The sequence below is a fragment of the Eleginops maclovinus genome, chromosome 5 (assembly GCF_036324505.1).
Source record: "Eleginops maclovinus isolate JMC-PN-2008 ecotype Puerto Natales chromosome 5, JC_Emac_rtc_rv5, whole genome shotgun sequence".
Classification (NCBI taxonomy): domain Eukaryota; kingdom Metazoa; phylum Chordata; class Actinopteri; order Perciformes; family Eleginopidae; genus Eleginops; species Eleginops maclovinus.
The window spans coordinates 28,226,428-28,297,300 of record NC_086353.1 but is presented as its reverse complement, the minus strand read 5'-3'; the positions used below and the strand labels follow the sequence as shown (position 1 = coordinate 28,297,300).

Below are 70,873 nucleotides of genomic sequence, written 5' to 3'. Positions count from 1 at the left end.
AAGTTACAATTGTATTAAATCACAGAAATAGTATTTGCTGCAACACTGAATATAAAGAAATGAACAGTTCAGTCTCTGCTGTCCATCAGGTCCTCGGAAGTTTTCTTTCACATCTCAGCAACAACATCCTGTGGTTTCTGGTATGTTTGTCTCTCAGCGTCTAGGTTTGAATCTTACTTGAAGTAAAAAGGAAACTCGGGTCAGAAAGGACAAGTGTTGTAGTCTTTTCTACACGCTTCAGCCGGCCAGTTGGGGTGTACTGCTCTAAGGGGTCCGACTAGAAGGCTGAGTTACATTAGTTCCGCCTATCGTGCCAAAACTATAGCCAATAAATCGTAATATTACAAACTTTTGGAGGGGGGCAACAGGGGGGTCCCAGGTCAGCTTTACGGGGCCACTGGCCCATGTTGGCAGCCCCCTAGAACCGTCCCGGCCTACTTATAGGGGCATGCAAAGGATGATAGTGATGATAATGATGATGATGGTGGTGACGGTGGTGATGGTGGTGATGGTGATATCAGAAGTTGTAGTCGCTGTTCCTATTAGATGAGGGCTCTCTGCTGTCACTGACTGCCAGTCGCTCCAGAGCTGATCACACACACAGAAAACAGATTCAGAGTCTTAGACTGCCGGAATAAATGAATGACCGATGGTAAGCCAACATTATACTGTAGATGTCTGTGTGTGTATGTTACCAGGGTAGGACAGTCTCTTCTCTCCGTCATTGACAACTGCAGTCTTTCCTCGATGGTAGGACACTGAAACAGAGACGCAGATATATGAGAGATGAAGACTTTGTGAACAAATGTCATGTACAGACCCAGGGCAGCAATCTGTCCAGCCCTCAACACACTCCCATCATGCTTATGATACAAACACAATACAATCATGATGGAAGGACACTTATCCTTTAAGACTCTGTGTGTGTGTGTGTGTGTGTGTGTGTGTGTGTGTGTGTGTGTGTGTGTGTGTGTGTGTGTGTGTGTGTGTGTGTGTGTGTGTGTGTGTGTGTGTGTGTGTGTGTGTATGTGTGTGTGTGTGTGTGTGTGTGTGTGTGTGTGTGTGTGTGTGTGTGTGTGTGTGTGACTTACCACTGTGACTCTGTGTAGGTCCGATCCAGCGGTTCTGTCTTCTTTCAGATACTAAAAACCAACAACATCAACCAGACCACTCAACATGCAAGTACATACTGCAGATCATGCAGGCCGGGTGTGTTTTGTACTGCAGTGACTTGTGAATAAGACTCACAACAGAATTATTGTGACAGTCTGACAGATTTAAAACAACTGCCTTTCTTTGACATAGTCTTTAATCTGACTAATCCTAATCTGAAAATATCAAAGTTTCCTATGTCATTATATGTGTGTGTGTGTGTGTGTGTGTGTGTGTGTGTGTGTGTGTGTGTGTGTGTGTGTGTGTGTGTGTGTGTGTGTGTGTGTGTGTGTGTGTGTGTGTGTGTGTGTGTGTGTGTGTGTGTGTGTGTGTGTGTGTGTGTGTGTGTAATTGTGTGTGTATGGACTCACGTCTGTTCTGCAGGGCTCTGACAGTGGGTCTGGTGAAGTGGATCAGTACCAGGACCAGCAGCAGGCAGCAGAGCACAGCTGTTCCCACTCTGTAGGCCTGGAGCTGCCCATTTTGGGGGTCCTCAACTGGACACACAGACAGGAACCACAAACACACATATTCTGTTACATGCTTTCTTTTCCCCCTACAGTCCATGCCATCTCTCGCCACCACTGACCCTTACGAGCCCCTACTAGGGCCGCAGGAGAGGCTGTCCCATCTCAGCCCGGCACAGAGCACGATTCTCATCCTTGCACATCAGTCATATGTTTACAAAAAACTATATATATTTTAAAACTCTTCTCGTTCTTAACATAGACTATATATTTGTGTTTCTTAATCATTCAGTGGTGGATATGTGTGGTCTTTATTATAGGATAGCAGATCTCTGCGCCCGGCTTTAGTTCGTCGGATTAGTGAGCATGTGTCTCTCCAAGCTCTACACTGCAGGAGTGAATGTGCTGATGATTAAATAGTTTACCATGAGATTTACAGCATACCATAATCGCGCAGCCCTACAAATGAACTGAGATTTCCTCACACAGATTTTAAACTATTCTGGTACGCCGACCGATACAAAGCAGGGTTTTAGGGATAGTGCAGAGCAATGTTGATCTTAAATGGATTTGCAGGTTGGATAATTGTGAACATTTTTTCTGTACATATTAATAATTTAAGATGGAAATGAATTCCAGTTTAATGTTACAATTAAAAAGACTGTTCTATTTGTAATACTTTCTATTCTTACTGTCTCATCTGGTCGCATCAATGTTTGCATTTAATACAGACATAGGAACAGTTGCTTTAGGGCCTCATATTGTATTTTGGAAAATGCAGAAATGATAAAAAGAGGAACATGCTGGTCATTTGATCAGGTTGACTGGTGATCGGTCAGACGGCTGCTGGCTGGCGGCTGTATCTGAGCATTCACATGCTGCCAATCACTGTCAGCTCCAAACAACATGATGTTTAGTTCCTGTTATTATGTGACACGGTTTCTTTGGGTGTGGAAAGGGTTTTAGAAAGAATCACACTCCTGCTTCCTCTCTGCTTATATCGCAGGCTTTCTATAAAGTGACATTTGTGTTAAACACTGAAAATGGTCTTGTACTGAAAATTGCAATGATTTGCATGAACATTTAATTTACGTCTCTGATTTGAATCCAAATCTTCCTATTTGTAACAAATATCATAAATCATTCCGTTTTTATTAGGCTCTTTTATTAAACACAATTATAGACATGGAGACATTTGAGATTGTTTTATTTTTCTATAAATCCAAATTTAGTTTTATGAAATAACTTTATTTTCCTTAGATACTGAAAGAAGTGTAGAACCCAAAGGTGTACTGATACTAAGTGACATCATTTTAATAGTGCTATGGTTTGAACCTGAAACTCTAACTAACTCTTCTTCTCGGCTACAGAGCATAACATGAGAGGGCATAACAACACTTTAACACACACACACACACACACACACACACACACACACACACACACACACACACACACACACACACACACACACACACACACACACACACACACACACACACACAGCAGACCAACCTTGGCAATGGACCCTAAGGGCCTCACAGTGGACCTCCTCCGCTCCGTCCTCAGTGAGGTTATGGCCTTGCTGATTCTTTCCTTTGACCCAGCGCAAGTTGTCTTTACATCCTCGCCGGTTCTCACAAACACTTCTCAAAATATTCAGGATGTTTTTTTCACTGCCATGACAGACAGGAGAGGAGGAGTTGGGGTGGTGGTAGAGTATCAGCTGAACGTCTCCTTCACATTGACTCCATGTGATGGACAGGATGCCTCTGGGAGGGGCAGGGCTGCTGGGGGTGGGGGGGCAGGAACATCTCCTGGTGCTGCTGGAAGTGTGGGGGGGCTCTGTTGTGTTTGGCCCAGGTGTTGACTGGTTGGATTCTGGGAGATCAGTTAGTATGGACACAGCAGATGAAAACACGTTACATCGGAGTAAACTGATTCATGAGCCACCCCACTGACACCGTTCATAGCACTCACTGTGGAGAAGTTTTCTCTTCTCCTGTCCCACAAATTGAGACGATATCCAGCATTTCATTGACAGTTGCTAAGAAAGTCAGAACTTGGCTTTTATCCAATAGTGGCCTAGAAAGCAGGAGAGGTCTATCACCATTTGCTGTGTCAAATGTCACCCAATCAACAAAAGATGCATTTACTTATGGGTGCGGCTGGTGAAGTGCGGTTCTCACAGAGTTTTGTGTTACGTTTTTTGCCAGATTTATTTTTGGAGGGGAATACGATTTGAAGCGACACTACCTGTGTGACCCACATGTTTATGCCGGGCTCATAAAAAGAGGGGATCACCAAATAGAGATGACAGTAGCAGCAGCAGATGATCTTTTAGCACACTGTGCAGCACTCATACTGGTCTGCAGGCTGTGGTAGTAAGCTCCGGTTATCCTTTCAGACTCGGAGATTGTAAAAAACAATGTGGGTGATTGTTTGTTTGGTAAAAAATCCATTCAAACCAAATATCTGCTCTTTGCTTGCATAGTTTGTGAAAACAAATCAACCTATAGAGTGTTGTAAGTAATATTTATAGGCTATAGTTTGAATATAAATGCTTAATTTTTAAGGTTGGATGGACATTATATTGAAATCAAAGCTACTTCTAAGCATCGCAGAAACATGTCCCGCATTGTCCAGCACAAACACACTCTTTGTCCCACCCCAGCTGTGTCTGCATCTCAGGCAACACACTAGCATCTGGATAGAGGGGTGCATCCTGAATAAAGAAATGCTAGAGAAGCAAATAGCTCAGAAGATGAGCAAACGCAATTATTTTAATTATGGGGTCATCGTTCACGCTCTGTGTGTGTGTGTGTGTGTGTGTGTGTGTGTGTGTGTGTGTGTGTGTGTGTGTGTGTGTGTGTGTGTGTGTGTGTGTGTGTGTGTGTGTGTGTGTGTGTGTGTGTGTGTGTGTGTGTGTGTGTGTGTGTGTGTGTGTGTGTGTGTGTATGCACACTTGTATTGAATAAAATGATAATGTCGAATAACAAATCACCTATTGATCATTCTCTCAGCAGTGCAATATTGATCCATTTCATATATGAAATGGCGCTTGATATGATGGTTAGGTTATCCCAACATGTTTTATTTATTTCAGTGGTCATGCTGTAAATGTGTTGAAATATTAAGTTAAATACAAAAACATGCAATATAATTTAGTCAAAAACCAGATTACATTACAGTATATTAAATATTTACTACAAAAAAGTAATAAAAGTATGTTTACCCAAAAAGCTGCGTGTGTGTGTGTGTGTGTGTATGTGTGTGTGTGTGTGTGTGTGTGTGTGTGTGTGTGTGTGTGTGTGTGTGTGTGTGTGTGTGTGTGTATGTGTGTGTGGGGGCGCATTGAGCATTTTGAGTTCACCCTTCTGCAAACTTCACTGAAACTGTCTGCAGTGCCAGATGTCACTATGATGCAGTGATTTGAATATATTATTATATTTTCTGGGTGGACCAACGTTTTAAAATAAATCATGACAGGCAGATTATTAAAACTGATCACATATTTTGTATCTAGAATATATGAATTTTGAACAATAGTCAGCTACATATGGTTTCCATATGTAGCGTATGTATATGTGACACTTCATTTTTATTTTTTGTATGAACTTATTAAAAGAAAAATGAATAAAATTGTACCTGAAACAGCTAAATGGAATTCAGCTATTGTTCATCTTATTATGTAAACCTGTGTTTTTATACAACTATTTTTAACATTTTATATATAAGGTATAATTTTTTAAATAAATTACTTAAAACACCTTCAACTACATTTGAAAACCAAATATAAAATCAGGAAACGGTTTCTCCATGTTCATTTGTCCAATCATGTTGGTGTCCAATAAAATGTTAAAACCAGGTTGAGATATTTTGATTTGCGATAGTAAATGATCAAATGAATCCCGCTGATGTGATCTTACTGTCTGGTCAGCCAGTGTTTGGGTAGTAATTTACGGTAAAAAATCATAATTCAAAACTTTCCAGGAAGTGAATTCTAATGCTGAAAATATTAAAAATCATAATCATGTAACACAACAAGCGATATTTAAGTTGTATTAGTAACTATTGATATAGTTATTTTATGGTAAGCTATTTTACGTGGTAATTCTGTTTCCCCAGGTATTAAAGTTTCCATGTGTTATTGTTTCTTATAACTACCATAACACTGTCACACGCAGTCATTGCATGAGATGATGAAATATGTCGGCCGTTTATGATCTCACTGAAATGAGATGAAATGTGGGCCTTCACACATGATGGAGTGCATTAGAAAATACATAGAAAAGAGTCATTCATGCTCTCAATATTTGTTCAGGTTTTAATAGCTTGATGGACTTATTTTTCCCAGCTTTTGAAGCCTTTACCCTTCTGGTGAGCACGGCCAAAGAGCCACAACACAATACCAGGGTACAACAACAATTGTTGACAATTAAAGTTCTGTTGTATAATCTGTAATTCATCATGATTAATCAGAAGTTCAAGATACTAGTATTTAGCTTTTTTGGAGGGAGATAAAACGAATACACATGTGGTGATGTAAAAAAGAACTGGTAAGAAAAATGTTGTTTTATTTTTTACTATATTATACAAGTTCCCCACACTAAGGCCTGGAGTGAGCTGCTGTCCTAGAGAGCCGCAGTGATTCCCCTGGATAATGTGTGCTACAGAACAAATGCTTGTATGCTAGTGTTCATACTGCAGCACTCTCTGTTCCTACAGTGGTGACCCTCTCTGCTACCTCACATCCTGTGTCACTTCAAGAAACTGGAGCATGATTTAAGTGTGATATATTGCAGGTGTTTACTGATGTCCAATGCTCTCCAGTCAGTGAGGACATGTCGCTCGAGGCAGTTTCGCTGCTTTCTTTGCCCTTATACTGCCTTGCAATTCATGGTAAACATGGGAGTTACGGGAGGAAGATGGGGTCAAATTTGGTAATGTGATTCTTTTTTTTTCACGTTTTAAAGTGTCCAGATACATTTTGAGTGTTAACGGTGACAGCCCTAACACGAACACATAAATGGAATGCAGCCATGCGTAATGTCTACAGTTCCCCTGGTGAATGACACGTTCAAAGGTCAGCTGTGGGCTCCGTACTGTAGAACCATACCAGGTTTAATGCTTGAAGACAAGGGTCTGATCAAGGTTTCCCTTAGAGGACTTTTGACAACATGACTTGAAATGTAATTCAACAGCAAGAGACAAAACGCCAGGACAACGAAAACACTCACCGCGTCTGTACAATGAACACAGGCAGTGTAGTTTAAAATCATTTTGAAATACTATGGTGGTAGTAGTTTATGGTTAGTCTACGCTAACATTTAAAGCACAAAGCAGATCAACTCTAGCTCTACTTGTGTTTAAATCATGTATAATTATTTTTTGTTGTTTTAGTTAAAGGGATCAAATTATTTTACAAAGCAATAGACACGTTGAATTGTTTCTGAATTTACTCTACTGAGTGCTACAGTAACTGTATTCAACTTATATTAATTATTATGTATATTTAGATGTAGGCCACCTCTGAGCCACAGATAAGACAGCATTTAACCAACAGTAAAGTCAACTGTAGCTGTTTGTTACCTAAACTGGCCATTTATCAGGCAACACTATGAATGGTGATGCTGTCTTTGGACATTTTGACTATCTGGCAATTTTGTCCCAAAATGCTCACAGGTTTTCACATGCTCTTTTCAAATGTCTTATTTTTTGTGAATTGCTTGAATCAATATAAGATTTTATGTATTTTTCCACATCTTTTAGGTTTTAGTTGTATCCTTAGGCTGTTTTACACTTGTTATATATTGTACAAGTTTTCTGTTCAGGCCTTGTGTCCAAGTGTCTCTAGATTAAGGCTCCACTTTTCTATGCTCCATATGTTTCAATAATATTGTGCACTTACCAGCAGTCATGAGTAAAAGAGTTGAGATGGTCACAACAGTCCTGATATCCATCACAGAACTATGAGCAACAAGTACAGGTGGAAGACAGACAGGCACACAGACAGGCAGGAGGAGAACTGACGACACAAATCAGATCAAGACGGCAGCAGCAGAAAAACAAATGAGAGAGGAAACGGTGCTCTCTCTCCGCACCGTGAATCACTTCATCACTCCTGCTGCTGCAAACGTGCACATTTCCTCTGTTCAAAGGGAGCATGCAGCAGAGAGGCAGAGAGGGGAGGGGGAAAAAGAACTGAGATAAGAAGGGAGACGGAAGAGCAGGTTTGACGAAGAGTTACGTGACTCTGAACTAAATCTACTTTTTTGTCACCAAACCCTCTGTAAGGGACTTTGTCAGGCGGGGCTGTGGGCGTAACTGAAACATGCATGATGGACTCAAAACCTGTATGACACAGCAAACTAAATAATCAAGAAAAACACATGTATCACTGCGAGTACTTCCCACACTGAAGACCATACTAAGATTCTCAACTCACTACATACACCACCTTCAATGTTAATGGTCCTAATATAATATATTATATCCCTTATATTTTTTCCACCTTAACTCACCTTATTATTTACTTGCAACAGTTTGATTAAGTGTTTGTGTTGGTTAAATACTGTATAAGATAAGATAAGAAGTACTGTATTATTCCCAAACTGGGAAAAATGTTTGTTGCAGCAGCATAAAACAAAACAAGGCATTGCACATAATTAGAAATTAAAAATATAAATAAAAAAATCAAAGAAATAAACTGGCATTAGAGAGTTACAAAAAATATATATATATATATATCTATAGATCTAGATTAATACATACATATATATATATATATATATATATGTATGTATATATACAGCCGCAGAAATAATTAAGAGACCACTTCAGCATTATCATCTCTCGTTTCATTTGTTATAGATATGTTTTTGAGTTCAATTATTATTATTATTATTATTATTATTATTATTATTATTATTATTATTATTATTATTATTATTATTATTATTATTATTATTATTTTGTATTGTTTTCTATAAACGACCGACAATTTTTTGTGTGTGTTGGAATTCAACAGACACTGGAATGGCTGCCATACATGTCGAGATAAACATTTAAGAAACATTTGGGCTGTATTTATATACAGTTGAACACTATTGAAGTTAAGAGTGCAAAGAATAGATCATTAAATTAAATATAAATGTACAGTGTGATGTTACAGTATACCCAATTAAAAGGGATTTATATGGTAACATTATAAGGTTAATGTTTAGGATTTTTAAACATTTCTGTTTCAAAATGAACATTATCCCTAAAATGTATTATTGATATTTCAAATGAAATTCCTGTAGACATTTTTCCCCATTTTTGTGATATTATTGTAGATGGTTTTAACCCCCCCCCCCCACACACACACACACACACACACACACGAAATAAAACGTTTTTTCCTAACATCGTAAACCCCTCGCTTCAAACGGCCGTTTTTTCCAGCTGCATGAGACAGGTTGAAAATACACACCAGCATCCAACCTGACATTTTTCAGAATCAGCAAACATTTATCTGCCCCAGAGTACAGTACAGTGTTACAGCAAAAGAGAAGATAGAGACAACAAAATAAACACTTTTAGAAAGGGCATGCACATGATATTTAAAAGAAGTCAAATTTAGAGAAGATTGTTTTGAATAAGTTGATTGATTTTATTAATTCTCACACTATTTTGAAGTGTACCAATCTGGTTATTTTGCTATTTATTGAAAACTGTAATTGACATCAGATGTAGACAGGAGCCAGCACTCTGTTTTAATCTGTTGTACTAAGTGCTGCTTTTTTTTTGTTTCTAACGGTTTTTTGTTTACATGGATGAATGGTTCTTTAAGAGCTATAGAATTTAAGAGCTATAGAATTAATTGTGGTGTTGCTCAAGGCTCAATTTAAGGTCCTACAGCTTTTAATCTATACATGCTTCTATCATGAGACACGGCATGAGTCTAGTCCTTCACTGGCTTGTTTCCTGATGACTGTGGAACAATTGATTCCTTTTTAAAATGCATTTTAATTATAAAATAAGTTCCATAAGCTATGGGTGGGTGGGAATGTTCTTAAACTAAAACAGGTCTAAACTAAACTTTTGATGATTGGTTTTGGAAATTGAAACTGAAAAAACACATGTAAAAAAGTTAAGAACATAGCTTTACATTTGATTCAGAACTTAGTATGAACCACATAATAAAAAGTGAATACAAATTTTTTTTTTTATGTCAGGAAACATTGCAAGAGACTGTTTCTCTCCAGTGCCAGTGCAGAGAAATGAATGCATGCTGAAAGACCTGTATGATGGTTTTCTGTAATGCTCTACATCTGTGGCCTCCCGCAAAAGAATATATTGCAACTGAAACAAAGCGAAGCCATCTTATATGCAGCAAGCTGGCTGTAGAAGGTAGCACATTAGCACAAATAACTGTTGTGAGAATGTTCAGCGAGAAATACAACGACCATCAGATGGAAAAACACCACGACTACTCTGACCGAAAAAAAGCGTTTGATAGGGTGTGGAGAGAGGCTCTGTGGATGTGAATGAATAAGCACAAAAACGAATTTGTTCATTTTATCAAAAATAATGGCGGTTAAAAAAGAAGAATACAATAACATATGCAGTGCTATAAAAAAGTAGTGCACCCGAAAGGTTTCAAATTTCAGTGGGAGTCCGTCAAACATGTATTCTGTCTATGTTAAACGGTACATTTGAGACCTCGAAATAAGGAGAAAATCGGCCTGTGTTAAAGCTCAACTTGCAAAACCAAATAAAATATGCAATTCAGTTCCCCTCCCTCAAAAATAAATCTGATGGCCCGTCTTATAGCTCAGTGGGTAGAGCTGGCGGCCATATACTGGTTTGATCCCCATGCGGTGGACCCAGGTTCAAATCCGGCCTGAGTCCCTTTGCCGCGTCTCCCCATTTCTCAAACTGCAATATATTATCGGCACTGGTTGCCATAAAAATAAAACTGATGCTCTCACTGATGCAGCCATTGTGATCTACAGATGCAAAACCTGGACATACAATACAAACATTAAATGGAGAGTGAAACATGCCGGCAACGTCAGGGTTTCTAGAGCTGCGGACGGAAGCGACTGAACGGCGAAAGCTACAGCAGTTCTGACACATAACAAGAACCAACCGAGCCTCGTAAATACCATGATGCACAGTGCAGCGTAGGGAAGAAGAGGAGCAGGAAGAGGGGGAGGGGAACCATGGCACTGGAGGAACATCGGGATGTTTGGAGACAGGTGATGATGTCATCATAGTGCACAATAAATAAAGTTTGATTGATTGATTGAAACATTTGAGTAACAGCAAATGCAGTGTTGCTCCTACTGGGGGACAACGGGGACAGTGCCCCAATGTTATTACACCTAGAGCCCCCCATAAAATAAGTCTGGCTTATATTTTTAAAAACTGTGAAGGCCTTTATCTCATCATCGTGTTAAGTTACAGTCATCATGTTATATGGCTCATTTTGCCTCAAATTTGGAGGACAAAAACAGTACAGGTATCCTTGGAAATGTAATCGTCTCATCATCCTGACAGTCTGTTCAACATTGGAGCGAGTCACTTACAGCTCCGGAAAAACAGAATAGACAAAAATTAAGAGACCACTCCAAATGTTTCTTAAATCTCAATCTCTACATGTATGGCAATCATTCCAGTGTCTGTTGAATTCCAGAACAGATAATTGACAAATTGAAAAATTGTCAGTAGTTTATAGAATACAATTTAAAAAAAACGTTTTAACAGACATTAACATTTATAAGACATATCTATTAATAATAAAGCAAGAGAAAATGATAATGCTGAAGTGGTCTCTTCATTTTTTCTGGAGCTGTGTATATAAGTACATACATTTCACATTGCTCCAGCCCCTAAAACAAATTCTCTAAATATAACACAAGGACCAACAGCTTTATTTTTATAAATTGCAAAAAAACATTCACCCTCCAGTCTATGAAGAATGTCTCATTCTGATAACGTGAGCCATTTGAGCTGATCACTCATCCTACGAGTGAAACAGCTTCTCTGACTCATCCGAGTGCCGCTTCTTTACCTCCGTCACTCTCCTTTTCTTTCATCCTCCGCCTTTGGTTTACGGAGTCATTAACTTTCACCTCCCCCCCTCTCATCTCTGCACAGCCGTCTCATGAACAGGAGGCTGTTCAAATCCGGCACGCAGCACCCATGGAATCGGTGTGCTAAAGACCTCCACTGAGAGGAGTGACCTTTACTTCAGACATTTACTAACAGCTCAGACATCTGGAAGACTCCCATGTTACCCGACTGATCTATTCTGCCAAGATGAAGTGACATAAAACATCACTTTGAGATGTTTGCAAGATGTTGAGATGTCTTTTCTCTCAATTCAGCGAGATCATCAAAATAAGAACAAACACTTCTTCAGCCTCCAGTTCTCTCACACCGTATCAAAGTCCTCCTCTTTTTTCCTCTTCTCACTTTGTCTTCATTGTTCTGAGTTCGAGATTACCCTTACATCTCAGTTTGGCTTTGGTTGTGTCATTTCTCTGAACCATTTCTCACAGAGCAGTTTATGCCTTTAAGGAAATTCTAGTCTTCATTAAAGGCCTTTTGTTTGCCCGAGGTGTGTGTACTGCTAGGACTCATGGTTTTAACTCATAGAGGAGCTAAACCAGTACTGTGTAATCCAGCAGTCAAATAGAACCAGAAAAAGTGTTTTGTTTAAGTTTATGTTTCATTGTAGTTTTCATTCAGTTTTCTATAAATCTATTCTAATTCTAATTATCACAGCTAGATTAAATTTGATTCTAAGTTTAAATTAACTAAATAATTGTGGGGTGCGTGCATGTAATGAAACACCGCAGACAGAACTTATTCATTACACACATTTACTGAGGATAGTGGTGGACAAAGTACTCAGATCTTTTCAGTAAGTAGTATTACAGTGTACAGCATACAACGTTACTCTGTTAGAGTCCTGCATTCGGAACTATACCGTATCAGTACAACATTTTCCTGGAAAAAGAAAAGAAATGTAAAGAACCAAGAGAAAAAAAGTACTCCAACAATCAATTTCATAATCATAACATTGAATTATATTTTAATGGCATGTTGCAGCTTGTATAGCAAGAGCTTCTTCTCTTTTGAAGTAAATTCTGCTGGGAAGTTTTGTCTTAATATAAATGTAAAAACTCAGGTACAGTATAGATTCTCCGGACCCTTTTGTTACCTCACATCGCTGTTAGCTTTGAAACATCTGGCATGACTCTGCATATCAGGTCATTGAATACATTTACTCAAGTACTTAAGTACAATTTGGTGGAACCTTTTCTGCTACTTTGTACATCTACTCCTCTACACTTCAGAGGTAAATGGTGTACTTTTATTCCACTATCTTTATTTAATCCCTTTAGTTTCTTTACAGATCTGGATTAATGATGGTAAATATAATCAACCCTTAAATCAGACTTTAGTTCACCTGGAGTAAATCCAGCAGCTACCCTGCAGTATACAGAGCCATTCAAACTAGCTGCACCTTTACCAGCTCTGAGAACACTTTAATGATCAATAATTATAAAACATATCAGAGATATTATTCTGAAATGGACCAATCAAACAATGACTACTTTTACTGTCGCTACTTTAAGTACATTTAGATGAGAGTACTTTCTACTTTTACTGGAGGAACATTTAGAATACTTTTACTGTGACAGAGTATTCCTACACTCTGGTACTTCAACTTTACTCAAGTACAAGATCTGAGTACTTCTACTTTTACATAAGTACAACATCTGAGTACTTCTACTTTTACATAAGTACAAGATCTGAGTACTTCTACTTTTACATAAGTACAAGATCCCACCTCTGCACATTAATGTGTTCATCACAGCTGACGAAGGAGGAGCTATTTTTTTTACTATAGCTTATTAACAACAGGACATTTATTTTAACCGCTCATTACAGGAGAAGAAAATTAAGTGGCAGAAAATGTTAATACTTAAGTGTAATTATCTGAAAAGCTCAAGGAAGGACACAGAGATGAACTAACTATCAATGACCAATGAAAGGTGGAAGGTCCAAAATAAATAGGGCGGCATGTGTAGTGTAGGTGTGTATAGTTGTGTAGTGTAGGTGTGTATACAGTAGGTGTGAACACACAGAGGTCACATCTGAACCTAGTGTGTTTCTGTAGACTGGTGGCAGTGAAATAAGAAGCTCAGGGACTTAAGGCTGCTCTGCTGAAAACAACTACAGCCATGGAAAAAATGAAGAGACCACTTAAGCATTATCATTTTCATACATAATTTGTATTTTATTTTATTATATTCTATAAACTACTGACAACATTTCTCTGTGTTGGAATTCAACAGACACTGGAATGGCAGCCATACATGTGGAGATAAAGATTAAAGAAACATTTGGAGTGGTCTCTTCATTTTTTCCGGAGCTGTATATGGCCAGTGTGCAAAATACTTGAATAATAAAGTAATGCCACATTTCTAGGCTATGTATTTTGTTCTCCTTGCTAAATAGCCAGTACTTCAATAATTAGAAGTAAAAACACGCACCATTTTGCTTTAGATCAACTTATGTTTAATTAGTCACAACCCAAAAGAAAGAGAAACAACAAAAAGTTTTTAAGTCAACAATCTGCAGTCATCATAACATCATATAATTCATCCATCGCAACATAGCAAATCTCAACGTTATTTCCCTCTGACTAATAATAATGCCAGACTATACAGGGACATCGCTTTTGTGCTTCTTCTAAAACAGTGTCATTGTTTCTCCTCATTAGAATCATTGGCAGCCATTTGGATATGAAAGTGTGTCATGCTTGAGAGTATTCCAGGATCTAAAGTGGAGTCACGTTGTTGAGTTGAGTCGAAGCCAACTGAAATAGTGTGAGAGGAGAGGTGAAGCACTGAACTGAAACATGTGATGTACAAATGGAGAACGATGTCAGCACCATACGGTCAGGAGCAGGCCCCCCCTCGGCCTTTACATACATAACATAACTGATGAACAACAGTCACATGACATGTAGTGATCTCAGGTGGAGGGGCAGTGTCACATTCTGTCAGACTCAGCTCAGCCTCTGAACCAGTTCTATTCCTAAAGGCTTTATACTCTGTAAATACTTTAATAATGGCTCATAATAATTGACTTTTGTTATGGGTTTATAGATCGAGTAAAAACCCATTCACCCTTTGAATGTCTGTAAGGTAAAAATGCAGTGATACATTTGAATGATCCATTCAAGGGTTTCCACAGCTTCAGGTGAACGGTTCTTGATATGTTCCTCAGCTAAGACCTCGGACCTGACACCGGATCCAAACAAAGATGATGTGAACCAAGACGGATGTTGAACCATATTTCACAAATTGTATTTACTTGATCTCAAATTACAAAATGTATACTTATAAGTAGTCTTTCCTAGTCGTTCTGCATGAATATGTGCAACTCTGATGCATCAGGCTGTGTGTGTGAAGTCCAGAGTAAAGACATGCTGGAGAGGATGGCTGCTGATGCTACAGTGACTCCTGTTGGTGGAATGCAGATGGAGCTTCAGGTGTTTCCTGATAACCAAACATCACTGAGGTCTTTACTCGCTCAGATACAGCTCCAGAAAACATTAGGAGACCACTGCAGCATCATCAGTTTCTCCGGTTTTACTATTAATACGTATGTCTTTGAGTTAAATGATTTTTTAAATTTGTTTTTTATTGTAGCCTATTCTATAAACTACTGACAACATTTCTGTGTTGGAAATCAACAGACACTGGAATGGCTGCCATACATGTAGAGATAAAGATTTAAGAAACATTTGGAATGGTCTCTTCGTTTTCTCAACTCTTAATTTTTTTTATTTTTCCGAAGCTGTATGCATAAGGTTAAATTCAGCAACTTGATTTAGAAAATCTATAGTTTGAAAGCATAAAGGAGTTACTGATAACATCACACATACTAAGTGAAGGATTTATGAAGGGCTTTAAAGATAACCAATGAGGCATCAGCACATTATTTACTAAGCAGTGTTTATTCCGTCAGTGAGAGCTTCTTTAAGGACTGCTGTGATGCTCGGGGTACACAAAAATCAATTTTTCTTTTACAACCTTTGTTGATTAGTCTTATTTTTCATAGACTGTCAGAACGACTTCAAACTCTTGCAAATATATGACAGTCTTTAAGCTACAACACTTCCTGTTAAATAAGTCCGGGCCTGTGATCCACCATTCCTCTCTCTGCAACCAGTATCTGAGCAACCCATAACACTTCTGCCCTATTCTTCGTCAGTCAAAGATCGATCAATCATACAATGTCTGGTGGCTCTTTCCTGGATAAATTATTTTCCCCAAACAATGCTTTTAAATATCTGTAGTATTGTAAGAATCGTCCTCAGTGTGAATACAGTGGCACTGATATTAAGGTCACTGGGTTGGCCGACCACAAAGCTGTTGGTCACATGGTTCGATGAGGTTTGTCATGTTGCAGACAAAAGATGTTCTACACAGACTCCCTTTAAATGTTATTATACCTGCTGTAAATAGAACTACATTTTCCATGAGTCTTTTGACATACATACATCATGGAGATGTAGTTGTGAAAACTCAATGTACACAATCAGCTATATGAAGAAGAGATTGTGAACAGGAAGTGGGGCGAAACATTCTGAAGTGCATATCTATGAGCGCTGACAGGAGAAAGGATTTAGATTTTAAAAGCACCTTTTCTACCAGATAAGGGACAAGAACGCTGCTCAAACACATTACTGATGAAATCACACACACACCTGTGCCTGTGTGGGTCAGTTATTATTATTCCATGGATCTTGGATGATAATGAACAACTGAAACTCAGGAAACTCAAAATAAGGTTTTAAATAATAAGAAATGGTTTAAATAATGTGTTGGCCACATTAACTCCATTAAATCGTCTCTACAGGTAAAAGCCCCTCCTCACAAAAACAAATAAACGTATTATCTGGGCAACAAATCCTGAAATATAAAAATGAACAGCTGATAAAACCTGTGATGCTGCTGTGTCGTCATGGAAACAGCCCCTCCTTCAACCACAGCACATCTACCTTCTGGCTTTCTTCCTTTTCGCTGCATGTACACCAATTTAATGATCAGTTTAGATGATGACATCACTCAGAGTTCTCTCAATGATTCCCTTGCTGTGCACGAAGAGGCTTGCAGCTGATCTGGATTCAGGTCTGTCCCCTCAGGACGCAGAGTGGATACATGTCCAACGTGTGTAGCAATGATGGCATTTGGCAATAAAGACAACCTCCGTGGCAGCAGCCCTGCATCCTTCCATTTCTCCTACTTCAGCGGATATCTTTTTTGTGTGTGTGTGTGTGTGTGGGGGGGGGGGGCTACAAAAAATGCAAAAGATAATACTTTTCAGATTATAATAAGACTTGTAATGTTTGTGTTCTGAAGCAGCTGAGAGGAGATGTTAGAGAAAACATGAGAGGACAGTTCACAATAAGGTGTGTTTTCAGAGATGGTACTTCACCTCTGAATTATCTGTAGTATCTTTATATTTTACTCCATTAAACTCCACGCGGCATATTTATAGTCACTGAAAGCGATAGTGATATCACATGTTCTTTTTGTAATCATTGACAAGAATCAGTTCAGATTCAACAAGCAGACGTGGAGAGGAGAGGGATGGAGAGGACGAAGGGATGCTCTGTTTCAGGTGGATGCAGACGGAGGGGTACAGACGGTCAGTGCCAGACATCAGCAGCTCTCCCTGTCTGCACTCACCCTACAGCTCCTTAGAACAATCTAGATTGTCATTACTTTCACTCCATTTTACTCGCTCTTAACTGATCTGTACTAGTGCAGAGTGGCAGGCTAATCTACCTAAATCTATGTTTTGCTGGGAATGGTCATATTCCAACAGGCCCCATAAGACATGTGGCAACCTAAGCTTTTTAAAGTAGGAAGGGCTTTGACATTCTGAGACCTCAGTTCTGTGACTTTTATTTGTTGACCAGGTGTGCAATCTGTAACTAACGTTTGTCGCCTAAGCTAGATAGCTAATTCATGGTTTAGCAAACATCTTCCGGTTATTGTAATGTCTTTCACTTGGTAGTACTGCACTGTTGCATTGTCTTGCTAGCTATTTGTAACTGTTGTGGAATAAAATGCATACATGAAACTACAAATGTGAGATGTGCTAAAAAGGACAGCGAATAACAACTGAACATGATGCCTTTATGTCCAGTTAACTGTCGGGTCCAAAAAGCAGACAGGCTTTGTGGAAGGAAATGTTTGTTAAATACATATCCATTTCTTTTTGCTGCTCTGATTATTTTATACATTGGATCACATGATCAGAGCTCAACAGGAAGCTGTTCACACCATCAGAATCTCTTCTTTATCAAAGTTACAGCTAACAATCTTCTTCCTTTTAAGAAAATGTGTGACTTATTTCTGTGACGCGTGGGGAACAGATGAAGGCTAACAAAGTGTGGTTTTTAAATGTGCTTTGGCTCAAAAGTGGAGTGTTGCAGGGGCTTATATGAGGCTTACAGAGGGACATTTACAGCTAACTATTGCTCCTAACCCAGCACAAAAACTGACCTCAGAAATATCTCAAAAACTTGTTGGCCTGGAGAGCTTTTCCCCCTCTTCAGGAACGCTTTATTTAATGAAATGATTACCAATTCTGAGAACAAAAACCAGAGAGGATTAACTAGTGCAGAAAACAGGGAAGAAGTTTCCACCTGTTCACACTTAGCTACTGTGTCAGTGCTTAGCTAGCCAGCTGCGCTAGTTTAGCAACAAGCATAGCTAGTCACTTCGCCTCGCCACTTCCTGCTGCGACAGGCTTTACACGGACCGAGATGACAAACAGCTGCAGCAACTCGCCTCTTAACGTTATCAATAAATAAGAAAAATGAAGCACTGTCATCGTCACTAGGTTCTTTGGTTGACGGAAATAAAGTGTGAGCGGATACACTGGGGGTCCCTCTGCCACAGGTGATATGCATAAAGAAATATACCTCCCACAGTAACTTGATAGTATGTCATTGTTTGGAACAGAGCAAGCATTTGTTTAATCTTAAATGAACTTAATACAAGAGACATCTTTGTGACAGCCATCCCTTTGCCAATTTAATTGCATTTTATAAGCCCAAGGACATAAATGTTCTATACGAGTCTTTTCTCAATGCAGACTGTGCTCATGAACAACACGGTGAAGCAGACAGGTTCTGATGAGGTGTTACAAACGGGAATGCACTTGTGTGTTTATAAGGACTTTCTGATTGCCAAATAGCAACACACACACGCACAAGAAATGGAAGAGTAGAGAGGGGGCGATGGAGAGAGGGCCAGATACAAGTGTTTTAACACTTAAACATAACGTAACAACCTGAGACTAGTGTGGGGGAGTCATACGGGGAGAGAGATAGGGAGAGTTTAAAAAACTTATTCTAGAGGAGAGAAATAGTGCAACAGAGATGAATAAAGCGAGAGACCTCTCAGCATGGCAGAAAGGAGTGGGGGAGGTAAAATACAAGAGGAGAAGAGATTGGTAATAATGGAGAGAAGAGGACAGAGAAGTGAGATAAAAGAGAGGAAGAATTGAGACAAAGGAGCAGTGGTGCTTTCATGAGTACGGCTGTGGGACTCCATATCCTGGTCTGTAGATGGGTCTCCCTGTGGGGGACTGAGAATTGGAATAAGGGGGCCCGGCAGGGTAGCTGTAGCCCCCATAGCTGTAGGAGGCCGGATAGGGTGCGGGGCCACTCTGAGGGTGGCTGGGGGTGTACTGGCCGAACGCTGAGCCTGGGTGTGGGGAAGGGAAAGAGGGCTGGGTGGGGTAAGGGCAAGCAGCTGAAGCCGGAGGCCCAAATGCGGGCCTGTGGCCAGAGAAGCTCCCCCCCGGGGTGAAAGGAGACCCAGAACCTGGGTACGGAGGGAACTGTGACGAGGGGTTGGCTGGGCCGGAGCCTGATGCTGCCGCAGGTGGATGGTTGGGTTGGGAGACAGGGTAGGGGCTGTAGGGGAGGCCAGCAGGGCCCCCTGCAGACGAGGAGGCGGGCTGCGAGGCGTTCTGGTAGCTGGAGGACTGAGGTTTGGAGTTTGGCTGCTGCTGATTTGCTGTTGTTGCCGTGGTTGTCGGTTGATTCCATGGAGAAGGGGTGGCATCGGGGTCTTGGCTGATGCCTGTCGTTGAAGTCATGGCGTTGGGATTGCCATCGCTCCTCTGTCGTAGGATCTCCTGGAGTTTCTCTATCCGCACCCGTCTTTTGTGAGCGAGGGAGCGCAGGGAGAGGAAGCGATCCAGGAAGCAGTCCAACGGCAGAGAGCCCTCCAGAAACTCATCAGCCAGAGCCTGCATACAGACGCACATCAAGGGACAGAAACGCTTACCGAAAGCAGATAACACCAGTAACAAGTACTGAACCCTGCAAAACACGGAGCATGGTGTGTCAGTGATATCATGATGTGCTGGGTGCAACATACTGCAGGGCTACAGCTTCATCACACACTGCCTACCATCTGGATTTGTACGTGTGGATAGATAAGGACTGAAGTTTCCCACAGCCCTCACATTTACATTGACTGTGGTGCAGGGGACAAATGTATGCGTGTGAGAGTATGTGTGTGTGTGTACCTCTGACTCTGCCTCAGATTTGCTGCCCTCTGTCTGAAGTCTGGAGAACAGAGCCTCTGGCGACACCTGACCCACCATCCCATCTGAGGAGGAGACAGAGAGAGACATGCAGGTTATAAGCAGTTTTTTCAAATTCTGTTTTCTTTTTAACAATTTCTAGAATTGAGCTTGGGAAGCCACTTGATTTAGAATATGCTGCAGAGCTCATTTGAATGTTTTTACCAATGACTGTCCCCCTTGCAAGCTTTAAGTTAATATATTAATGAGTTCTACTGACTCATTTGTTGTGTGCAGCTCAAGAGACGGACCCCCATTTATAACGCACAATATCACAAAAAACAAATTTGCTTCAGGGGGGTTTGAGTGTACCGCATCTACAGCACCCGACTCACCCGCAAAGCACTCGGCATTGCGGGGGACCCCACCCACCCCTCCAACAGCCTCTTCAGCCTCCTGCCTTCAGAGGGAAGGTTCCGCAGCCTCCGCTCGAGTTCCACCAGGCTGAGGAACAGCTTCTTCCACCAGGCGGTCAGGATGCTGAACTCTCTCTCTCCCTCCCTCACTTTCTCCTCTCACTCTTTCCCTCCCTCCCTCCCTCTCTCGCTCTCTCTCTATCCTTCGTCCCTTCCTCAATCCTCTGTCTCTCTCTCGTCCCTCCCTCCCTCTCTCCTCTCGCTCCCCCTCTAGCACTCCCTCCCTCTCTCTCATCTCCCTCTACCCCCGCTTCCATCTCTCCCCTGACCTCTCCACCCTCCGTCCCACCCAACTTTCCTTACAGCCTCAATGGAAATGTACCAGGACATTAATCCCCCTCCCTCACACACCCGTCCCTCATCCAGCACCAGTCACTTTCTATTCTCCGCTGCTACTGAAAATGTACTTTGCACTAAGTATTAATTGCACTAAAGACCTATTTGCACTACTGTCAAACTGTGTTGATTGTGCCTAACATATGTATATATTACTTAGTTTTCTTTGTATACCCCGTTTTACTCCCCCCTTTTTTTTTCTACGCTCTTATCTTTTTATGTTATATGTTCTTATATATTTGCACTTTGGGACTGCCAGAAACGGTATTTCAATTTTCTGTATGTATAACACATGTGGACATTTTGACAATAAAGTGGACTTTGTCTTTGACTTTGGCATAAGACACCCTCAGTCCTCTGATCATTGACAGGGAAAAGCTCCCCAAAAGCTATTAAATATTTATTAGACATATTTACCGTATTTACATATTTCCTTTACCAATAAACTGATATTCAGTGTCCTATTTCCACACATGCAACACAATAAAAACTATAAAGAAACTGTTTATCACTAATCAAACTAAAATTAGTGATAATTGTTATCCACAGTTTATGTATTATTGGTGAATGCATTGGGAAGCTTAGCATTAAAATGTAATACATTGGAAATAGTCAAATGATAATATTGAATTAAACCAGCTGGAATATACAATTTATTCTTCAAAGTGTCTGACATTTATGATAACTTAAATAACTAAACATACACCTTGGACCAAAGCCTTTCTCAACTTTACATTGTGTGGTTTATTCTAATGTGTTTGAGTACGGAGAGTATTTTAAACAAGTAATTGTTCAAATGTGTATTCTAGTCGATGTGGTCTCATTTATTTCACTCAGTAATCGTAGCTGTGATATATCAGAACAGTGTCTGTGTTTCAGCTGGACTGCAGCAGAGCCGCCAAACATTATCTTTAGACATTTTCAAAGTGTGCTACCAGCTGCTCCACAGTTAGAACAACCACAGCTCATGGGTCACTGGTTCCTCTCCACCTCTCCCATTCATTCCTCCTCCCTCAAGGTGAAGACTCACTTTGTTTTTCCGTACTGTAGTTACCCCCTCCCTCCCACCCTCTTACCTCTGAGGGAGCAGTGTTGTCTGTAGGTCTCTCTGATGGCCTCTAGCTGAGAATATCTCTCCACCAGCACCTCCTTCTCTGACTCAACACGGGGCTTCATGTCCAGGTTCTGTTCAGCCAGGCTGCGGTTTGATGCCAAGGCCATCTCTCTCTCCAGCTGGATGTTCTGGATCTGAAGGGAAAAGGACAGGCATCAGATTATAGCAGTTTTACATTTTAGGAAATTAGTAGATAACACTTAATTTAGAGGGGTATTTTTTGTGTTCATGTTTTGCATTGCAAATATCAGTATTTAGTGTGTACAACTGGGTCAGTATCACAACATTCAAACGTTCTTTTAAGGGGGGGCTTTCCCGTATCAGCTGCAAGGATCAGGACAGGTTGTTGGTATGCTGTACAGATTTATTTTTGGTGTATCTCCTTCTAAGAAGAAGCAATTTACAAAAGCAGCTCATATGTCAATGGTTTGGAAGGTCTTCAGCCTGTGCAAATTGTAAGAGGAGAAAGAACCTTAAAAAAATAATTGGAAATCAAATAAAGGTCGAGCAGCATATTGCCAATAGAAAACTGACAAAACCCACTAAATCTGATGTAGGAGCCAATTCTGTTTATTGTTGGCATTTCAGTTTATTTTATTGTTTAAAATGTATTTTCAACACTTGGTGGCGGGGATTAGCTGCACGGGGTTAACCAAGAGGACAGCCACAGGAGAAGCTGCAAGGGAAGAATGTAAAACCTTTGTTTTAGTCCTTTTGATATTGGATCAACGGAATCAAATATACAAAAAGTTTAACAGAAAAACAGACATCCAGATGATAGGTGCTGGACAGAAGAACATGTAGAAGAAGGAAAAATAAACTACACGTTTGATAATGCTTTGAGGAAACTTAAATAGCCCACCATCTTTAAGAAAATTAAAGTAACTGGCTTATCGCATTGTACTATTCTACTACTACATATTTTTTTATAAATAAAGCAGCATGTATCTTATATCGTATTGCATACGAATGCCTTTAAGCAACACATTCATTTAAAGGAATACTTATATGTAATTGAAATAGGATCTCCTGTCTTTGACAGGGCAATGATATCATAAACGTGTTCATTTCAACTTTCACACAGGCTGGATTGTATGTACACATTATGCTTCCATGTTTTTGAATGGTCATATTAATATAACTCTGTCGTTTTTATGTAAACACACTCATACTCAAGAAACCCTGTCTTGATTTACCAAGGTAGTACAGTTTAGCAGGCTCGCATTTTTAGGGTTATTGAAGCCAGGTAGCACATAGATAACCTTGGTATGTTGAACTGTGACCTTTCTTTATTTCAACTGCAGAGTTGTGCAAAAAAAATACAATTAGAAGGGCCACACACTTACATAAGTAGGAGCTGTCCATTACAAACATATTGTTTAACATTTCTCCACAATGGTTACAAGGAAAATCCTTATTTACTGTCCACTCACTTTGAGTTTAAAAAAAAACAAAAAACAAGCTGTTCCTTTCATTAGCACTGCATATTGGATGGTCTGTGACACTCTAAGGTTTAAGAAATTATAAATCAAATCCCCTCTTCAGAAAATTCGTTTATCTTAGGTCGAGTATATTTGAAAGCTATAACATACTTGTAAAAATGGAAGCCTTATATCATGTAAATCATCCTTTTTACCTCGTCAGACTCCAGAGCCATAGACTCCACCTTCTCCGGGTTGTCCAGGAGCTCCTGAAGCTCTGATTGGCTCAGGTCCTGGAGCTTCTCCATTTGATTTGCCAGGATGGCTGTCCGTCATAAAAGAACCAGGAAATAAGAGTTTAAAACAATGTTTTGAAACGGAAAGTGATAGTCAAATGCCTAACGTTTGTATTGTTAAGCTGCTAACCTTGAGTAGACAACGATTAGCAATGTACTAATCAACATATTGAGAACAAATCTGAACAAAACAGACCCTGTCCCCTCCTGCCACTCCCTTAATAAAATAGCAACCGATGGTAACGTTATATGACAAATGTGGTAAATGCTGGTCAAAAGTAAACGCTTGGGATCTCGAATGCTACATTCTGTACACTGTTGGTTTACTTAATAGCTTTTATTTAAAAAGCATACAGTCAAACTATCGAGGCAAGTGACTGCAGGCCACAAACAGAACATGCTGTTCAGACTAACACTTTGGATAGCAGAGCAAAAACACGGCTGAAAATAAAGTGGTACTTACATGACGCTAGCAAACCCAGTTCAGCCTGACACTGAATGCTGGTGACATCCAACACCACCTCGTTATTTCAAGTGACAGCTGACGTGACACGTCCTCAGAATCTCCGGCCAGCCCTTACAAAACCCCGCTGAACGGAATGCTGTCGAGTCGTTCTTCGACGCACTTGAAACGGCAGGCCAGCTAGTTCCTCGGCCGACGTGCAGTCTGCTCTGACGACTAAGCCTTCAGAGATGTGATGACAACAGTCCGTATGAAGCCAATGTCAGGCACTGAGCCACCTCAACTCCGAGGGAAGCCCAGCAATCCCGCGACGGAAAACGGAGTGAAGAATGTCAGCGATCGCTCCTGACGATAACAGTCCAATGTCTCTGTATTCCGGTAATGCTTAATTTATTAAACGGAACACTTCAGTCGACCTATAATGACAGAAAAGGACCAAATGTTGGATAAAAATAGGAAAGTTTCACTTCACACTGACAGAAACGGCTGCCATTTTAGGAACCATCGACGTTCCACTGTTTGAGGGGGGTGTTTAGATACATTAAAAAATATTTTTAACATCTCCGTTAAACCTTACCAAAGTCCTAGTGCATATTAACTATATTTAAATGCTTACTGTTGGGTCAACAATGTTGGTGTTTAAATGTTATTTCTCGGCCCGTTATCCCTCTGGATGTCCCCTGTGTGGCCGGGTAATGGTATGTTCCGATGCTCAGCTGATGTAAGGGAAACCCCTGTGACGGTAATGTACGATCTACTGCAGCCACTGTCAATGGTAAACTTTACAAATGGTAACGTCTTTTTAATTGAACCGACAAAAAAAATGAATTCATTGACCAACTCTTTCAAAATGCATTATCTATATCACCAAACCTCAACCACATCCTACTTTGCACGTTTACAGAGGCCAATATTCTTAAAATCAGAATCAGAATAGTTTTTTATAAGTAGGTGTACACATACGAGGAACTTGCTTTGGTGTATGTGGTGCATACAAATTCACAGAAAAAAAGAACACGTAGACAAAAAACATTTGTTATGATAGCAATTTAAAAAAACTATTTTGGGACTATTATAACAAATGAACAATATTTACATATGACAAATACTATATACTGTATGTAACGTGGAGAGCTGTGCTGATTTAAAAGAGGTAGTGTGGAGAAGAAATGTGCAGGATTTACAATTTTAAAAAGAACAAAATGTTGTTCACATGATGTGCATAAAAGGAAATGCATAATGTTTCTGGGGTGGATAAGAATCAGTGTCGGGGGGGTGTCGGGCCTTGTTGATGAGGCCGGTAGAACAGGGGAAGAAACTGTTCAGGTGGAGAGAGGTTTTTTGTCCTGATGGAGCGCAGCCAGAGGGGAGCGGGGTACACAGTTTATGTTTATGGTTTAATCTTTCCTGTATCTGCAGCGTACCAGATGGTGATGGAGGAGCAGAAGTTCACCATCATCGTTTTTGGCAAGTTGAATTTCTTCAGCTGCCGCATCCTCTGCTGGGTTTCTTTGGTGAGGGGGCTGATTTTCTGCTCCCATGAGGTCCTGGGTGATGATGGTGACCAGGAAGCGGAAGGACTCCACAGCAGTGACTGGACTAAGAACCATCTCTGCTGACTTTGGAGCGTTGAGGTTGTGGCCCCTGCACCAGATGGCCGATCACAATCTGTAGGGAGATTGTCCCCACCAGAGATGATGAGTCTGCCTACTCGTCATCACTGGGGACGAAAACGGTTTTCTCATAAAGATACACTCTGAACGCCTCATTTAATTCCTTTACTACCTTGATAGAAGACTTATGCTACGTTTTTTTTGTTAAACCTACAAGAGAGCCCTCCATATTATAATTTGCCTAAAATGTTGGTAACCTAAACAGTTTGGCTGGTCCACGTTATTTTTTACCAGAATTCTGGGAAACAAGAGGAGCATGCCCCCCAATGTCTGTAAAGTGTGTCATTTTTGCTTTTACCTTTCTCTCCATTCCCCAACCCCATAAAGGATGTGTAATGTTTATCACCACCAACCACATCATCAGAAGTCCCTCTCCAAATGACTGAAAAACTTCAGTTCATATGCATAATATTTAGAGCATAGCTTTGGAAAGAGCCAAGAGTTTAACAGCCTGATAAACTGTTCCTGAATCCACTGATTTGATATTGATGCTGTGGTTCCTACCGTGTTGAGTGGAGTGTGGGGGTGAAGTGGGCATTGTGGGATCCTGTGGGCTTTCTCCCTGTGCCACTGGGTCTGAAGGTCCTCAATTGATGGCTGCTCCAACCTTGTGATGTGCTGTGCACATCGGAGTAGATCAGTTATGCAAAAAAATATTGCGAGAGTACAAGTACAAATATGTGAATGTAAAGGGTTGACTACAACTGTTATATTTCTATATATGTAGAGGTAATATAAATGTTTGTTTAGATAGTGGTTTTAAGGTTCCCCAAATCCATGAATCAATTTCACCAAGGAACACTGTTAAAACAAAACTAAGTAGAGCCGCTAGATGGCAGAACAGAAAGTCAAAAACGGGTTTATTGTACACATTACACACAGGAGGGAAACACGTTGCCACGTGTTGACTTCAGGGAAGAGAAGGAATCTTCCAGTTTGTTTTTTCCCCTCATTTCTGACAGCGGCAGTGGTCCTGGTATTTGGGAAAGTGTGTCTGCAGGCTTTTAATGTTGTCGGGTTTTTTACAGGATGTGCACAAGTTAACAGGAGAGGTTCTTTTGATTCCAATATGACATAATCAAAAGGTTAATTTTATCGTATATATACGGTTGAATTTCATAAATATATTTTGACCCTTGAAGATCAAATCATTACTCATGTGTATCACATGCAAGAGAACTAAATGTGAAAGTGACAAAAAAAAAACATGATAAAGACCAGCAAACCAGGGTATCATATCTGGATTTTTAAGCATCACAACAGGAACACACATCTCCACAACAGCCTGTTGTTTTCAGCACCCGTGTTTAGTGCAGTGTGTGCTTCCTCTTCATTACTAAATTTATTTTGACTGCAGCTGGACCCTTGTCCAAAATAACACCACAAAGAAATCAATACAAGAAAAAACTTTATTGATGCTATACAAACATTTAGAAGAATCATCCAGTCTCCCTACAAATAACAGGGACTGTAGAGCTGTGTCCCCTGGACCGACAACAGGACTGCAGTCCATGTGTTCACTAGAGGAACTCTTAGGAAGTTCACACTGACTGGGCAGGCTACTTGATTAGTATGACAGAATTGTGACAACAGTTGATCTACAGTGATGTTAGAGTTGTCAAAAAATCATATCCTAAAGATGATGCTGATAGTGCCTCACCTTTGATTTCTTACAACACTGTAAAACAAACAATATATGTTAGAAAGTCTAAAAAAAACAATGTAAATAGAAAATAAACCGTTTTAGGGGAACCATCAGACTGCCAATAAGTTTAAGGACAGATTACCTGATGATGACATTGTTAGGTGAAATAAACACTAAAAATGAAAAGATTCATTAAGCACAAGTTTGAGGGAAGATATGTTTGAATATTTACATACTTACAGTGAAACATTTTTGTCACGTATTTATAGTTTTTGCATTGAAGAGGTTAACCAAACCCATTTTGAGCTGTGTTCTACGCAAATATAAATGAAATATGTTCAATTGTTAATAAGTCAATAAATGGCACCTACTGAGCCTGAGAAACACACACACCTGAGAGGAGCTGTGTGTATGATTGTTGTTATTGTGTGTGTGTGTGTGTGTGTGTGTGTGTGTGTGTGTGTGTGTGTGTGTGTGTGTGTGTGTGTGTGTGTGTGTGTGTGTGTGTGTGTGTGTGTGTGGGGGTGTGTGGGTGTGTGTGTGTCAGTCTCTTTTCAGTGTTCTGAAGGCGTTCATGGACAGCAGGCCGTGCAGCAGAGCGGCTGCAGTATCGTACAGCAGCAACAGCACAATGTGACTCCAGCAGTAGGACTGCAGGAAATAAAAACACACATCACACCATTATCATCATCATCATTATTTTCCCAAATGCTTGTCATGTGTCAGTCATAAAGAGTGGTGCACTCTCGGTTATCTTGTCTTTATGTTTTTACATTTTGGAACAAAGGGTATGAATATGTTGAGATAATGCTGCTAAACAAAATGCGTAGGTAGCATAAACATGTGCAACAGATCTTATTGTCTCCAATCCAAATGAAAATCCTGTTGCTCTTTGTCGATGGACCCCTTGCGATGCTAACTTCCTGGTCTGCCTAAAAACTGCATCATCACTGCACCACTATTAGAATTATTATTATTATTATTATTATTATTATTGATATAGGTTTTATATTTTTGTTTTTCTTTGTCTCTGCTGGAAAAGAACAGATAAGTAAAGTTAGTTAAAAGCAAAGTTTGACAAAAGCAGCACTGACCGCCAGGAGGTTCTGTGGACAGCCGTAGTATATGCCTTTGTATTCATAGTCAGGGGTAGGACATTTCTCCCTGGTGGGGGCAATGCTCAGGCTGTAGCAGTAGATGCAGAAGGCAAACAGCGCCCCCAGTAGGCCAACCACATTACTGCATGCACAACCACAGAGCTGTGGGGGGACAGTAGAGTTCCATCAATGTGCACAAGACACCCACACACATTAGTATTAAAGTAAATTTGAACAACTTACAAAGTATTATTACAAGTAAAGTAAAATTACAAAAGATGCACAAAGGCTTCGTCTGTATTATTATGAGTCTTTATTCTCTGGTTATACACCGCAACACACAACTAAATGTTTGTCGGGTGAATGTGAATGTTGATACAAAGAAAGCAAAAACGTGTCAGAGGAAATCTCCAGTGAATCTGTGTGTGTTCTGAACATACCAAGAGTCTGCTGGAGTTTCTCTCGTTGGCAATGGTTAAGGATCCTGCCGCCACAATCTGCAAGACACACATTTTGTCATCAAAATATATTGTCAATGCAAGGACTGATTGCTTTGAAGTTTGAAATAATTTTAAAAAAGAAGCCATTTGTGTGACTTCTTAAAGGACAGGAATGTGTATTGAGATTTAAAGGGTTATTGGCAGCTGTAATCATTCGTCATGTTCCTAGCTTCAGTAGGAATTAGAGGAAATCCTTGCTCTGTGACGTTTAAAGCAGCTGGAGCGTACCTGATAAAGCCACTGATAAACCTACCTGGTATTATGAGAGTATTTGAACTCTACAATCAGAAATCAGAATCAGAAATACTTTATTTATCCCAAATTGGGAACATTTTTCGTTATCGCAGCAAAATGCAAAACAATATGAAGCATAGCTAAATATTTGAAATAAAAATAAGAAATATACAGATAGTAAACTGTCTTCAAACAATGTCAATATACAGCATGTGACGGTTAAAACATGATACATATTAATGTTTTATTTTTGATTTGGGCAACTAACGCCTAATTTTATCAAGGCTTTGTGAAAAATCTGTCCTCAGTGCAGTCTCAGCTTTCAGCCTACACGTGTCAAAGGTCAGTCTGATGCTGGTTCATTCAATACCAAATCAGTCCTTTAGGAGCACTGTTTATAAGGTTAATAATTAATATTTGCAACATAGTACAACAAGGTGCAAAACTGCACTTTATTTTCATTCACTTGAAAACCCATACAACAGTGTGTGTGTGCGTGTGTGTGTGTGTGTGTGTGTGTGTGTGTGTGTGTGTGTGTGTGTGTGTGTGTGTGTGTGTGTGTGTGTGTGTGTGTGTGTGTTCTGCAGTATGACTCTTATGACGGTCATGTGTTAGTCCTAAGGATGATCCAGCATCCTAATAAATTACCTAGATATAATTTTACTGAAATGTTTAGGAAATATAATGTGCAGACCATCTGCAACAGCTTTTCATATTTTGTTTTATTTAAGCCCCTGACCCAAAGTGACCCTAAGACTTAGAATTAAAGTGATGAGGTACATACCATAATCCCTAAGACCAGCGGCAGTATGAAGAGTTTTGGCAGAGTCAGGTCGGCGTAAACCAGTGGGACAGACAACAGCACCTGGAACAGCCCCAACAGGATGGTCACCACCTACACAAACATGCACACACACACACACACACACACACACACACACACACACACACACACACACACACACACACACACACACACACACACACACACACACACACACACACACACACACACGCAGTGGTTAGAATTGAAACTCAACTGAAGTGGACTCTAACAGAACTGTGTGTAGATCTCACCGCAGCACTTTCAGGGTCAAACCAGGCATAGAGACGATGGAGCCTAGGTTCACCTGCTGCCGCTGCACCCTCAGAGGACAGCATACTGCCAGACAGCAACCTGAAGTCAGATTAACAATAGAACTGTCCTGAAGTGAAGATACAAATCCATTCTCAAACCGAGCACATGACCCCCCCGGATGACGCAAAAACAATTCCATGTTTCACTGCAGGAATTAGGTCCAATTTCATGTGAAGAGCTCTGAACCCCAAATTGCTCTTGTAGGCATGTCTCTGAATGTTCTCACACTATAATAGGTAGGAATATACAATGAAATGGTTTATAAAGGTTTGATGTACTGCAGAGAGAAAATATTTCAGATGAAAAAAAATTGTCATTGGAGAGTAGTGTTTGATAACTGCCAAATGGAAACCAGACAAAAAGAGCTGTACGAGAGTTTTTTTTCAAAACAAAGACAGACCACATGATCATGAGACACCACTACTCAGGGGGAGGACAGTGGGGAGCCAATAAAACTGAGTAGTGTCGTGTATTTGTGTATTCATGTGTGTTTCTGCTGTGTGTGTATCTGTTTGGACAGAGGAGGAGATATTGAGAAATAGAGAACAGAATGAGGTAGTGAGAGGGGAGGAAAGGGAACAGAGAGAGTGTGAGTGTTTGAGTTCATCAAAACCACATGTCACAATCCTCTTAGGAAAGACAGGAATGCTGTAGGATGAGAAGCAGATGTGAGGGAGGAAGAGGAGAGGAGGAGGAGTTTGGAAGAGAAGGAGAGAAGAGTGGGGTCTGAGGGAGGGAAAGGGGGAGGGAGGTTAATAATGGAAAAGCCTTTTTAAAGTGAATTTAGCATTTACATTATATATGTGTATATGTACGATTGAGGTTAAGGTTAAAATCTTCAAGAGCCAGGCTAAGCTGCTGCGTCTTGCTTGCCATCTGATCAGAGTGAAGGGTTAGGCCTGAAGCCACAACTTGGAGCCAACATGAATACGTGAAATGACCACAACCTCTTCACTGCTGATTACGTAGTGGTGGTGGTGGCTTTCAAGGTGTTTCAGTTACAATGACCTTTAAGATCAGTAATAAGCCGGTCTTCACTTTCTGGTAGTGTTGGTCTAGAAAGACTGACATACATCGCTATGGGCACGCGGAAGGACTTTGTTCAGCTCTGGGAGCTGTATGTGCACATTACGAGGGATGGGAATGTGGACTGCCTCTGAAAGGAAACTATGAAATTATTTTGTTTTTTAATACTGGTGCAAGTTCAGGGTTTGTGCATGTGTGTATATGTCTGTGATGTACATGGTTTTTGATTATTGTTCAACAACAAAATATCAATAAACATATTGTGAAAATGAATAAAAACAATAAGCTGGTCTTCCAAGTTTAGTTCAGCACTGTTGTTCCCGGTGTATGACTTCATACACGCTTTAAACACTAATAATATTAGCTCCAGCAAAAGACCCCTGCTAATTAAATCCATGCTATACTTTAATACTGCAGCTGTTTGGCTATGTCAAAGAAAGCGTCTTGTGTGTTCCTCAGGGTGGGTTTTGTGATTCGGGGCCATAGAATCTATCAATGTGCTTGTTCACCCTTTCTCTATAATGACAAATATTTAAAGCCCCCTAATTATACTATATTTCAACAATATATTGTAGGGCCATATGTTTACAAAACATGTCTGTGAAGTGTTTTGCTCAAAATACCAAACAGATCCCCCATTGTAGCATGCCTCATCCCCCTCTATGTCAGCCCTGTTCCTGAAGTGCTGATTCTGTGACTGTAGCTTTAAATGAACTAGCTGCTGCTGGCCACGCCCATTTGGAGCTGCTGCTGGCCGCGCCCCTTAGGAGCGTCATGATCTCTCCTCTGAAGAGAGTTTTCTACCGGGAGAAACTCAGCTAAACGCTGCGGTGATTAAACGCCATATTATGTTCCAAACCACATCCAGCATTATTTCTGAAACAGTATGGAGCTCAAACGTTTCTCTCTCGGTTTACCACAAGGACAGGACCTTTATATTACACATAGTCTCTCCATTATAGCGTTAGCTCTGAGTGTTAGCGATGCTTGCTAATGTAAACACCGACCATAATACTTCCAAAACACGTGGCGCATTGTTTCTGATACACCACATAACTTGTTGTTTCTTCAGTGTTTACCACTAGAACTGTGAAAAATATATGTATTATATATATACATATGTCAGGATTGTCAGGACTGGTGAACATGTAATCATTTAGTGGAGTCATTCTCGGGGTGTCAGCAATAAAAGTGACCCCTATGAAGTTACTTAAAGGAAGCCTCTCTTCGTGGAATTTACCTACAAGTCTCAAGTCTGAAATAATAGGCTCTAAAGTTATTAAAGCTTTATTCTCCATCGAACGCCCTCGCCAGTGTGTTTCTGTAACGCAAGCCTTCATACTGCAATATGCTCCATTGTTTTCATGGATGATAAGACCCTAAGCATGAGAGATGTGCATGCCATTATTTACTCATTGCCATCATCCAAACCCAACAGGAAGTCGGCCATTTTTAATTAGGTGTGATTTTTTTGCTTTAATTTTTTTCCAAAGCTTGTTTCAGATTTTCTAACTGTAAAATCAGGCCATAATCCTGCGATATTCATGATAATAGTTCACACATTGCTCAAATCAAATTGGCTTTAATTAGCATTGGCCACTCAGACGTCGGCCGTTTTGAAAAATCATTTTCTTCCTGTAATTTTAGAAAACTTTTACAAATTTTGGTAAATAACAACATCTGAATTTTGGTTGGACTAACTTTGTCACCACTGTGATGCAAAATTGCAAAGGAAAACTTCATACCTCAAATAATAAGGTCAAAGTGCACACCCTTTGCACAAAACTGCTCCAAAGGTTTTCCACTGACTTCCACCAGGTTAATTCAGCAAGAGTGTAATTATTGGAAATGCTCAAGAAAGGACACAGAGTTGAACTAACTATCAATGACCAATGAAAGGGGGAAGGTCCAAAATTAATATGGCGAGCCAAACCTTATCACAGGAAGTCTGAAGTAATGACAAACGGTGTGCGAAGATAATTGCAAAGCTTTACAGTTTTGATGCGATCTGGAAGGCCTTCCTCCCCATTGAACAGGAAGTGCTGTTACTTCTGATTTGCACCCAACTTGATAAGAATGCAGGCCTGAGGATATTCACAGCCAATAGTGTGCCTCTCCCCACACTGTGGCCACTATTAATACACACACAGTTTGTCATAAGAATTGTTGGAGCCATCCCACAGATCCTGTTTCATTAGTGACGCTTTGTACACAATACTCAAGCACTCCAAAACCCAGAAACCTTTTGTCACAGACTTTTCTAAAAGGCATCACTGCACTTCCTGTGATAAGGTTTGGCCCGCCCTATTTATTTTGGACCTTCCCCCTTTCATTGGTCATTGATAGTTAGTTCAACTCTGTGTCCTTCCTTGAGCTTTTCAGATAATTACACTTAAGTATTAACATTTTCTGCCACTTAATTTTCTTCTCCTGTAATGAGCGGTTAAAATAAATTTCCTGTTGTTAATAAGCTATAGTAAAAAAAATAGCTCCTCCTTCGTCAGCTGTGATGAACACATTAATGTGCAGAGGTGGGATCTTGTACTTATGTAAAAGTAGAAGTACTCAGATCTTGTACTTATGTAAAAGTAGAAGTACTCAGATCTTGTACTTATGTAAAAGTAGAAGTACTCAGATCTTGTACTTATGTAAAAGTACAAGTACTCAGATCTTGTACTTATGTAAAAGTAGAAGTAATCAGATCTTGTACTTGAGTAAAAGCAGAAGTACTCAGATCTTGTACTTGAGTAAAAGTAGAAGTACTCCGATCTTGTACTTGAGTAAAAGTAGAAGTACTCCGATCTTGTACTTGAGTAAAAGTATAGGTACTCCGATCTTGTACCTGAGTAAAAGTAGAAGTACTCCGATCTTGTACTTGAGTAAAAGCAGAAGTACTCAGATCTTGTACTTGAGTTAAAGTAGCAGTACCAGAGTGTATGAATACTCTGTTACAGTAAAAGTCCTGCATTCAAAATGTTCCTCCAGTAAAAGTAGAAAGTATTCTCATCAAAATGTATTTAAAGTAGCGACAGTAAAATAAATAATTGTGCAGACTGGTCCATTACGATAATGACATTCTATGAACCAACTACATTTACTGTGACGACTCTGAAACGGACCTTTGTGCAGAGTGAGTGCTTTTATTGTATTTAAGTATATAAATCATATTGAAGGATGACTTAAACATGCTACAGGTTATTTTTCACATGGAGGTATCATCATGTTTACTTTGTTAACTTCTTGCCATAAAATTAAAACATGTATCAATGTCCAATATACACATGACCTTACAAACATGCAAACAGTACCAAACTGCATGCGTCACTCACCCCCCCTCAGTGTCTGAAGTCTGCAGTTTAGGAGGACTGCGACACGGTCCAGATAATAACAGTTCAAAAGCCCGACACGAGAATGTTTATAGAAAACTAAGAGTCTGAGCGAAGGAGGAGCTCTTCGTCCTCACCCGACAGCAACGTATTTATTTCTCTCTCTCTCTCTCTCTCTCTCTCTCTCTCTCTCTCTCTCTCTCTCTCTCTCTCTCTCTCTCTCTCTCTCTCTGTTTGTAATAAACACATCACACACACGCACCCGCTTGCACACGGAGACAGGGAGTGGTCGACTGAATCCTGGACATAGTTTTGGACTGATAACTTCCTCTCCAAATTCACTCTCCAGAGGAACAGGTAGGAAATAGTTGGTGCCTCGAATAACAACCTGTGCTGCAGGGGGTGGGGGGGTATTGGTGTTTTCACATGAACGCAGTAAATTTAGGAAAACTGCAACAAGAACTGCTGATAGAGAGGATCCGTCGCTTCAACAGCGAGTGTAACGGCGACACTATTACGCAATACGCTGTGTGCGTAATCTGCGCTGTGCGTCGACCGGTTTTCTGTTCACTATTCAAAAAACAATGGCAGTTTTTAATTTATTTCTATTTTCTTGAAATCTAATTTATATCAGCACAGATAAACAAAATATTTAACGTATTTCAGACAAGGGTTTATGTTTGCAATTAATAATTATTTATTTTAAGTAGAAGTGTGTTATTAATTATTGACAATTCAAATAGTTAATCCCGTGTTTTTGCTTAATGATGGTAAAAAGGATTCTCATTGTTGTTTCACTATTTTCCTTTTTGTTATTAGGATGTGAATAGTTGTGTTTGTGTTGTGTGCATGTGGTTATTGGGTGTGTGTACCCCATGAGGAACAGCCTACTGGAGCTCATGCTAATGGGGATTCAAATAAATACAGAGACATAGAGAGTGGTGTTCTGCAGCCTGATCTGATCTGGTTAGTTTCCACTATAGTAACGTTACGTGGGTTCAATTTTCAATACCATTGGGAGTTTCACCAGTAATATTGTGAAAAAGGCCACTGTGAATTCAACATGCCTGTGGACAAAAACACAGTGAACGTTCTCAGGCTGCTGACCATGTGAGGAGCCAGCCCAGTCCATGAGCTTTAGCACCTTAAACTGTACAATACTAAACCATTTGTAATTTGAGATTTTGCCATGCCTTTTCCAGTGATTGAAACATTACAATCCTTTCTGTGCAGGATGAAAATAAATGAACCAACTGATTAGCGTTATGTCCTCTTTCATCGCATCAAACAGGAAACCTACAACATTTTAACCTGCTAATGTTTATTCAAACTTCCAAAACTCAGCACTAGGATGTTCAAAATGATAAGCATTGATATATGTTAACTGTTTATCTGAATGGACTCAAACGTGCAAAATTACAGGTATGGCATCTATTTTTTAAATATCCAATAGGATGATGATCTGCTTTTATTGTAGAAGCTTAATTTACTTTATTTATTTAACAGGGTCAGTGCACATTAATCAACATGTTTGTAAATGTGCCGAGTAAACCAAGAGGATATTTTTCATCTGTAGTCCCTGGACAGATTTTGTTAGTCACCCTAAAGACACATTTCAGTTTAAACAGTTAAGTATATACAATCAATAAAAACATGCAACATACAGTACTGTAAATGTTAATTAAAAAACAATACAACAAAACAAATAAAACACACATTTCATTTTAAAGATTCTATTATTTGCATTTTGCACCAAAACCCTAACCCTCTGGCGCATAGCAGTCACTACAGTGGACAGCTGTTTAAAAGTAATTTCCTCCTAAATGTAATTGCTTCTATGGCTACGTGCACGTAACTAAGGAGTTCTACTTCCGGCGCCTTGAGTGTACGCGTAACCATTTCCGGTTCACTGCAGGTTTTGGTTTTGATCGTGAAAAGATGGCATATTTCACCCGGTGTCTACAAGGTCTCCCAAAGATTGACGTGAATGACGCCCACAGGATTGTCGACCACTGTTCACCTGCACCCGGTTGTAAGCGTGAAAAGGGATTTAAAGTGTACATATCAAGTTACATCCACAACTTTGAAGGTAAGTCAAGCTGTTTGCTTAACGTCTCAGCTGTCAGCTCAGCTGTTAACGTTAGCGAGCTACATTGAATATCTAGCAGCTAAATACTTCTAAATCAAATCGTGTAAATGTACTAAATACTTTAAGTGTTATTCAATACGTTGTTATGTTGATACGATTAGCAACTGGTTGTGTGTATTTTAATTTCGGTGTTGTATTTCCCCTCAGTGTCCAGGAAAGATCCAGTGACAGGAGTAGTGTGTGTGAGGGCGTTATGTCATCCGTCAATGGACAAGTCAAAACCACCTCACAGTTTGAGTGTAGGATGAATGTAGCGTTAAGATAGTTACCCATGTTCCTGGGTTAACCGTGTTATTTTGCTTCTTTGCTCTCTAGGTTAACCAATTCATATTATAATCTACCAGTGTATGCTGACATTACTACTGTGTTTTCACTGATAGCAACCAGTGGTGTAGTATAGTTTGCTTTCCCATGTATGCTGAACATCCCAGCTAGGTAAAATACATAAGATATGTCGAAAGTTTAGTTGAACCTGTGGAGTCTAGCTAGGTGTACTGCAATTTTTAAGTGGTGATAATATGTGTACCTGCAAATCAAATAGACTGTATCACTGACAATATCAACACAGAACAAATCTAAAGAAAAAGATTATTGATCCCTTTTTTGTTTACATCTTGCTACAGGTGGGGCTGAAGGATTCAATTCCTGTAGAGCTGGTCCATCACAGCTGTACATGTGTAGCTGGATCAGTGTTGTGTAACCATTGTGTGGCTCTACTTTTCCAGTCTGCACATTATTCACAGCTTGACATTCCAGTTGTTCCACCAGTGCTGAGCTGTACGGAGAGTGAACAACAGTGGCACAAGCCAAGAACCATGGCAAGTCTCGGAATAATGTAACTATAATTACAATACTACATCTACCCACCGACATCATAAGCTCATCCCTGCTATTTGTGACCTATATTCACAGGGTATTAAACCAGGTCCCATCGAAAAGATGGCTGTGATGTCTGCTAAACCAAAGCAGAGGACCATGGCCGAGGGAGTAAGGTGAGAATTTGTTTTCTAGTTAGTAGCCTTTTAATTAATTTGTTAGGCCTACTTTTCTCAACCAATCAAGAAAACTGTAGTTTTGTTATGTTTAGTTATTACATGATGTATCTTACTGATGTTTATCCAATTTTCATATAGGTCCTGTACAAAGCCACCAGTGGAGAGTTGCTGGACCTGTCTGTTCTCAAAGTGTCAGAGATCTACAAAGAGTTCACCCCTGTTTCTGCACCAACCATTTGTACAATGGGTATCACCTGTGAGGTGCCACTGGTGAACTGTGCACTGGGTTTGGCACAAGTAGGTAGTCCTCTTTCATATCAACAACCCATGGCAAGAAGTCGCTCTGTTGCTCACCCTGATGCTCCACCACGTCCAGATTTGCCATTGGCTGGCTGCAGACTGGAAACATCGTGCTTTATGTCTGTTTTCTCTGAGCATCAACAGCTGCACTTCAAGTCACTTGAGGTTACCTGGGAAATGGCTAAGAACATAGAGGGTTCAACTAGGGGCCAAAGTGCATCTACAGACTGGCATAGACTGAGAAAAACTTAGACTCACCTCATCACATTTTGGGGAAATATGCCATGCAAAACCTTGCACCTTAGAAAAGATGGCTGACTGGTTGCTCAAAGGGGTCCGTCAGACAGCAGCAATGAAGAGGGGTCTCGAAATGGAAGATGATGCCATCGAGGAGTATTGCCAGCTCAAGAGGGTGAACCACTACCCTTGTGGTTTTGTTATACACCCTGACACACCCTGGTTAGGCACATCCCCAGATGGGGTTGTCTTTGACCCAACAGAGTGTTCTGAATTCGGCCTTGTGGAAATAAAATGTCCAAACATTAAAAGCTATGTGGATTATCCACATCTGAAAATGAAAGACGGCAACCTGGGATTGAAGCCAGGTCATGGCTACTACTGGCAGGTGCAGGGTCAGCTGCTCCTAACGGGGATGGAGTGGTGCGATTTTGTGGTGTTTGCGGAGGAAGACACCCTGATTCAAAGAATATACAGGGACAGTGATGTGATACAAAAAATAAGAGAGAGCAGACTTCTTTTTTTTCTACACATACCTACATAAATATCTGTTGTATGATCAGTAAACAATGAATTCTTAGAAATGTCTTGTTCCGGTTGATTTCTCATTATAATGTCAGGCCTTCAAGTGGGTTGTTTTAAGTTTATTTATGGAGTTGTAAAATGTTTAGGATTGACCACTTCACTTAAAGTGTACACACCAATGTATTGCTAGATTTTAAACCAATATTCAATATGTGTGAGGACCACTTGAGGGAAATGAAGGGAAATAAAGTTGATATAGATTTCAAATAAATAATTTAATTAAAATACAAGTCAGTATATGTAAGGCAAAACAAAATTGTGTGAATCAGTATATTGTTTGTCAAATAAATAAAAGAGGAGCAGACAGCCATGAAGCAAACAGTCAAATTTCTACCTGGCAATTATGTTTTCTCCATTCTTTAACCAGAGGTCAATTTTGGTAATTGCACAAGATGCAAGCTACGGTGAAAAGCTGGTTAATGCTCCCACAAATCGACAAAGGGATTACAGTATCAAAAAGTCTCCAGGACGTCCTGTGCTGCCATTTGCTCCTTGTTGGAGTGGAAGGCAGGCCTGTGCAGTTTTCCTGCCACAAGATTGTCCACCATCACAGCCATGTCAGGGGAGAGGAGAGGTATGATGCCTGACAGTCTAAAGAGCTCCCGGTCACTGATAGAGCCCCCATAGAGCGCAGAAACAAATGTCAGAGGACCATGTGGTGCCATGCCAATCATGGCCTTGAAGGTACAGTGCGATTTGTAATGTGAATACACCTCACTCTGTAGCACAAGTGAGGATGGAGTTTGGCACCGCAGCTCTGTGCAGTCAACAATGACCTGAGTGTCTGCATATTCCTTGAACTCAGGAGGTACGTTGGCTTTTATCTCCTCAGGGGTCATCCAGATACACACAGCTCCCAGTATGCAGTATAGAAAGTTGGCCCAGGTTGTGATGATCCTGCTGGCTGTTATTCGATGGATGTGAAATTGGTGGCCAAGCTCTCTCTGTGTGCATCCAGTTGATAAATAATTTAGACAAAGAAATAGCTCATCTATTGGCAGCAACTTGATTGATTTGTGGGATGCTTTCTTCTCTGCCACACAGACCGATGTTTCTTTGGCACTTGTCACACAGATCATCCTTGATGTTGCTGGCTCGATGAGCCTCCAGAATGCCATCAGGTGGTCATAAGAATGGAATCTTTCAAACAAAATACAAAAATATAACATTGTTAGTCATGGTGGACTAATTTAGTTACACAAGGCCAATTATCTTACTTTTTACTACTACTAATTTACATGAAGAGAAGACTTAACAAATGGCTGTGCCTAAACATCTGACTGAGTGCTGTAGGTAGTACATTTTCCGGCCTAATCATATCATTAATCATAAATGACAGTAATTTTACTTTTGATATTTGACACTTGAAGAAAAATACTCTTGTGGCACTGTGGTTAAATTAAAATACTCTTGTAAGGTGATCTTTTACTGGAGACATATTTAACCATGTGTAGCCCATCTTTACTTTCACTCAAGTATAGGACTTGTGTGATTTTTAGTATATCAATGTTAAAATGTAGGAAAGATGGTTAAAAAAAGAAAAAACTATGATCAGTGTCCAAAGACCCTTCTCAGTGGGCCTTTACAATCAACACATGGGTGGGGTGGGTCTTGTTGACCAGTGTGTGGCAATGTATCCCCACAGACGTAGAAACAAGCGGTGGTACGAGTGTTTTTTCATTTTTTGGATATGACCGTTGTTAATGCCTGGTGCCTCTACCTGATTTCTGGATTGGAAAAGATAAATCTCCTCATCTTCAAAGGTTCTATTGCCCGTGCACTGATCAATGCTGGCTCCCTCCAGCAAAGCAGAAGAGGAAGACCCAGTGGGACCCCACCTCCAGCAAAGCGCAGAACAGTGACCAAAGTACCCAGTGAGGTCAGGTTCAGCACAGGAAATCACTGGCCCAAGCTCACCCAGGTCAAAAATGCAAACAGATGCCATGATGCTGCATGCATACGGAAGACCAAATACATCTGCATGCAGTGCTGTGTGGCACTTTGCCCTGGATGCTTTGCCAACTTTCATGTAGCCTAGGATTGATAAACTGAGCATATACTGAGGTTCATTTTTTTTTTTTAAATGTTCAGAGAGGCAAAGACTTTTTGGAGATGCAGATGTTTAGTGATGCAGTGACTGTCCGTTCTTGTTGCTGAAAACATAGTGATAGTATAATAACATGGTAATATCAGTCTTGCATTCTTAAAGAAGTCTGGAGACTTGAATGTTTAGCTTAGCTTACATGGAATCTTTGCAGTTGTGAGTGCTTTTTGTTTAATTAGTCAGTTTAATTAATTCTTCCATTAAGTTTATATTGTTTTATGTAAAGCGCTTTAGTGTATGTAGTCCACTGTTGTGGACATGTCTATAACTTCTTGAAAGAATCATATTTTTGAAAAAAAAGTTAATATTTGTTATTTTCATGCCCAAAGAAGAGTAAAAACACATTAAAACAATATTGACTCAGGATTTCATAATTCATGCATCAGAGGGCTAAAGAAACACATTTTTTCCAATAATTTGTAGATTTGTCAGTAAAACTTGGTAAGAACATGTTGCGAGTTTTTACAAAGTTAGATTTGTTACAAATGATCATTAGAATATGTTTTTAATATTCCACTAATGAGCTTTTTATCTTATTTTTGTTTTAGGCATGGCGGTTGCGGTGTGCCGGGATCTGACAGTGCAGGTGCTGGAGGACGTGAACGCTGCCAAGCTGACGGACAGACAGCAGGCTCTGCGTGCTGCCATCCAGAGAGGAGAGCCCAAATGTCTGGGGGTGAGTTCTCTCTGTGATCGAGTGTACACACATTAGTGGAGGCTTTGAGTAGGGCTGAACGATTAATTGCATTTGCGATAATATCGCGATATGACAAAACGAGATTTTCCAACCGCAAAGGCTGCGATTTGACTGGTTACGTGATCTGGTCACGTGACTTGCGAGCGAGCCGAGCGAGCCGAGCAGGCAGGGAAAGAAGTCAACGCTGCGCTTGAACCTGTTGCACAATGGCCTCAGGCTCGTCAGAAGAGTGCACGGCTGGAAGTTTGGTACCAAAGAGGGGCGGCACGTCAGTTGTGTGGAATTATTTTGGGAAGGAAGATGCTGCGCAACGTCAGGTATTGTGCAGAACGTGCCTCGCTACTGTTGCTACTTCACGAGGTTCACGATTGTAATCTTGATTGATTTATTGCTTGTGTTTGTTGAAAAATACATGAGAAGAGGACCTTGAAAAAATAATCGCATATTAAATCGCAATTGCAATATTGAGGAAAAAATTAGATTATTTTCCTAAATCGTTCAGCCCAAGCTTTGAGTAGGTTCACTTGACAGAGGACCACGATTTTCTCATATTTAAGGGAAACCATTGTGAAAAAATCAGGTAAGTGCAGAAATATCGTTTCATGTCTTTGCACCACTGCAACATAACTCCAGAATGTGTTAAGCCAAGCTTAGCAAAAAGTCAGAGCAGATGGGAACTGCTAGCCCTTTGACTGTGCCTCAAAGGGCCTTGATTTAGTTATTTAGCTATGTTAATAAACAAACAGCAACAGTTTGGTTTAAATTCAGTTTTACTTACAGCAACTCCATGCTAACAGACTGACATATCACTTGGTGCTTTGCAGCCACCTGTAGATTTGTGTGAAACATGTGTACCGCACCTTCTGAAGTAACTGTCATACCTCCACAGGTAAGCTGCAAATGGCCAGGTGAACTCTTTAATGTGTTGCTGCTGCACCACCTGCAGGAAGACTCACCTGCTGCAGTGTGTTCATGTGCCAATCTGAATGATGTTGGAGGGATTGTAACCAGTGGTGGCTCTAGACACATTTTACTGGGGGGACCAGGCTGGGGACAGTTATTTTACGAGAGCGGCACAATAAACACTGGTTGCCAATAAATCCTAATATTATAAACTTTTTCTTTTGGGTGGGTCCCAGGTCCCAGTGGGTCCCTCCCCCCCTGTTCACACAGCTGTGTGTGTGTCTGTGCCTGTGTGTGTGTTTGCAGGTGAGTCAGGTGATGTTGGGGCTGATGGTCATGTCCTACTCCATCCCTCTGCTCTTCACTGAGGTCACTGAGGTGGTGCTGCTGGGGGTCCCTTGGTGGAGCGGCCTGATGGTCAGTCTCTGTGTGAGAGAGAGCCATGTTTGCTGTTTCTTATGTTTTCATTTACAATTCCACCAATATTGTGCACATCTCACAGTGGTGTAAAGTAAAGTACATGTACTCAAGTACTTTACTTAAGGAAAATGTTTTGCTACTTTGTACTTCTACCCCACTACAGTTCAGAGGTAAGTGGTGTACTTTTACTCCTCTACATTTATGTAATCCCTTGAGTTTAGGCAGTTTTGGATTAATGATGTGAAATATAATCAACCCTTAAATCAGACTTTAGTTCACCTGGAGTAAATTCAGCAGCAACCCTGCAGTATACAAAGCCAACTAGCTGCACCTTTACCAGCTCTGAGAACACTTTAATGATCAATAACTATAAAACATATCAGAGATATTATTCTGAAATGGACCAATCAAACAATGACTACTTTTACTGTCGCTACTTTAAGTACATTTTGACTCTTGTACATAAGTAGCATTTTGATTGCAGGACTTTTGCTTGTAACAGAGTATTCCTACACTTTTGTACTTTTACTTAACTACAAGATATGAGTACTTCTTCCACTTCTGTCGACGTTAATGTTGCAACATCATGCTGTCTTCCTGTCTCAGTTCATCACAGCAGGAGTGGTCACTATCGTCCTGGACAAACACTGCACCATGAAGATCGTGAGTATTAAGGCAACACATGCACATTCAAGATTCATTGTGGCAACGACCATTACAAAAATCTGGCGTTCTCCACAAAAATGTTTAAATAAATACACCATTATAAGAAGTCTCCAAAATAAGAAAGCTGCTGCACAGTGTGTGTATATATTTTGTACTGTCAACACACAGAATGACAAACTCCTGAATTAAGTAAACCATAAAATGACATTATCTTTGAGCCATAACGGCCATATGACTGCTGTCCCTCAGCAGTGGTAGGTCGACTAGCACACAGCCTCACCAAGGGGCAGTTGGGGAACGAAACAAAATGATTATTATTAGGGTCTGAGACCAGAGGCCGTCGAAGACCCTATTGAAATTGGTCGTTCACGAAGCGAACGATGTCCCACCAAAGGCCGCACAAAACAGGGAAAAGGAGGGGCAAAAGCCCAGTGAAGGGGTCTGAAATCATAACAACAGAGTAGCCCGCAGGTGCCCAGTCGCGCCCATGTGACTGGGCACGAACATTATTGGAATTGGTCCGATTATTATTATTATTATGATTTTTATTTTCAAGGTTTCAAGGTTTCAAGGTTTTATTTGTCATATGCACAGCAGATACAGCGTATATGTTGGCAATGAAAATCTTATGTCGCGTGCTCCTCCAACAACTCAACATACATGGTGCAAAAGATAAATAAAATAGTGAAAAAGAGAGAAGAATATTTACAATATTAACAATACAGATTTGAGGAGGTGAAATATATATATGTGGAATACATTGAGAGTATTTAAATACTTTACACTGTGGAATGAGGAGGTATGGACAGATGCATATATTACGTATAACAGATGTATATGGCAGATATGTACAATATATAGATATGTGTACTATAAACAGATATGTATGGCAGATGTGTATAATATATATGTATGTGTGTACTATAAACAGATGTGAGTAGACATTCACACAGCTCAGGAGTTCAGTAGTCTTATAGCCTGTGGTATAAAACTGTCTCTGAGTCTGGTGGTCTTGGTCCGGATGCTGCGGTACCGTCTGCCAGACGGCAGCAGACAGAACAGATTGTTGCTGGGGTGATGGGGGTCCTTTAATATCCTACCGGCCTTCTTCCTACACCGCTGGGTGTAGAGGTCCTCCATGGATGGCAGCTCCGTCCTGGTGATGTGCTGAGCAGTTTTCACCACCCTCTGTAGAGTCTTACGGTTGAGGGCGGTGCAACTGCCATACCAGGCGGTGATGCAGCCAGTCAGGATACTCTCGATGGTGCACCTGTAGAAGTTGCAGAGTATCCTGGAGTCCATGTTGAACTTCCGCAGCCTGCGGAGGAAGAAGAGCCGCTGTCGAGCCGTCTTGGATATGACCCTGGTGTGATGTGTCCATGTCAGGTCCTCACTGATGTTAACCCCGAGGAACCTGAAGCTGCTGACTCTCTCCACAGGAGTCCCGTCGATGGTGATGGGTGTGTGTGCTTCTCTCTGCCTCTTCCTGTAGTCCACAATCAGCTCCTTTGTTTTGCTGACGTTGAGATGGAGGTTGTTGTCCTGGCACCAAGATGTCAGGGCTCTGACCTCCTCTCTGTACGCCGTCTCGTCGCCGTCTGTGATCAGGCCGATGACGGTCGTGTCGTCAGCAAACTTGATGATGGTGTTGGAGCTGTGTGTGGCCACGCAGTCGTGCGTGAACAGGGAGTAGAGGAGAGGGCTGAGCACACAACCCTGAGGGGCTCCGGTGTTGTTCCACTTTGAACGTTAATTTGACCCCCGCAACATATGTGAAAACTCACGAAAATTTGCCAGCAACGAAATCTAACTTTTTTTTGCACGGCATAGCGTTATTTGGAGCGTTATTTGGAGTTTTTCTCTTAACTCCAGTTAACATGCTCCAAATGACCTAAAACCAGTGGCGGCTGGTGGAGTTTCCTCCAGGGGGGGCTATAACTCCAAAATGTATAAACATTTTGAAAAAGCATGCATACATGTACTAAGGTATCAAACGAGTGTATTTACATAAATGAAAACAACAAAAACAACATTATAGATAGATAGATAGAAGTGCAAAGAGAAACAAGTGCGATATATAGAGTATGTACAGTATATGCAGTTAAGAGTGATTATGTAAAGATAAGGGCAGTATAAAGAGGTGGGAATAATAGGCATAGTATAAACAGATGTAGTATGAACAAATATACAGATGTGCTTTATTACTATACAGAGGGCCAATATACATATATAATAAATATCTCTATATCTATCTCTCTATCTATCTCTAGATATATCTCTATATCTATATATTTAAATGATATATATCATATATAACATGGACAATACACATACTTTATGACAGAAGGCTGTGACGCAGTGGCGGCTGGTGAAAAAAAATCTTGGTGGGGCTAGTGTGCCAACAGATTTCCCTGCCTAATCTAGCATAAGCATTCAAATGAACAGTCGGAAAATGACTACAGTTCCACAATCATAATTTAATTTCACAGTTTCCAGCTTCACAGAAAAAGTAACAATTTACAGCTATATTAGACTTTATGCTATCAAATACTATACAATACAATCAAGGGATAAATTAACAACAAGGGTATGATTTCAGCTGAATCTATACAAATCAACAGTGAGTGAGTGAATGAGTGAGTGTGGGTTGAGAAGAGAGAATGAAACAGAACTTTCCTATTAAAATGTAACATATACAAAGAATTTAGAACCAAGTTATTTTCAAAATTTTTTACATAAACAGATTATTTTAATACCCTCTCTCAAGGAAAAATGCATTTACTTGGAGAAAACAGAATCAGTGCCATACAGTTGTCATTGCATGTCACAGCCTGAGAGAAACAACAAAGCATTCTCCACAACTATATTACAATTACATACTATAATATTATTACATATTACATCGCCATCATCTCTCTTCGTCGTCGCGCGTATTTTTTCCCCACGTAGGGTAGGACAGAGTCTGGGAGTCGCACTACGAAAAAAAACTATCGCTGGCTCCTTATGTAGCTACAGCAATCCTAAACCTTCACGCATTTTACGTAGCAGTTGGGGCTAAATTTCCAGCGCCCCACCGGCGTTAAATTTGGCGACGTTGATAGGCCAATTATTCATAATTTCCCCCTAGCAACCATAACCCGATTGGCTGTTTAGCTGCCGGTCAGGGGCACTTTGCCGATCGCCCCATGAGAGAATGATACACTGTCTGTCAGTGGAAATTCACTGTTTAATGAGTGTTAGTTGGTGGAAATGTTGTTTAAATTATTTAAATTGCATGTAGGCACACACACTATTAAGTAAAACTGACATTGATTTAAAAAAAATATGCAAAAAATATTTTTTCCCCTCAACAGCTGGTGGGGCAGAGCCCCAGCGCCCCCTATGGGCCAGCCGCCTCTGCCTAAAACGTAACATGTTTGATATTGATGCAGCCCTGAACACATCTAGGAGTATTATGGGATGTCATCATATGCCGTTGCCATGGCGACAGATCATGTTTGTGTTAATGCTGTAACTCCCATGAATGTCGTCCGATCGGCCTGAAACTTCCCGCCTTTTCTAACGAGTGACTCTGGAAAACACCTGCGCGACACATGTCGACGTTGTGACAACATCCTGCCAGCGTCTCAGACCCGCTCATCGCTGCTTGCAGCTTTAATTATATTTATTATTAAGTATTGAATATTATTATATATATTTATTGAGTCATTTTGTGATGGTGCATTCTAGTTATGCCTTAAATACAATGTTGCGTTTCGTCAAACTTTCTGACACCTGGCTTACGGCTCGTCCACACGGTTCCGTTTCGTTAACTGCATTGTAGTTTCGTTGCTTCGTTCGGCTCCGTTGCTCACGGTGAATGTTGAGAAAAAGTTAAACTTCTCAAGCGTCAACGGAAGCGCCAGCCAATCAAATCCTGTTTATGCAAATATGCCAGTACAAGCGCTAGCCAATCAAACCGCATGTATGTGTGTCCGGGGCGGGAGAGTAATGTGATTGGTTGTTTTGTTGCGTTAACCCCAAGCGCCAGACATGCCCACCGGCAAGCGTCAACGCAACAGAACCGTGTGTACACTGCGTTATACTTTTAAAGACCATGAAATCATGTATCACCTGCAGTCTGAGCCTGACCTGTTCTCAGATCAGATCTGCACTGAGTCTGAGGTCAAACACCTGCTGCTCCTCATGCTCATATTACATTCCCGCTGTTATGCACCCATTAATGCTCATAAAGATTAATGATTGATGTTGTGTTTGTAGCTGCGAGTGTGTTTGGTGGTGACCATGGTGTCCACTGTGCTGTCAGTGGTGGCTCTAATCATCTACTCTGTGGACATGGGCAAGAATCCTGCAGTGCCCTGTGTCAAAGATCCGGATGACAACTGCGAGCAGCACCTCGCCGCAGTGGGTATTATATATAATACACACCAGCATCCAGCACACACCCCTTTAACATTTGTAAAGCTCAGTACTGCACACTGATATTGAGTATTGGTTGTTGATAAGTTCTTTTAAATGACATGCACAGTCATAAAGGCCCCACTTACTTCCATTGGATTTACAGTATAACTGATTGCCATCATACCAAAGTGACATCAATAAATATGAACACACAAAGCAAAGCAATCGCTGCATATAGAAATTGTCTGAATTCTATTTTTTTTAAAACAGCGTAGTTACAAGACACGACATACCTTTCACAAACTTACATTAAAAAAATTTAATTAAATTAAAAAGAGAAAAAAAGGACATAAAATGAAAAATAAATTAGGCAGTAGCAACATTATCCTAAAAAGTGTAGGCTACATAGTCACAGCAGCTTAAGTACATCACTTTTTATTTCAACCAGATCCCTCTCATGGATTCCCATTGTTCTTATTTCTTAGCATGTTTGACACATTAACATTCCCTAACAGTTGAGTAAATGGGCCCCAAACCCTATAAAAGGTTTCATTTTTCCTTTTCATGATATACATTATCTTCTCCATACAGCAATTACTCATAACAAACACATCTTTAATATGATTGCAGCGAGTTGATGAAATCGGAGAGTCAGGATGCCTCCAGTGTTCGGCTGTGCACACTGTCTGTACCATTGCCTACTCCATTGTAGACTGATAGACGAATAAGTTCTAAATTGCGGACCCACGATGGAACTGTAATGAACTGTAGTGCTGTATGGTGAGTAGATTACAATGCCCTGGGCGGGCAGAGGTATCTTCGCTGTCCACCTCTCTTCCTGCTGTTTGAGAGAAGCTCGGCCACCAGAGAGAGCAGACAGTTCATCCAAACTCTGGACTTTAATAATCTAGCCCTGCCTGTTCATAGTTCACTATTCAACGTAAACAGTCACTCAGTGCGTTGGTCCATTTAATTCTTAATACATCCCAAAAAAAGAATTAACATTAAAGTTACACGGCTCACATTTTCAAACACTTAGTGCGTGATGACTGTAGACGTGCTGTGTGATGTGTGTGAAGGCAAAGAGAACAGTCTTTACAGCATAGAAGAAAAACAACACCACTTCAAAAACCACCTCTCATTCTGGTTTGTTTCTTCGCAGCAAATATGGAAAACATTGTTAAGGATAATAACTGAAAATAAAAATGATTGTCCAAGTTAAAGTATTAGAAAGTGCCAGTGATGTGGTGTGGGTGTCATCGCATGAGGACAGTCTGAACTGGGGGGGTCATATCAATGAAACACTGTGTTTCTTTCCAACAGCGGCTGGGCAGAGGACTGAAGACATCCCTCCTCATCTTCACCCTGGCCCAGACCGCCATCTCGGCCGTCCTCTGCTTCCTGCTCTTCAGGCAGAGACACGGATTCGGACAGTACTCTGTAAGGCTGCAAAACTTTCCCCTCATGAGCAAAGACTTAATAAAAGAGAATAAAACCACTACAGGGTCAGTGCTAATGCACAGCTCTGCAGCCATATACAGCCAAGTCAGTTTGAAAAAGCTGTGTTGAGAAAATACAAATCAGCTGGGGATCCATTCCCAGTTGAGCTGCCCTGACAGGAGGAATGGTCCCCTGGATTGTGTGCAGAAAACGGCTGGAGCTATTTCACATGCTGACGTCTGATATATGTATTCGCTTGAGTACATTTACTTCGCTGTAAATTGATTATTTTGTTATTCTTTCTTTAACTCACTGTCATGAAGATAAATGAATAATGACAGAATACTTGTTTATGTTTAAACGAAGCTTTACTTTCAACAAAAATACATCAATATTTTTCAATAAATACATATTTTTAAAGTCACAACTTTCTGATATGAGGACAAGTGATGACATGCTGATTCTGCTTCTGTCTTTGACAGTCTCTCACTACTCCTGTACCAGCAACCTCCACAGCACTGATCCCCCCCGAGCTGAACTGATCAGTAAATGGCCCCCCGTCTGTTCCAGAGGTGACTGATCACCTGTGTGTTTGCTTCCACTGCGTCTATGTGCTCATACCCATGACTTATCCACAGATCTGCCTGATATGTCAGCAGGAGACATGTCCTCTGTCCGTTTTGTTAGGAATGTAGATTTGATTATTGCTACACGTCAGCCAAATGATTCAGAAGGCAAGGCAAGTTTATTTGTATAGCACCTTTCAAGACACAGCAATTCAAAGTGCTTTACAAAAAATAAAAGACTTAAATGGCATTTAAAAAGCAAAGATAGTAAAATAAACACAACAGGTATACAATACATGAATAAAAGCCAGACTGCAATGTAACATATGAACAGCTCAATCAAAACCAGCGGCAAAAAAAAATGTTTTCAGCCTGGAATTACAAGTAGTAAGAGTTTGTTCCAGATATTTGAATCATAATAACTGAACGCTGCTTCTCCATGTTTAGTTTTGACTCAGACAGAAAGTTTACCCGTTCCAGAAGACCTGAGAGTTCTGGATGGTTCATAATGTAGCAGGAGATCAGAAATGTATTTTGGGCCTAAACCATTCAATGCTTTATAAACCAGCAGCAGAACTTTGAAATCAATTCTTTGACAGACAGGAAGCCAGTGTAAAGACCTCAGAACTGGAGTGATGTGATCCACTCTCTTAGTGTTAGTGAGGACAAGAGTCGCAGCGTTCTGAATCAGCTGCAGCTTTCTAATGAATAGACCTGTAAAGACGCCATTACAGTAGTCCAGTCTACTAAAGATAAAAGCATGGACAAGTTTTTCCAGATCCTTATTTGACATGAGTCTAGAGAATTTAAATACTGGGCTGCTTTAAAAGCAAACATTAGGGAAGAAATAACCACTGTTTAACATTAACAACATTAAAGAAAGGATATCTCATTCTGATTTTCTCCTTTGATAAAAGTATTACATCACACTTTTGTGGCCCAAAACTTTGACCATGTATCCTGGCACTGTCTGGAACAACGTCAGGAACAGCATGCACAGTGCAGCCTGTGTACAAGAAGTGGTTGCCATCTTCTATGCGACAGAGATAGAAAAAGCAGGAAACATTACAAGTCTCCACTGTCCTATCCGATTAAAGGCAAAAAGCCCCCAAAAAATATCTTAAAAAAAACCAAAACATTTATCATTGGATAGAGTTTTTTACAAGCATGCTCATTAGTCAAGTGTTTTCTGAAGAGGACTTATAATATGATTTAAGGCACCTGTAGTAGCTAGTAAGTGGATTGCAAATTAGGCCAACTTAAAGAATTAACTGTCATACTTAAAAACTGAATTGTCTTGTATGTGGACTAGCAGTGGTCACGATAAGGAAACATCAGCTCTATCCCACGCTGCACTCAACACTGAGCTCTGACTGGCTTTCTGAATCTGAAGGTGTTCATGGTGTCATGGTGTTTTGGAACAGATGGTGTGTATTTTCACTTGCACTGCTTTTGTTTTTTAACACTATTTACAAAGTGTCAATCTTTGATATATTTTTGTCTATTTCCCACAAAATTATGTACATAAATATAAATAAAGTTGTGGCCCAGTGAGTTACATTTTGTGAAACACATTGTGTGTGAGTTTGTGAAAAACTATGGGGTTATACAGGAAGAAGTGGCCTGTTAAAACAATGTGAACAGGAACACCTTTAGTTACTCTGTCAATGCCCAGACTGGTCGCCTAAATATCACATTCCAATTAGCAAGGCACTGAAGCAGCAGGGCTGCAGGGCTGGACCTCATAGTTCCTCAGCCCTCAGAGCTCCAGAGTCCAATAGCACAATATTACACAGATATCATTTGTAAACCTTTTAAGGACTTATAAAAGGTTGTCACATTTTTGATTGCAATTCATGAATGTATCAAATGTATTTCATGTCCTTTTGTACTTTCTCTGGGTTTCTTAATGACATATACAGTGGGGCAAAAAAGTATTTAGTCGGCCACCAATTGTGCAAGTTCTCCCATTTAAAAAGATGAGAGAGGCCTGTAATTTTTATCATATCATCAACTATGAGAGACAGAATGAGAAAAAAAAATCCAGAAAATCACATTGTCTGATTTTTAAAGAATTTATTTTCAAATTATTGTGGAAAATTAAGTATTTGGTCAATAACAAAAGTTCATCTCAATACTTTGTTATATACCCTTTGTTGGCAATGACAGAGGTCAAACGTGTTCTGTAAGTCTTCACAAGGTTTTCACACACTGTTGCTGGTATTTTGGCCCATTCCTCCATGCAGATCTCCTCTAAAGCAGTGATGTTTTGGGGCTGTCGCTGGGCAACACGGACTTTCAACTCCCTCCAAAGATTTTCTATGGGGTTGAGATCTGGAGACTGGCTAGGCCACTCCAGGACCTTGAAATGCTTCTTACGAAGCCACTCCTTCGTTGCCCTGGCGGTGTGTTTGGGATCGTCATGCTGAACGACCCAGCCACGCTTCATCTTCAGTGCCCTTGCTGATGGAAGGAGGTTTTCACTCAAAATCTCACAATGCATGGCCCCATTCATTCTTTCCTTTACACGGATCAGTCGTCCTGGTCCCTTTGCAGAAAAACAGCCCCAAAGCATGATGTTTCCACCCCCATGCTTCACAGTAGGTATGGTGTTCTTTGGATGCAACTCTGCATTCTTTCTCCTCCAAACACGACGACTTGAGTTTTTACCAAAAAGTTCTATTTTGGTTTCATCTGACCATATGACATTCTCCCAATCCTCTTCTGGATCATCCAAATGCCCTCTAGCAAACTTCAGACGGGCCTGGACATGTACTGGCTTAAGCAGGGGGACACGTCTGGAACTGCAGGATTTAAGTCCCTGGCGGCGTAGTGTGTTACTGATGGTAGCCTCTGTTACTTTGGTACCAGCTCTCTGCAGGTCATTCACTAGGTCCCCCCGTGTGGTTCTGGGATTTTTGCTCACCGTTCTTGTGATCAATCTCAACCCACGGGGTGAGATCTTGCGTGGAGCCCCAGATCGAGGGAGATTATCAGTGGTCTTGTATGTCTTCCATTTTCTAATAATTGCTCCCACAGTTGATTTCTTCACACCAAGCTGCTTACCTATTGCAGATTCAGTTTTCCCAGCCTGGTGCAGGTCTACAATTTTGTCTCTGGTCTCCTTTGACAGCTCTTTGGTCTTGGCCATAGTGGAGTTTGGAGTATGACTGTTTGAGGTTGTTTGACAGGTGTCTTTTATACTGATAACGAGTTCAAAAAGGTGCCATTAATACAGGTAACGAGTGGAGGACAGAGGAGCCTCTTAAAGAAGAAGTTACAGGTCTGTGAGAGCCAGAAATCTTGCTTGTTTGTAGGTGACCAAATACTTATTTTACCGAGGAATTTACCAATTAATTAATTAAAAATCCTAAAATGTGATTTCCTGGATTGTTTCCCCCATTCTGTCTCTCATAGTTGAAGTGTACCTATGATAAAAATTACAGGCCTCTCTCATCTTTTTAAATGGGAGAACTTGCACAATTGGTGGCTGACTAAATACTTTTTTGCCCCACTGTAACTATATAAGTTTACTCTGGCACTGTTGTAATACAAAATTAAAGAAGTTATGAGATGAAACACTGAGGTATGTTTTGTTTTAAGTAATAATTAGTATTGTATATGATTGTATATTCACAGTAAATTGTGTTGTAAGCTAGACAGACACCGGGAGAAGAGCTTAACATCTCAGTACCGGATCAGACAACAAGTCAAAACCTAGCTTCAGCATGATTTTGTGTGGATGTCAGCACATGTGGTACACCAAGGAGGAGAAAGGAAATGGTCTGCCAACAGCTGTCTCCATGGAACGTATCTTTAAAAAAAAAAAGAAGTAATCTACAGCATTGACTTATTGATGACTGTGTGAGAAAGAATGAAATAAAAGGGGAAGTAAATATTGAGAAATGTTCTGCAATTGATGACAGAGCAACTGCCCTATCAACATCTTTCAAAATGTTGGTCTGGTCACCACTTTTGTCCCACTTGAATTATTGCCGTGTTTTACACACTTCATGGTTTCCAGAGAATAATTCCTGCGTGCAACCGCCCAGCACACATCTCAACCTTTAGCCATAGAAAAGCTCTGAGAATCTTGTTCATGTATGTTTTTATTTGCAACCTGAGTGTCAAACTGTCTGTACTGTGTGTTATTTTACTACTGCATGTGTGTACAAATCTTTGTTGATTTGAAGCAATGTTTACTTTTTACTCAATAAACTTATTGCTCAATCAAACAAACCCCAGAGCAACAACATGTTGTACTACACAGGCTTAGATGGGTGGGTAGAAGGGTGTATCATAAATCCCCCTGAAATATACTTATAATCAGCTTTTCTAGATTGGAAATTGTTTAGGAAACGATTAGCTATGTTGAAAAGTTGGCAAACTGTCCCACACAAGGATGGATTACTGCACGGGCCTACCGGGCCCGGGCCCAGGGGCCCAAGCCTCCGCGCTACCATTTCAATATTGTTTCTACAACATTATACATCCCAATATCTTGTTGGGGCCCTAAAGCCATATAACACTGGTTATATTATGTAATATGTCTTAATAGGCCCCTTCCATCATATGCCACGGGCCCTGAACCATAGGTTGTGTGTGTTATTCATCCCTGATATCGGAAAAAGGCCCCTCAATCAGATAGCATAGGGTAGGATATGTCATATAGGGCCCTGAAACCACAGGTATGTTAGTCATCCCTGGTATCTGAAAGGGGCCTCTCAATCAAATAGCATGGGGTATGATATGTCATATGTCTTAATAGGGCCCCTGAACCACAGGTTATGTTATTCACCCCTGATATCTGAAATGGGCCTCTCAATCAAATAACGTGTGGTATTAAATGTCACATGTCCCCCTCTATCTGCTTCATTAGTCCGCTGTCCACGGTAGCTGCTGTTGTCCGATGGTGCAGGGCAAGCATACAGGCCAGATGTACTGTATGGGCCCCTGATGTAGGGCCCCTCAATCATTTACCACCACGGGTTGTTATTCACCTCAGATATTAGTCAAATAACACTGATCTTACTGTCTCCTTCTTATTTATTATTATTATTATTATTATGATTATTATATTACCCAAGTGTTGCCTGACAAAAAGCAAATTTAGCTAGTGGTCGGCTGGGAGAATCTGTGAGATTCCTAATTTGACAACCAAAACATTTTATGTTGTAAATATTATATATAAGCCTAGATATATAATAGATATAATAAGAAAATATAAGCCTTGTGGTCTAGGAGACAGCTAGTCTGTTAGCTTACTGAATATAGGTAGTAGGCTATAGCTGGATGTGTCAATAGAGGGCGCTAGTTAGAAAACTTGACAGGCAGGTGAACGGTTACAATACTAACGATTAAGTCAATGCAAGATGGAGCGGCGGGTATTAAGTGGAGCAGCTAAACGCAAGTTAAAAAAACAGAAAGATTTGAGAGAAGCTTAGAATTTAAATCAAGTTCCTAGAATTTTAAAAAATGTAAAGAATTCTACAAGGGGGACAACAGCTAGATGTGATGAAGATGACAGATAGCCGGTTAGCATTAGCAGCAGCAGCAGTGTTGTTATGCTAACAGAAGTGAGGGAGGAGGAGGACAATGAGGACAATGGGGAGGATAATGAGCAGACATATGGAGAGACAGCAACAGATGAACATGGTGAGGAGAGACATGGACTGACAACAGCTAAATGTGATGAAGACGACAGACAGCCAGTGAGCATTAGCAGCAGCAGCAGTGATGTTATGTCAACAGAAGTGGGGGAGGATGAGGACAATGAGGACACATATGGAGGAATAACAGGAGGACATGGTGAGGAGAGACAGCCAGGTAGCAGCAGTAGCAGCGACAGCAGCAGTGTTATGCCAGCTGAAGCAGGGAAGGAGGAGGAGAACATGACAGTAGATTTGGAGGGGGACCAAAGGCAGATTGCCAGTTACCATCTCTTAACGGGAGAGAGCAGCAAGGGGTGTCATCATGGTTTGAGACTGTTACTGATCCAGCTTGCTGGGGGGACACTCAAAGTGACAGGACTAAAGCAGCTCTCATTGACAGAGGGGTGAAAGTGTTCCAAAACAGGAGTGCAAGTTATCCTGCCTCTGCAAGAGACAGTGGAATAGGTGGCAAGATTTGTGTTCTAACAAACGACCAGCTCAAATGCATGTTGCCAAATGGCCAAGTCGTCGATAGAGAGTGGATCACATATTCTCGGTCCACAGGAAATATTTACTGTTTTGCATGCAAATTGTTTTCGTCGAAATCACGTTCATTCGTCGCTGGTTATTCCGACTGGAAACATTCAGAGCGGATTAGCGAACATGGAGAAGTGCGGAACATCTGGCCTGTATGATTGCCCTGCATCGTTGGACAACAGCAGCTACCGTTGACAGCGGACTGATGAAGCAGATAGAGGGGGAGAGGCAGTATTGGAGAGAGGTGCTCAGGAGAGTTATCTCCGTTATCAAGTTCTTGGGGGAGAGAGGACTTGCATTTAGGGGACAAGATGAATTACTAGGCTCACCCCACAATGGGAATTACTTGAGTCATTTAGAATTGTTATCGCAGTTTGACTCGTTCTTGGCAGAGCACATCAGAAAGTTTGGGCAGAAGGGCCGTGGCAGCGTCTCCTATTTATCCTAAACAGTCTTTGACGAGTTCATAGAACTCATGGGACAGAAAACAAGGCAAACTATTATGAAGGAAATACGTGATGCCAATTATTTCTCTGTAATAGTTGACTCGACACCTGATTTATCCCACGTAGACCAGCTTACGTTCATTTTTAGATTTGTGAGTGAAACAGGCTGCATAGTGGAGCACTTTGTTGGATTTGAGCCCATCAATAGTCACAGAGGAGATAGCTTAGCTGATTGCGTTATCTCAATGGTGCATCAACTTGGTCTAGATCTTGCAAACTGTCGTGGACAGTCGTATGATAATGAGAGTAATATGAGTGGAAAATATAACGGATTGCAAGCCTACCTAAAAAAAAAGAATCCAATGATTCACTATGTCCCATGTGCAGCCCATTCTTTAAACCATGGTCGGAGTGAACAGTATTGAGGGCTTTAGCGATGCGGTTGGCAATTATTTTGATTTTTTGCAGTCTCTGTACAAATTCGCCGCTGCCTCCACGCATCGCTGGGGCAAAGTTTTCGGAGATTCTAACGCTTGCATAGAGCTTACTTTGAAATCCCTCTCTAGCACACGCTGGAGCTGCCGAGTGGAGTCAATAAAGGCATTGTGGCAAAATTACCAGCAGTTGCACGAAAGGGTAAAGCTTTTTGCCACAGATATGGATGAAAAAAGGGAGACACGTTCAGAAGCATGAGACATTGGAGATTGCTTTCATGGCCACGTTTTGGGACACAATATTGTCACGATTCCATGCAACTAGCGCTATTTTGCAGCGCGGCGATGTCTCACTTTGAGTGTGCTTGGTGTCAGCCAGGTGTACAAGCATGACATTTGTCTTCGAAAGAGACGCAAGGCCTTTGCTGACGAAACAGCAGAAGAGGGCATTGAGCTCGGGGGGAAACGCACATTTCAAATAGAGACTTTCAATGTTGCCATCGACACACTCACACAGAGCCTCAGACACCATCTGGAGGCATACAGGGACTTGTATGACTTGTTCAGTGCGCTTTTCTTTGAAAAGACTGAATCGGATGCCTCAGTGATGCAGAAGGCCAGTGTTCTGGCATCTGCCTACCCATCTGATATGGATGAATGTTTAGGCGATGAATTAATCCAAGAGGTCATTCATCAAGGCTCGGGATGACACAAGCCCAAAAGGACTGCTCAGACTCATTTTGGATTATGACCTTGAGTCTATGTTTCCGAAAGTGTATGTTGCGCTTCGGTTATTCCTCACACTGCCTGTAACCAACTGCGAAGGTGAGCGATCATTCTCTCTCCTGGGCCTTGTCTTGTCGTCTGGGCCCAGGGGCCCACGGACTCATAATCCGTCCCTAGTCCCACATATATATATTTTTTCAAATTAGTGCACCTATTAACCTAAAAATCGAGTTTCACTCTTTTTACTCCTTTCACTATATCTCAGACATTATTGCAGATAACTGAACAAATAAGGTATCCAGATCCATGTTTTGAGGGTCAAGGAAAACGATAAAACTATTCATAAAGTGATCACATGTATCTGTGGCATGCTATTATGCTAATTAGTTCCGCCATGACACAAAAACAGCATTTTAGTCTTGTACCAAGAAGGGTGTATTTTGCATGACACAGAAATATACTCATAATCAGTGTTTCCAAAATAGAAAAGTTATGTAGAAAATGATGAGCTATGTTAAAATTAGTGGTGGGCATAGATTAATTTTTTTAATCTAGATTAATCTAGATTAATCTTGGAATTAATCTAGATTAATCTAGATTAAAATGGCTCATTTGAATTCTGCCGAAGGCATTCAGAATATGTGTGCTACCCAAATAATGACTAAAAGTAAGTCTTTGAGAACGGGTTTCTCAAGCCAGGTGGTGCATTAGACCAGGGGCTCATCTCCAGTTTCCAAAATGCATCACAAACTGCTTGAGAAAGCTGTTCTATGATAATTGGTGATGAAAATAAATCAATGACAATGAGATGTACTTGTGTTTATTAACTGTTTATTTTTAGTTGAACAGTAGGCCTATATAACAGGTTGTAATGAACTGTTTACAGTCAGTAGCTTTGTGTCAGTCAAAGCTCTATTTCTCCTTCTTCCACCAGTCACTCAGGCAGACCAGTTTGTTCACATTTTCTGGTGACAAACAAGCTCTCCTCTTCTGCACAATATGGCCTGCTAAAGAAAAAAGTCTCTCGCATGGGACAGTTGTGGCAGGGGTCCCCAAGTATTTACGGGCAATTTGGGCCATTTTACCATAGACAGCAGTGTGCTCCGACCACCATTTCAGTGGACACTGATCTAGACTGGCACTGGGCTCTACCTTGTACCTCTCCACTGTACTGTCTTCTGGTGTCTCCTCATCTGATTCTGAGTCGGATCCCATCAGTAGCAGGGCTGTTTTCTTCTTGGTTGGCTCAGGGTTCTCCTCCCTGAGTGGCTGCACAGCAGGTTCTTCTCCCTTCATCAACGCACTTAGCTTTGCCCACACTGGCTCCCTCTCTGCTCTGGGCAAGCACTTGAGGTCCTTAAATCGTGGATCTAGAGCAGTCGCCACCTTTGATGAATAAAAAATAATAATTATTGATTGATGAAAATGTCACTTTCCAAATCCAACCTCCATATTTCTTCATGACTTATTCATCTGGCTTTACAGTCTATTATGGTCATAAAATGCAGTTATCTTCTGGTCACTCTGACATACCTTAAGCCATTCCAGGTTTATTTTCTCCCTCCGCTGGTCGAGGTCCTTAATGAAGGCAGCCTTGAATCGCACAATATAGGCAGGATCATCATCTGAGATGTTCATCGCGTGCTGGAGGTGGCACAGGGCAGGTAGAACCACAGAGCAGGATACATACTTATCTCCACCAAGGAGCTCAGTGATGTACCTATAGACAGACAGACAGACAGACAGACAGACAGACAGACAGACAGACACACAGACACACAGACAGACACACAGACACACACACACAGAGCAAAAAATTATTAGTGACAGATTCATTTAACTTAAGGGCAGGTGTTTCTTACATACAAAGTGACATTTAAAAACTTGTATGCCAATTCATGAACACACTATCTTTGTAGACCATACCTGCATGGCTCCAGCAGTTTCTCTAGCTTTGCCAACTTCTCATAATCCGCATTTGTTGGGAGGGTCAGGTTGTGCTTCTGCAGAGACAGCGTTGTGTGCAGTGCGTCTCTGTTGCGCCTCACGCGCTTTATCATCTCGAGAGTGGAATTCCAACGCGTTGGAACATCTTGCACGAGTGACTCCTTAACTTGTCCAAGGGAGGATTGTTGCACATTTAGCTCGTCTGAGTTGGCCGGACTGTGTTTGAAATGTCCGACCACTTTACGGCACTTGGCCAGTGCACCATCAAAACCACCTTCCCGAAGTGACATTACAATAGCTCTCTGTACAACATGCGCAACACAGGGCAAGTGCTCGAATGGCAGTATCCTCCCTGCTGCCACCATATTAGGAGCACTATCTGTTCCAATAGTGCTTATTTTGTCAGTTATCCCCCACTGATTAGCGACGTCGAGGAACTGCCTTGCACACGCTTCTGCAAAGTGACGCTCCTCTGTTTTCATCACACCTAACGGACAGACAAAGTAAATTAGAATAATTTCACTACTAGTAGTAAACATATAGCAATTATCAAGAAGCAAACATAACGTGGTGGTAATTAATAGGCTACGAAATGAAATTATGTAATTTAAAATGACATAACGTAGCATACCTAAAGCGAAGGAGTGAAGTTCCCAGCTAGCATCGATGAGGTGTACTGTAACGCCGAGGTAGTTGTCGTTGTTAACGGACGTCCAATGGTCCCCAGTCAGTGCTACAGACCTCGCCTCTACCATCTTCTCAACTTTCGTAGCTTTCTCTTCTGCGTGCTGGTCATGTATTCTCCTCATGATACTTCGCCTCGCAGGTAGTTTAAGATGGGTCACCTGTGGCCGCCTGGAGAACAAGCTCGAGCCCGTCATCTTCAACCACGCTAATTGGCCTGCAGCTGGTGGCAATCCACTGAGCGATGAGACTAGTTAGCTTGGCTGATAGAGCTGTGCTGACGGGCTTGCCTCGGTTGCACTCAAACATAGTTGTTTGACGACGAGTCTTCCCCCGCGCTACATCAGTGCTTGGCCCGGCATCTTCCGCATTAGCTGAGGGATGCTTTGCATTTAGGTGGTACTTGAGACTGGATGAACTCCTACAGTAAACTAATTCCGCATTGCACAAGGTGCAAACAACCTTATTTTTGTCGAGGTTTCCATCGGGAAGCTTCTTAAAAATAAATTTCCCCTGAAGCAAACCCGGCGGCTTCATACCTGCTGTATCCATGTTAGCATGTCACGTTTAATGTGGCTGATTTGACCGGGGTCAGATCCACAGACAGAAGAAACACAGGTCAAAGACTCGATCTCGCCCCCTACAGTGCAATTCGGCTAGGTATACATCCGCGCTAAATTATCAAGGTGAAAGTCATCATAGCTTGCGTAGTATAGACCCAGCTCCCAACCCAACTTTGAGAATAGATTAACGGCGATATTTTTTTTTTATCGCCGACAAGAGTCTCACGTTAACGCAGCACGTTAACGCCGATAACGGCCCACCACTAGTTAAAATGTTGCCTGGATGTCCCACATATCATTTTTATGCAAAGTATTGCCACCATTACCAAAAACAATTTTCTCACTTTTCACTATATCTCAGCCAAGATTGCAGATAAGTTAACAAATAATGTGCCTAGACCCATGTTTGAATGGTCAAAGATCATAATAAAACTATTCCCAAAGTTTCAAGGTTTTATTTGTCATATGCACAGCAGATACAGCGTATATGTTGGCAATGAAAATCTTATGTCCGATGCTCCTCCAACAACTCAACATACATGGTGCAAATAAGATAAATAAAAATGCAAAAAGAGAGAAGAATATTTACAATAACAACAATAAAGATTTGAGGATGTGAAATATATACATATGTGGAATACATTGAGAGTATTTAAATACTTTACTCTGTGGAATGAGGAGGTATGGACAGATGCACATATTATGTATAGCAGATGTATATGGCAGATATGTATGATATATAAATATGTGTACTATAAACAGATATGTATGGCAGATGTATATGGCAGATGTGTATAATATATAGATATGTGTACTATAAACAGATATGTATGGCAGATGTGTATAATATATATATTTAAATATATATGTATGTGTGTACTATAAACAGATATGAGTAGACATTCACACAGCTCAGGAGTTCAGCAGTCTTATAGCCTGTGGTATAAAACTGTCTCTGAGTCTGGTAGTCTTGGTCCGGATGCTGCGGTACCGTCTGCCAGACGGCAGCAGACAGAACAGATAGTTGCTGGGGTGATGGGGGTCCTTTAATATCCTACCGGCCTTCTTCCTACACCGCTGGGTGTAGAGGTCCTCCATGGATGGCAGCTCCATCCTGGTGATGTGCTGAGCAGTTTTCACCACCCTCTGTAGAGTCTTACGGTTGAGGGCGGTGCAACTGCCATACCAGGCGGTGATGCAGCCAGTCAGGATACTCTCGATGGTGCACCTATAGAAGTTGCAGAGTATCCTGGAGTCCATGTTGAACCTCTGCAGCCTGCCGAGGAAGAAGAGCCGCTGTCGAGCCGTCTTGGATATGACCCTGGTGTGATGTGTCCATGTCAGGTCCTCACTGATGTTCACCCCGAGAAACCTGAAGCTGCTGACTCTCTCCACAGGAGTCCCGTCGACGGTTATGGGTGTGTGTGCCTCTCTCTGCCTCTTCCTGTAGTCCACAATCAGCTCCTTTGTTTTGCTGACGTTGAGATGGAGGTTGTTGTCCTGGCACCAAGATGTCAGGGCTCTGACCTCTCTGTACGCCGTCTCGTCGCCGTCTGTGGTCAGGCCGATGACGGTCGTGTCGTCAGCAAACTTGATGATGGTGTTGGAGCTGTGTGTGGCCACGCAGTCGTGCGTGAACAGGGAGTAGAGGAGAGGGCTGAGCACACAACCCTGAGGCGCTCCGGTGTTGACGGTCAAGGTGGAGGATGTGATGTTCCCCATCAGCACTGCCTGGGATCTGCCCGTTAGGAATCTCATGATCCAGTCACAGAGGGCGCTGTTGAGCCCGAGGTCCCTGAGCTTAATGATGAGCTTGGAGGGTACAATGGTGTTGAATGCTGAACTGTAGTCAATGAACAGCATTCTCACATAAGTGTTCCTCTGGTCCAGGTGAGAGAGGGCAGTGTGGAGGGCTTTATATCCATGCCGGAAAGGAGTGTAAACATGGTCCAGTGTATTTCCACCGCGCGTGGGGCAGCTGACGTGCTGATAGTATTTCGGCAGGACTTTCTTCATGTTGGCTCTGTTAAAATCTCCGGCCACAATAAATGCGGCCTCTGGCCGAGAATTCTCTGTCCTGTCGATAATCCCATACAGCTCCTCCAGCGCTGTGTTGTTGTCAGTGTGCGGCGGAACATACACTGCTGTTAGAACAACCGATGTGAACTCCCTCGGCAGATAAAAAGGCCGGCATCCGTTCGTGATGTGCGCTAGGCTGGGAGAACAGTCCGAAGAAATGATTTCCACATCTGAGCACCACTTGTTGTTAATCATGAAGCACACACCTCCTCCCTTGCTCTTCCCTGAGTTTATTGTCCAGTCCTGGCAGTTGTTCTCTATCATATTGGATGATAGGGCTCGCTTGGGCGGTTTAAAAGTTAAAAGCAACCAACAAAGTAAAACAATAAAAACACTAAGATGTGGAGTTGGTGAGGAGCTCAAAACACGGCAGCCATCCTCGGTGCCATCTTGCTCCTTGACCATGAGTCCCCCAGCACTGTTGAAAATGTTGCTGCCTGCACACTAGTCGTGCTTTTATTCAAGATGTCCCACTCACAGTGGAATAACAGGTTGCCCTCTCCTATCACAATTTTGGGTGTCTGATAGGATGAAACTTTGTCGAGGACGTTTACCATGGCAGTTTCCAACTCTAAACCAAATCCGTAGCTCTAGGAATGGCCAAGGCTGTGTACTATTGTATATATGCAATTATAGTGAGCTGCTTGATTCTGAACAAGTGCCTGACAGTCACACAGAGTAGAATGTGTTTTGGTAACTTCCATTCTCCCTCTGACACTGCACGGCACAGGTCTTGCCCAATGGAGTAGGAGAGCAATGTTTTTGTACCTGTCTGTGGTTGTGCTCTGTGGTCAGCTGTGACTGAGATTTGTTGATCTTGTTGATCTGATCTGAACTTTGGTTGCATGTTGATCTGAACTTTGGCTGAATGTTGGACTGTGCTGTGTGTTCTGCACGATGATTACAGCCAGAATGAGAGGAGGACTTTCTCTGCCACTGACTCCAGCCACATTCACACATCAAACCCATTCATTGCCATTTTCCCTTTTTCATCAGCCCTGCAGATAATCAAACATTAAGAAAAACATTATCACTAAAACAGTTTTTAGTGACACTGCAGTATACAGCGGTCCCAGCTGTCGGTAAATTCCTGTCCATGTTGACTGTGAAATGACCCATTCATCCAGTCGAACACCAAACAGCTAAAGTCCACAGGTAAACAAATTAAATGGATACTTCCATAATGAAAGCCTTTTTTTTGGTAGATTTGCCAAAGTTGCTATGTTCTCTGGACATTTGTATTCATACAGTACTTAAATACATATACAATTTAAACCTTACCCTGACTGATGATCTAGCCAAAACAAAGAGCTGAGCAGATAAATACTTTTGGGGAAGTTAATGCGGCTAATCAGACTATAATGGACCTTTTGGAGTTCTGCAAAAACATTCCCTGGCACGCTAGGCAGTGTTTTACAAGCCGTTGTTTGTCAAATAGTTTTCTATGTTAAGTGAGGATTTATTTAATGCTGCTGACCTCCACCCTTCAGAAGTTGCACCTGGTGGTCTGATTGACTTCCTGCAGTAGTAATAGAGTGGACGACTGCTAAGAAAATACTTTAAACTGTTTTTTTCTAGTTGATACTTTGCTTAAATCAGATAGAAGCTTTCCTAGTCTGTCCAATTTTAGATGAATAAATGCACTTGTGCAGTCAAGCTAGTTTTACTAAATGTGTTTTGTTGTAATATATTCTCTGTTCCACGCAGTTGAGGTCCATCTGTTGGCTCAGTGTGGCACGTTGATGTTCCAGCTGTGATTTAATGAGTCTGCAGAAGAGATTATAACCTTTGTTTCATTTTAACGAGGCAGTCTGACAGTTTTATTTTCAAAAGCAGACACAGTATTCTGTGATCACTGCTGCTCCTATCGATCATTAATCTAAGGCTTGTTGACCAATGAGGTAATAATGACTTCATACCTTTATGGCTGCAGTCGCAACTCCCCTCGCTGGGTTTCCTTGGGACTTCAGATCTGGAGCAGGAGATGCACACTGCTGATCCAGTCTCTGGACGGCTGCTGGGTCTGATTTGATGTGGAGTAGGGTCTGGGGGAGTGTCTTCAGGACGATGCAGAGATATTTCCTCACTGTGTTTTTCTGCTTTCAGGTGAGATCTGATAAACACTGAAAGTCATTAAGTGGAAATTAGATTTATTTTCACAGCTATAAGTATATCATTATCTTTAAATAAACCTCAATGTGGGTTACTTCAAAGATCGATGACAAACGCTGTGCATATTTATGGTTTGGAAGTTGAAAGATGTCACTTAGGAACTCTAAGTTATGCAAGCTTATACTGTGTAAAATAACTATCTTGAATAGCTGTTGAAGAAAACGTACTATTTGTTAGAAGACTTTGTATCTTTCAGTGCATTTGTCCGTTCTGATGTCATTGCCAGCCTGGAAGCTTCTCACCGACCTGCTACACACAGAACTCTGTGCCAGTGCCTCTGTAAGGGGCCCTGTGCAGACACTCCTTATAATATGATTTTGCGGCAAAGTTAACCGTTTAAAAAAAAAAGATATCTATCAGCACTTAATCTCACGTTGAATGAGCACACTTTTAATCAAGCTATTTAATGAAACAACCTTCAATAAAACATTCTTTCACAAGACAAACATATTTTTATGAAACTATTTCACTTGCAGCGTTTCTCTGTCTCTTTGCTCCGGACAGACCACACATTAGAGCCATTTTCATTTTGTTCTAATGGCTGAACCCACAACTCTCTGCTTTAATCAGCAGCACAACACGTTTTGAAGTTAAGAAACATTCTCAAGGAAACTATCAGAAGTCCTGGTCCTGCCTCCAGGGTGTAATCCTACTGCTCTCTGTTTTCTGTGAGTCTTCAGGTGATTTGGGGGGCGTCTTGAGGTGTTGCCATGGAGACAAGCTGCATGTGTAGCTCTCCTCCTCCTCCCTCAGATCTCACCTTTATAGGTTAACACACAATTGTATTGTTCACATTCAAAACAACTTTAATTGGTCGGTGGATTTTATAGATAATATGAGCAGCAGGAAACTTCATTTAATCTGAATCAGCGGTCATCAGACATCACGCCCATTAAAAATAAAATAAAACGGGGGGGGGGGTTGTACTAGGCGGCACGTCATGGAGTAGATGTGTGAAACACGAGGTCCCAACTTTAACACATATTAAGCTGTATTTGCTAAAATGGTGATTGAGTGTTGGTTCTTTTAGTATTTGGAAAGTCAACAAAGTAATTTAAGTTCTTTTGGAACATTATTTGGACAAGATGCCTCCCAAACCGCTAAAAGCCATGCCGGCTAAGGCTCAGAGTCTAAGGCTGCCAGCAAGAGCAGAGTGGACGCTAGCATGCTACAGGCTTTCCGGGAGATTGTCAAGGAAGTTATTCAAGAAGAGAATAGCATTCTCCTTGAAGAGATCAAATGGGCTTGAATAAAAATCGACCCGGATGAATTCAGCTACGTGACCACGAAGAAGGGCGCGATAAATTTGATACCTGCTTGCAGGCAATGGAGACGCGTTACGCAAATTTGAGCAGTGAATACAGAAAACTACGATAGACGGAGGACTTGGAAAACAAAAGGAACAATGCAACTTTCGTATCATAGGAGTGCCAGAGGGTTTGGAAAAGGGAAATCCTACACAGTTCATCGGCAGACTCCTATATGACTTCCCGGAGGTAGTGCTTTAGGACTCGAGACCGGTCTGGTCTTGTCTCGACCTATAGGACTCAAGATTGGCTGGGGATGTGATTGGATGCAATAATGTGACTTCACTGACTTACTTTGTTTCTGATGTAACAGCTGATCCAAACGGCCGTTATATAGTCGTAATTGGCTCATTATTCATCGTCCCATCAATTGTGAGGATACTAATTTTTTTCCGAAATGTTCTTCCCTCATTTCCTTGTTTTGATACTCACCAATTAATACTGTTCATCGACAAGACCCTCACCCGTCTCAAAGTCCTCTGTAGTTTTTTCATCAAACCAGCTGCGTATAGATTTTGTTTTGATGACAAAAAGCTATTATCCAATGTTTAATGGGCATTATCTTCATGGAAAAAACTCTTATATAATTCTCCAATGGTTCGGGTTAGGACAAATGCCACACACTCCCAGTATTTCCCACTAAAATGTGGGAACACACAAGGATGTCCCTTATCTCCACTCTTATTTGCAATATCTATTGAACCATGAGCAATTAAACTACCAAACTGACAACAATAGGGTTGAAGGAATCCGTGAACCATTTTTCAAGATTTTGGCAGTATCACAGGTTATAAATGAAATGTACACAAAAGCAAACCTTTCGCCGTAAAAGTCAGGGAGATCACTGATTTTTCTAACCATATGTTTCTACCTTCTAGGACAGATTCTGCTTTCAAGATCTGGAATAACGGTGGAATAGGTAGTTTTAAAGATCTGTATATAAACAAGATGTTTATACTGGCAAGTTATATTTGTGAAGTGGAGGCAGGAGTCATCTCCCACTTATACCCAGCGGGTGACAGAGCCTGAGGTTTCTACACACGGAAAAAATAAAGTGTGCTTTGGGTGGCTCCACTGGTACATTTATTAAAACATGGCAACCAGTTTTAACATACATGAAAAGCATGAAACTGTGTTCGCTTCGGCTATAGTCAACCATAACTACTTTACCTTGACCTTTTTCCGTGACAATATTTGCAATAAGTTTATGATTAATTCGCTTGTGTTTGTTGGAAAATATCTTTTAAAGGTGATCATTTGTGAATAATGATATGTTTTTGTACTTTTACTGTTGTCTTGTTCTGTATGGGAGGGGAGGGAATGGATGAGAAAAGAATGGACAACATCGAGCGGACAACCCGGGGGCAAGGCAAAGGCCAAGAAGTAGGTCTCGGGCGGACGGCCCGGGGGCAAGGCAGAGTAAGAGCATGCAGAGAGTTTGTGGCAGTAGAACTCTAGAGGTCGGGGACAGGGGTGTAAGCCACAGCGAGGGAACTCTGGGGACCGGAGACATGGGCTGAGGCAGGGGCGGAGACAGGGGCGTAGACCAAGGCGAGGGAACTCTGGGGACCGGAGACATGGGCAGAGACAGAGGCGGAGACCGTGGCAGTGAGGGAACTCTGGAGGATGGCGGAATAGTTCCGGAGGACGACGAGGCGCCTCTTGACGACGGGCTGGAGGACCGTGCAGGCCGCAATTAGAACCCTCTGGAGGACGGGCAGGAGGCCGGCGGGACCACCGAGGATACAAGAGCACAAATCGGCGGGACCCCCGACGGGACATGAGCTGTTGTCGGCGGAACAGTCGTTGGTACTGGCGTCTGCGGGACCCGCGAATAGGCAGGAGATGGCTTCGGCGGGAAACCCGGGTGGTACTGGCAACAGCGGGACCCCCAAAGAGGCAGGAGATGGCTTCAACAGGACCCTTGGTAGTATTGGCATCGGCGGAACCCCTGAAGAGGCAAGCGCTGGCGTCGGCGGGACCACCAACGGGACATGAATTAGAGTCGGCGGGACATGAGCTTGAGTCGGCGGGACATGAGCTTGAGTCAGCGGGACCACCAACGGGACATGAGCTTCAGTCGGTGGGACCCCCGACGGGATGGGAGCTTGAGTTGGCGGGATCACCGACAGGACAGGAGCTGTTGTCTGCAGGACACTCGTTGGTACTGGTGTCTGCGGGACCCGCGAATAGGCAGGAGGTGGCTTCGGCAGGAAACCCGGGTGGTACTGGCAATGGCGGGACCCCCAAAGAAGCAGGATATGGCTTCGGTGGGACCCTTGTTAGTACTGGCATCGGGGGAAACCCCTGAAGTGGCAGGTGCTGGCTTCGGCAGGACCCCCGAAGAGGCAGCTGCTGGCGTCGGCGGGAACCCCGTAGATGAAGGCGCTGGTGTCGGCGGGACCACCAACGGGACATGAATTAGAGTCGGCGGGACATGAGCTTGAGTCAGCGGGACCACCAACGGGACATGAGCTTCAGTCGGCGAGACCCCCGACGAGACAGGAGCTTGAGTTGGTGGGATTACCGACGGGACTGGAGCTTGAGTCGGCGGAGCCCCTGACAGGACAGGGACATGGGTTGGCGGGGCCCCTGACTGGACAGGGACATGGGTCGGCGGGACCCCCGACTGGAAAGGGAGATAGATTGGTGGGACCACCAATGGAACAGGTGTCGGAGGGACCACCGACTTGAATGGGAGAGGAGTTGGCGGGAACCCCTGCGGAACAGGTGATAGCGGGACCCCTAACAGAGCAGGTACCGGTGTTGGAGGGACCCCCGGCGGATCAAGTGACGGCGGACCCCCAACGGACAAGTAGCAGGTGTTAGCACGACCCCCATTGGAACAGGTTACTGCAGGACCCCAATGGAGCAGGACATGATGTCGGCTGGATGCACGGCAGAACAGGCTTGGGCGGGAACCTCGACGGGACAGGATCAGAAGTCGGTGGGACCGGAGAGCGAGACAGGAGAGGGCCGAATTGCCGACAGGACAGGAGGGGGTGGAGTGGGCCGGACCAGAGCTGGAAGCATGGCGGCCGGGCTTGGGTCTGGAATTGTGGCGGCCGGAACTCGGCCTGGAGACAACGTGAAGACCGGGACTCGGCCTGGAAATGTCATGGAGGCTGGGGCAAGGCCTGGAAACGTCATGGAGGCCGGGGCAAGGCCTGGACACATGGCAGCCGGAACTGGAGCCAAAAGGAATGGCTGCAGGAGGTGGAAGCGTAGTGGCTAGGACTTGAGCCGGAAGCATGACTGGTGTGACACGATGTTTAAGGCAAGAGTGCAGTGTATCTGGGGAAGAGACAAATGTTCTTCATAGTTCTGACAGTTAGCTCTCTAACCATGGCTTACCTGCCAATTCCCAGCATGCACAAAAAAGAGCTGCATCCTGAGCCTCTTTAGAAACTGCTCTGCTCCACTCTCCATAGATACATAAAATGTTGTACAAATGCTCCACAAGAGCATCCTCAAAAAATACTGCTGGGTCCATTTCGGGTCCGGTCGTTCTGTCACGGTTGTGGTAACAGGACCTAAATGCAGAGAAACAAGGGGAGGCAGGTATGGGGGCTCGAACTTAAAGCGAACTAAGATTAAATACACATGGGTAATCACAAGACAAGACACAGCTGGAGAGGGGAGGAGAAACACAGGGGCAACAGGTGAACACAATGACACTTTTCAGTTCTCTTGTCATTTCCTGACTCCTCGGTCCTCTGTCTCACCAGAAGTTGATTGTGTGCGCCATCTTAAGGAGCGTCCCATGGCGGTTATTTGTGCCGGAGGACCGAGGACCCAAGAGCGAGGAGCGACAACCAAGGAGCGATAACCGAGGAACCACCAGAACATCCTCCTGTGAAATCCTCAGCCACTCGC

The 70,873-nt window shown here is 41.7% G+C and overlaps 5 protein-coding genes and 1 long non-coding RNA gene across 11 annotated transcripts in view; 2 read left to right on the top strand and 4 right to left on the bottom strand.

Moving 5' to 3' along the window:
• The window catches only part of LOC134865104 (uncharacterized), an 8,410-nt gene extending 618 nt beyond the window's left edge, over positions 1–7,792 (bottom strand). The window contains exons 1-6 of one of the 2 annotated variants that reach the window (XM_063884512.1): positions 7,531–7,786; positions 3,135–3,500; positions 1,524–1,649; positions 1,092–1,142; positions 696–758; positions 1–588 (exon numbers count right to left, since the gene is read on the bottom strand). The exon at positions 1–588 is cut by the window's left edge and continues 618 nt beyond it. In XM_063884512.1, the coding sequence (XP_063740582.1) occupies positions 518–588; positions 696–758; positions 1,092–1,142; positions 1,524–1,649; positions 3,135–3,500; positions 7,531–7,582 (729 nt within the window). In that variant the 5' untranslated portion in view covers positions 7,583–7,786 and the 3' untranslated portion in view covers positions 1–517. Of the gene's footprint in view, positions 589–695; positions 759–1,091; positions 1,143–1,523; positions 1,650–3,134; positions 3,501–7,530 lie in introns of both variants that reach the window. The other variant, XM_063884513.1, reaches the window with a different exon arrangement.
• A 6,383-nt stretch (positions 7,793–14,175) lies between these two features.
• Positions 14,176–24,853, bottom strand: vps37c (VPS37C subunit of ESCRT-I). Its single transcript, XM_063883575.1, has 5 exons — positions 24,350–24,853; positions 23,806–23,915; positions 22,132–22,303; positions 20,247–20,329; positions 14,176–19,964 (listed from the first exon to the last, which is right to left on the bottom strand). Exons 2-5 carry the CDS (start codon positions 23,896–23,898, stop codon positions 19,236–19,238), a joined length of 1,077 nt encoding a protein of 358 aa, XP_063739645.1. The 5' UTR covers positions 23,899–23,915; positions 24,350–24,853; the 3' UTR covers positions 14,176–19,235.
• Positions 24,069–28,055, top strand: LOC134864532 (uncharacterized). The gene is made up of 2 exons (XR_010165847.1): positions 24,069–24,727; positions 25,769–28,055. It is a non-coding gene; the product is annotated as an uncharacterized LOC134864532 (long non-coding RNA).
• si:dkey-9i23.16 (uncharacterized protein LOC571915 homolog) lies at positions 27,414–35,171 on the bottom strand. Its single transcript, XM_063883580.1, has 6 exons — positions 34,992–35,171; positions 30,576–30,675; positions 30,283–30,393; positions 29,205–29,261; positions 28,762–28,926; positions 27,414–28,318 (listed from the first exon to the last, which is right to left on the bottom strand). The coding sequence occupies exons 2-6, from the start codon at positions 30,657–30,659 to the stop codon at positions 28,211–28,213; spliced, it is 525 nt and encodes a 174-aa protein (XP_063739650.1). The 5' UTR covers positions 30,660–30,675; positions 34,992–35,171; the 3' UTR covers positions 27,414–28,210.
• tmem176 (transmembrane protein 176) lies at positions 35,093–52,025 on the top strand. Of its 5 annotated transcripts, XR_010165846.1 has the most exons (8): positions 35,093–35,345; positions 41,907–42,034; positions 43,265–43,375; positions 43,985–44,041; positions 48,305–48,448; positions 49,076–49,225; positions 49,769–49,885; positions 50,368–52,025. XR_010165846.1 is itself a non-coding variant. In XM_063883576.1 (7 exons), exons 2-7 carry the CDS (start codon positions 41,909–41,911, stop codon positions 50,425–50,427), a joined length of 615 nt encoding a protein of 204 aa, XP_063739646.1. In that variant the 5' UTR covers positions 35,094–35,345; positions 41,907–41,908; the 3' UTR covers positions 50,428–52,025. The 5 variants fall into 5 exon arrangements, 3 of the variants coding, with proteins under 3 accessions (XP_063739646.1, XP_063739649.1, XP_063739648.1); XR_010165845.1 differs by having other exon boundaries at positions 49,076–49,885; XM_063883576.1 differs by lacking the exon at positions 49,076–49,225 and having other exon boundaries at positions 35,094–35,345.
• Positions 52,026–58,835: 6,810 nt separating this feature from the next.
• Positions 58,836–60,971, bottom strand: LOC134865062 (E3 SUMO-protein ligase ZBED1-like). Its single transcript, XM_063884455.1, has 4 exons — positions 60,824–60,971; positions 60,172–60,679; positions 59,779–59,965; positions 58,836–59,631 (listed from the first exon to the last, which is right to left on the bottom strand). Exons 1-4 carry the CDS (start codon positions 60,945–60,947, stop codon positions 59,158–59,160), a joined length of 1,293 nt encoding a protein of 430 aa, XP_063740525.1. The 5' UTR covers positions 60,948–60,971; the 3' UTR covers positions 58,836–59,157.
• Positions 60,972–70,873: the final 9,902 nt, after the last annotated feature.

Bases quoted from the DNA above. Each gene is read 5' to 3' on its own strand.
- vps37c (XM_063883575.1), bottom strand. From the start codon at position 23,898: ATGGAGAAGCTCCAGGACCTGAGCCAATCAGAGCTTCAGGAGCTCCTG. The intron at 20,330-22,131 runs GTAAGAGGGTGG...TCTCCTCCTCAG, and splicing joins ACAACACTGCTCCCTCAGAG to ATGGGATGGTGGGTCAGGTG. The intron at 19,965-20,246 runs GTACACACACAC...GTCTGTATGCAG, and splicing joins AATCTGAGGCAGAGTCAGAG to GCTCTGGCTGATGAGTTTCT.
- si:dkey-9i23.16 (XM_063883580.1), bottom strand. From the start codon at position 30,659: ATGCTGTCCTCTGAGGGTGCAGCGGCAGCAGGTGAACCTAGGCTCCAT. The intron at 30,394-30,575 runs GTGAGATCTACA...ATGTTTGTGTAG, and splicing joins TTGACCCTGAAAGTGCTGCG to GTGGTGACCATCCTGTTGGG. The intron at 28,927-29,204 runs GTATGTTCAGAA...GTCCCCCCACAG, and splicing joins GAAACTCCAGCAGACTCTTG to CTCTGTGGTTGTGCATGCAG.
- tmem176 (XM_063883579.1), top strand. From the start codon at position 41,909: ATGGCGGTTGCGGTGTGCCGGGATCTGACAGTGCAGGTGCTGGAGGAC. The intron at 44,042-48,304 runs GTGAGTATTAAG...TTGTGTTTGTAG, and splicing joins AACACTGCACCATGAAGATC to CTGCGAGTGTGTTTGGTGGT. The intron at 48,453-49,768 runs GTATTATATATA...TCTTTCCAACAG, and splicing joins GCAGCACCTCGCCGCAGTGG to CGGCTGGGCAGAGGACTGAA.
- LOC134865062 (XM_063884455.1), bottom strand. From the start codon at position 60,947: ATGGTAGAGGCGAGGTCTGTAGCACTGACTGGGGACCATTGGACGTCC. The intron at 59,966-60,171 runs GTATGGTCTACA...GTCTGTCTATAG, and splicing joins AAACTGCTGGAGCCATGCAG to GTACATCACTGAGCTCCTTG. The intron at 59,632-59,778 runs GTATGTCAGAGT...TATTCATCAAAG, and splicing joins TAAACCTGGAATGGCTTAAG to GTGGCGACTGCTCTAGATCC.